Source organism: Gymnoscopelus braueri (genome assembly GCF_963280865.1).
Source record: "Gymnoscopelus braueri genome assembly, chromosome: 19".
Taxonomy (NCBI): Eukaryota; Metazoa; Chordata; class Actinopteri; order Myctophiformes; family Myctophidae; genus Gymnoscopelus; species Gymnoscopelus braueri.
This window is the reverse complement of record NC_137621.1, coordinates 14,308,658-14,380,746: the sequence shown is the minus strand read 5'-3', so window position 1 is coordinate 14,380,746 and position 72,089 is coordinate 14,308,658. Positions and strand designations below refer to the sequence as shown.

The following is a 72,089-nucleotide window of genomic DNA, read 5'->3' as shown; positions in this document are numbered from 1 at the left end:
TGTGCCATCCACTGTTTTGATATACTGATTTACTGAATGCTAAAGATAAGAACCTCAGAATTCTCCAGGCGCTCAACCGAACGCTTGTTTGCATGCAGACTTTGATATGGAGCGAATTGCCTTCGTGATATATCAGGTCGTATATTGTTTTATATCATTAAATCTGCTGTTCTTGTAATTCACATTTCATAGAGGGAACTTCCCATGTAATCAATAAATTGCCCTTTTAACTGGTTGATTATTTTCTCTGTGTGCGTGCCTGCCTGCGTGCGTGCGTGTGTGCGTGCGTGCGCGTGTGTGCAGTGCCTTTTACACAGAGATCGCCCAACATTGCCATCATTAATGCAGTCTTTGCCTTTCTACACAGAAACAAACCTTGTTTGGTTCACCAAAAATGTGTTTAGTTCACACTTTGTGTGTGTCTTTACTTATAATAGCACACTGGCGCTGCGGAATCAGAGGCGTGATGTGTTACACAGCACAAAATACCAACACAAAAAGGACTGACGATGTAGCAGACCGCAGTCACTGAAGCTCCACATTACTGAAGCCTTTTACGTACTTCACCGAGCAACATAAAGACATAAAGTGCTAAAGTTGTGTAACCCACTCAGTTGTGTTTTTTTTAATTAAATAGACAATCTACAAGCTTGTAGATCTGCTATTTTCCCTATTTAGAACAATAATTGTTCAAATTTGTAACTTTTTCTTTGTTTTTAAATTCTTTCTTCGTCTATTTAAAGAAATGTCAGCTATATTCACAAAATAGGAACGTCAGGTTGGAAGTGGTTACCTTCATTCACATAAAGACTTAAAACTTCTCTCTCTCTCTCTCTCTCTCTCTCTCTCTCTCTCTCTCTCTCTCTCTCTCTCTCTCTCTCTCTCTCTCCCTAGGCAGGTCACCCCTTCCAGCAGAGGTGTGCTCACTCTGCCCACTCCCATGCCCGTCTCCAGCAGGAGGCGCCAGTCTTTCTGCTGCTGCTGGACTGTGTGTGGCAGCTGCGGAACCAGTACCCTCTGGCACTGGATTCTCAGACTGGCCACAGAGGTCTACCATCTGACTACTTTCCTCTGTAAAAGCGACCAGGAGAGGTCAGTCATGTACAATTTGACCGCATTAACCCTGGCATCCCTATTTTAGTCATGTCATTATAGGCATTATAGGCAACATTTTAGAATTTGTATTTTTTTCCCCCCAACAAAATTAAAAAAATGTACAATTGTTTTAAATTTGGAACATTTAAAAATGATATCTATAAACATCTATAAGCTCACAACGCGTCACATTGCGACACGTTGACGTTGTGAGCTTGTAGATCAGCTATTTTCGCTATTCGTCATAGCGAATATAGTATTTAAGTGGATAAGCATTTAGTGGAAGCTCTCACTCAGAGTGCAGGCATGAACCCTAGTCAACCAGGTGGGCAAGTAGTTAGAGTGCTAAGAAAACAAACATATACTACTAAGTAGGAAAGCGAGTAGACAGTATAGTAAGCAACATACCTAGCATCTATCAAATTTAATTTTACAGTTTTTGGCATTTAGCAGACACTCTTGAACAAGGCGACTTACGAGAGCAAAATACGAAGTCAGAGTATATGACATGAACCCTAGTCAACAAATGACAGGTTAAATAGTCACATAAGTAGAGTGCAAAGAGAACAATACAATGTAGAGCTTCAGAGAAACTAGGATTCCAGGTAAACATCAAACCTAGCATTTGTCTAAACATTTACATCTGCCTACAAACATCTATCTAGACATCTCTATCTAAATAGACAACAAGTGAGGATGCAAAGATAATGAGATATGCTGTGGGATGACATGGAGTCTGAATAGGTGGTGAAAACTGAACGGAAGTGAGTCTGCAATTCTGACCGAGGTGGGTGAGGTTGTGTGTGTGGGGGGGGGGGGGGGGGGGTCGGAGGGCAGGGGTCATTCCACAGCTTGGGAGCCTGAAGGGAATCTAGTTTGCTTGGAGCGTTGGTCATGGTGTTATAGGGAAGGGAGGGACAGACGTCCTGTGTTTGCTGATCTAAGTGTGCGGGAAGGGGTGTAGGAGTAGATCATATCCGGAAGTTAGGGGGGGCCATCCATAGGGTTGCCTTGAAGTTGTAGGTCATCCCCGTTATTTTGAATTGGATGTGAGCAGCAACTAGGAGCCAGTGGAGGAAGCAGAAAAGTGCGGAGAGATGTATATTTTAGAAGGTTGAAAGCCACAATCTAAAACTGTTATAAATTGTCTCCCTCTCCTGATGGAGAGAGGTAATTACAATTATATTCAAACTACAATAAAATTGGTGACACATCTACCTTTAAACCTCAATGAAAATAAAACAGAAGTCATATTCTTTGGCCATAACACTGCTCCATCCACCAACAACATCCTGGGTTCCCTCAGCACAAACATCCGTTCCTCCGTCAAAAACCTCGGTGTCACCTTTGACAGTACCTTCACCTTTAATAAACATATTAGTTCCGTTAATAAAAGCAGTTTTTTCCAATTACGCCTGTTAGCGAAAGTCAAACCATATCTTCCACCCAAACAACTGGAGATGGCAATCCATGCTTTCATATCTTCTCGACTAGATTATTGCAACTCTCTACTCTCCGGTATCGATCAGTCCTCACTCAGGCGCCTGCAGCTGGTGCAAAATGCGGCTGCTCGCCTCCTCACTGGTACAAAAAAGCGAGAGCACATAACCCCAGTTTTAGCAGCCCTCCATTGGCTCCCTGTCAATTTTAGAATAGATTTTAAGCTTCTTTTATTCACCTACAAATCTCTGCACGGCCTAGCCCCCTTATACCTGTCTGAACTTTTGGAGCCCTATATGCCCGAGAGAGCGCTGAGGTCAGCCAACCAGTTGCTCTTAGAGGTTCCCATAACCGGGCTGAGGAGTAGGGGTGACCGCGCCTTTGCTGCTGCTGCTCCCAGGCTCTGGAACAGCTTGCCCTTCTATATTAGAAGTGCCAATTCTATTGAGGCTTTTAAATCCCTTCTTAAAACACACTTTTATTCTTTAGCTTTTAATCACATTTGAGTTCATGTCTTGATCTCTTGTTGTATGTGATGTGTGACTTTGTTGTTGTCTCACTCACATACTTTCCTCTGTTTGATGTTTTTCTGTCTCTCCATGTACAGCACTTTGGTTCAGTTTCGATTGTTGTAAATGTGCTTTATAAATAAAGTTTGATTTGATTTGATTTACCGCTCTATTCTGTGGCAAGCTATACCCGTACCCATTACCCGTGAAATACGGATAATGGAGCTGGCGCTGTCCCTAAACGCTATTCTGCACCTGCTATACCCGTTCTCCATTATGCCAAACCCGTTATTTGCGGGTGGAGGCGTGCCCATGGGTGTTGTTGCTATATCCCCAAAATTGCTATTCTGCCCACGTACCTTTGGGAAAGAGCACAGCGGATTCTAAAACCACCTGCAAGAGCGCACAGACTGCAATGGATTCGTGGAGACGGCCAGGCCGCACAGCGCGCACCTCTCTCTATAGGCTATTATTGTCAACAAATCTCTGCGAATCTAATTTTACTATAATCAGCAGAAGGGAGGGTGTCAATTCCTTGTGTCAATTGTGTTTCTATAAGATGATAGTCTATTTAAAGAAGACAATTTGTGCACACGTCAGTTTTATTCATCGATTACGCAGGAAATAATGAACTGAACAAAAATATAAAATTCTCTCTAATCAGTAACATGTAGGTGATACTTATGTCTATCAAATGTGGTTTTATTGAAAGGCAATCAAAGTCCAGAGCTTAAAAGCCAAACATCAGGTGTGTGTAATCCCCACAGTGCGACTGCAGAGTTGTTGCCAGAACTTGCGAGAAATAAGCAACCAGGTCTATGAAAACAAGCCCAAAAGAAGCGACTATAATAGGCCCCATGAGCACTTCAAACCTATATATGTCGTCCATTAAACAATGTGCATATTTATTAATGTTGGCTATTTGAAAATAGACGTACAAGCTCACAACCGTTCTACCATTATTATTTACTAGCAAGTTCAGAAAAACAAGCCCAATGTGGCTTATAATAAGCAGACCAGGCAACACTGCAGACAGGGAGATAGGAGAGCGTATATTGGATTGGCGATAATGGCTAGCGCAGTCTTCTCTTAAAGGTAATGGCATCTGGCACGGTGATTGGTTTTATTATTGTAACGCCCAAACCACACCTATGCATAATATAACGGGTAGCGCAGGTGTTTAGCGGGTAAGGGAGGTGTCCCAGAATAGCAACTTCTGCGGGGGAACGCCCCTTGCCTAGTCCTAAATTCGATATTAGTGGCTTTAGCAACTTCAACCTGGAATAGGACCCCTAGTGTCTAATCCGGTATGCAGTTTGCAAATAACCTTGTTGACATTGTCAACCATTCAGTATCCTACTTGAAATCAGGGTCTAAATCTCTCGATGGAAGAGTAGGAAGACCACCTCCAACCACTGCAGATGTACTCCTTATATTGTACTGACAAACTTTACCATACATATTGGTTAAAATAACATTTTATTGATTAAAATAAGTCCTGGATTTCAAAACAAGGAAGGCGCCGTGCCAGTAGGGAGCATGCAGGCACATTAATGAGCACGCCATCCGAGTTGGCATCCGTGGTGGACAGAATAGGTTATCACCTTTTCAGAAATTGCACATGAGTGAAGCTAAACGAGCACTCCCTCTTTTCCCGACATGACCAGAGTCCTCCCTCCAAATTTTTGGGACAAATTTATTTAACGAGAAGTTAGATACTTCTCTTCTTGGCAAAAGTGAGAACATAGTGATTATTAACAGTGAGACCTGAAGTGGCATAGCAGAATGTTGTCTGGAACATTCACCATAATGTCATAGTAAAGAGATGATGGCTACAAAAGCGTTCAACGCATTTCAACTCCGCCTGTTTCTAACCTATGGTCTTCCTCAGGCTATTGGTACCAGGAACCAGGCACTAATGGAAAAAAAACAATAGAAATAGAAAGGGGCCTTAAGGCAGGTACACACTGCAGGACATTTGGTCCGATAATGCTGTCTGCGACCTTTTTTGGCGCAGATCGGCCTTTGATCGGCGAGATAATGCTCGCTGTGTGTGAAAGGCACAGCGACACGATCTGGCCACGATCATCCGCTCTGGGATGGCTTTGCGACCGTTTTCAAATATCTGTCTTGTTAGTTATTCGGCCCTGTCGCAGACAGGAGATTGGACAGTATCATACATTATGAAAGGGTCTGCGAGGAGATCCACGCTACAGCCAATGAGAGCACAATACAGCCACCGTGGCCAGGGGAGCGTCGCTGGATCTGACCACAACAAACAGTCCCTACCGCAATATTACCGTCCAGTCCTGTATTAAGTTAACATTATAAAACAAAATGAGAGAGTGAGCGAGCCTGGTGGGCTGTTTATTTTAGAGGAATTGTACAGAGAGAGAGAGAGAGAGACATAGACAGAGAGTGAGAGCGAGAGCGAGAGCGAGAGCGAGAGCGAGCTCTGTGTGTGTGTGTGTGTGTGTGTGTGTGTGTGTGTGTGTGTGTGTGTGTGTGCAGCATGTGCACGCTGTGTCGGAACAGCGTTGCCAGATGTTGCGAGAGAAATAAGCAACCAGGTCTATGAAAACAAGCCCAAGAAAAGGCCACTTGAGCAAATTTTTTGCACGATTTTTTTTGCTTAATTAATTCATTAAATGACCATAAAACAACATTAACAACACTCTACCCATCCCTCAGTGTGTTCCATCCTCAAATTTTTTACTTAAGTAAAAGTATCAAGGGTTAGAAAACTTTTTTTTCACATTTGAAAACTTGTGAAATGGGACCTTCTGCATAATGAGTAGCCTACTTTTACTTTTGGTACTTTAAATACATTTTGATACCAATACTTTTCTACTTTTACTCAAGTACATTTTGAATACCTTACTTTTACTTGTAACAGAGTATTTTTACATCGCAGAATTGATACTTTTGTTTAAGTAAAACATTTGAGTACTTTTTCCACCACTGGTATTCAGTGCATGCAGTGACTGTTAGTGCACACAGGACGAGGGAGTCGAGGGACACAGCATAGCGACCCTTCATTTCAATAAGGGCAGACGGCAGAGCCAAAACCTGCAGAACATGTTTAGTACAGCCACAGAGATCACGACTTGTTTATTAGAGGCAATTAGCATGTCTGGCTGGGGCCGCTTGACAATGGGAACGGTGGGGTGGGCGGAGGCTGCGGAGCTACTGCGCCGGTAGAGGAAAAAAAAGACGATTTTTTTTTTATATATATAAAAAAATAGGGGAGCAGAGTTTTCCAGACCGGGCCATGGCCCCATTGGCCTCTATGACGGTACGCCCTTGTTTAAACCTATTTACAAATACATTGGATATTTGAAAATAGCCGATCTACAAGCTCACAACGCGTCGCAGCTATTTTCAAAGAAAAATCTTGAGGAAATTGTGGAATATTTTCCAAATCCACACAAATCTTGTATGGGGGTCTATGATGGCACAACATATTTACAGAAGGGGGGTCTGCGGACAAATACATATTATGTGTTGTTTAAACCACTGGTTTAAACATTAGGAAACAAGGCCAAATAAGCAACTACACAAATAAGCCCAAAAAACGCACCCCGCAACAACCAATATTTACAAGCAACTCTACAGAAAAACAAGCCCAAAGTCGCTTATAATAAGCGGACATGGCAACGCTGTTACTGAGTTTCATTGCGCACTTTTAAGCTTTCTTGACTTGTTTCAGAGAGAGAGAGAGAGAGAGAGAGAGAGAGATACATACAGAGAAATAGAGAATTAATTATTTAATTTCAACAATCAATAGCGTCCTGTCTCCCTTACTGTAAGTGAGTGAGTGGGAAGGGGTGTAGGGTTGGATGTCCTGAAGGTAACGGAGTGACATGCCCTTGATTACCTTGTTGGCCATCAAGTGTTTTGTACTGGCTGTACAACCAGAAGCCAGTGAAGGGAACGCAAAAGGGGGGAGACGTGAACCTTTTCGAAAGGTTGAAGTCCAGGCAGTAGCCTGGAAACCAGACGAATCTGCCAGTGCAAAAAATTGATTGCCCTCAGCAAATTTAGTCTGGGCCCGCTCGGTTGTGATTTGATTTTGCTGCCCCTGAAGTTGTGGGGCACCAATCAGGAACCAGCATGTAAATAAGGGGTGGATTTATCACCAGAGGCATTTTTTTTAATCCGCTCCTTGGAAATGCAGGTTCCACACAGAGATCCCAGACTAATATCTACGCAGTGATATTAGTCTGGCCATGCCAGGCTATTCTGAAAGGTAGAGCGAGCATGCAGGGAGACCAGTAAGGAGCTAGTTGCAATATGCCACTTAATTTATTTATTTACACATAAGAAATCAGTCATTTCTGTACAAACTCCATCTTTCTCTGTTATTTTCTCATACTGTAGATCTTTCTTCTTGATTTTATTCTCCCTTCCTCGTTGGATTTCTCTGTCTCTCTCTCCCTCATACTTAGGTGTGCTGCAGGGGTAAAGGGGAAAACTCATGGTCTGTTCCAGGCCCTGCTGAGGCCTGGGGAGAGAGAGCATTACTCCAACCCCTGTATGAGCGCATGGAGCTGGCCATCTGGCCTTCTGTCCACCCCCAGTCTCTGAAGCTCTGGGAAGGTGAGTCATGCCAAACACCTAATTCTCTGTTAGCAACTGAAAAATCAGTTCTCAACTGAAATAAACAGGATCCTTATACTGGAACAGTGTAAGGTCCATAACAAAACACATTTTCTAGGATGCTTTACTGAACTATAAACAAGAAATATAGCAGCGATGATGCCTGCAATAGCCTGAGGAAGATCAGCGTTGAAATGCACTGCACGCTATTTTAGCGATTGTCTATGTACTATGTATGTACTATGTATATGTTATGGTAAATGTAGAAAATTGGGAAATGTGGGAAATTCCAAAGATTTGTCACATCCTTTTGTCGGTTTCACGATTAATGGTCACTGTGTTTTCACATTGGCCAACAAGAGAAGCATCTAACTTCTCGTTAATCAGGTCTCTATTGTTCCAAATCATGTTTAAATCGTTTTGAGGGAGGAATCTGGTCATGTTGGGAATCTGGTCATGTTAGGATTAGGGAGTGTTTGTTTAGTGTCGCACAATGTACTGCATGATGTGCAATTTCGGAACAGGTGCTAACCTATTCCATCCATCATGGCTTTCCAACTGTCAGATGCTAGTTGACGTGCCTGCACGCTCTCTACTGTCGGTGCGCATCTCTTGTGTTCAAGTGATGTAAAAAGGCATTATCATAAAAAGATTCTTTACTCAGTTGAGAGTGATACCAAACGAGCGCTCATCTGCCTCCAGCCCACCCAATCTAGCACTTAACCACCTCAGAGAATTCTGGTGGACCACACTCTTCTTGAGGTCCACCAGCGTGATTATTTCATATAAAATATGTACATTGAAACTATACAAACTAATAAAACTATAGGATGCCAGGTCAACAAATGAACCTGGCATCTGTCTGATCACTCTGTTTGATCACTTTTTACTCTAAAATAAGGTTAAATGATTGGGGGGGGGTAACCACTTTCAACATGGTGTGTCCCTATTTTGAATAGGTCATCGGCAGACATTTAAAAAAAAATGTTTTGTCATATGGTGAAGTATGTAGGCCTTATGTGGTTAACGAGGAATATTATTTGTTATTATGCTGTCAGGTTTTTTCCTGCAGTGGACACAACAGGCTCATCAACTGGAAGAGACCCAGCAGGAGATTAGGAACATGGTCATTGAGTGGAGCAAGTTAACAGCAAGCTGATGTGATGTGGACCATATGAACAATACAACGGACCCATAAGGACAAACATCACATTGTGATACAACACAGACTGTTGAGGACGCAACACCAGCCGCCTGCATGGGGACTGACAATGGAGGCTTCCATAAAGGCCATGGCTTTTTTTTTTTTTTTTGGTGGAGCGCTACCAATGTGCAATGGTTCTAATTTGTTTCATGATAACTACCTACTTACTTACTTACTTACTTACTTACTTACTTAACAGGGCTGAAAATCCACCTTTCAGTAGACCATAAGGGGAGGTTAACTAATTTTTCCCATAGAAAGGAGGTGGCATTCACTGTTGATATACCCCCCCCCCCTTTTTGCCTTTGTACATATAGTGTTTGATATTTGTTGATATGTATTTTTGTGTTATTTTTATGCCATGTTGATGAATTGAATACATAGGACCACAATAGAAACAAGTCCCCAGGGACTTTTTTGTGTTAGCCTTTTAGCTTAAATGTCTGACTGTACCTCGCGCTGTTTACATTTCTGTCTAAAGTATTCAATCAATCAAACTGTGTATTGTTCTGCTGTCTTTTTTATGACTTAATAACATTTATGTTTAAAGACATATGTGTTGGTGTCGTTTCGTTTAACAGTAATTTAGAGAAAACATGTCAGTTTTGCTATATCCTAATGCGAAGATATTATTTTGAGAGCTTTGGTTGTCTATCACGCTTGCAACAAAACAAAACATCTTGCATTTTATTGATTCATAGTAACAAACGTGTGTAAAAAGCTACTTTGTATTGCCTCATAATTATTATCAGTAGTAGCCTATACAAGGCCAGAACTATAGCACAGCTCTCAGTCCTGTTATGGTCCTGTTAAGCTCAGCTAAATTCAATTCACACAATACAAATCCCCTTGGGCAGCCAGTCAGCATGTTTGCACATTATATCCAGTGTTGCCAGATTTTGCGAGAGAAATAAGCAACCAGGTCTATGAAAAGAAGCCCAAAAGAAGCGACTATTAGGCCACATGAGCACTTTAAACCTATGCATTGGCTATTTCAAAATAGGTGATCTAGAACCTGCTATTTTCAAAATATTTTCCAATAAAATATGGAATATTTTGAAACATTCTAACACAAATAGGCTACATATTAATGTGGGGGTCCATGACCATGACATGAACATATTTGAGAACCACTGATTTAAATAATAATTGAAAAATGTGGAAGCAAGCCCAAATAAGCAACTATACTTTAGAAACAAGCCCACAAAAAACGCAACCCGCAACTACCAATATTTACAAGCAACTTTACAGAAAAGGAAACCCAAAGTAGCTTATAATAAACAGACATGGCAACCCCGATTATATCACATTAAATGGAGCTTTGGAGTCTGGGAAATGTAGTCCTGTTTCAGTACAGAGACACAAGTGATGGCCCCACAGGCTTAACTCTATGCCCACAGGGGACAAAGAACCACAACCCCCAGCATGCCTCTCTACAGCTGCGTATCTGCCCAATGGCCTGTCGGTGCGCTCAAACGGTGACCAATCACAAGGCAATCTCCTAATTCTAACCGTGAAATGCCACGAAATACCGTTTTATCAGCTCGATTTCATTAACTTTAGCCTGGCTGGCATTGCATGTGTCAAGTGACATGCATTCGCCTCGGTCCAATAAGTGGTGATGATCGTTTCAACTGTTGTTACAACTTCTAGTAGATCTTTTTCAATACACAGGTAATACTTTTTGCTCTATTTACAACTTTAGAAACTTTGCGAAGTAGCCTAATAATATCTCGAGGCTACTGTGGCTTGTGATGTTATTTTAATGGAAACATGAGGAGTACCATGTTGATAATAGAACAATTACAGTTGATGTTTATTCATATTGGCAGAGAAAACATTGATGTCTAAGGCAGGGATTATGCAGTGGTGTAAAGTAACTAATTACATGTACTGAAGTACTGTACTTAAGTACAATTTTGAGGTATTTTACTTTATTCAGTATTTACAATACTACTTACTTTTACTTCTACTCCACTACATCTCAAAGGCAAATATTGTACTTTTACTCCACTACAATTATTTGAAAGGTTTAGTTACTAGTTATTTTGTAGATTTAGATTATTATTAACAAAACATGCATTAACCACTTACTTACCCTAAATACATTGCGGCCATTTGAAAATAGACGATCTACAAGCTTACAATTGTGAGCTTGTAGATCTACTATTTTCAGAAGATTTTAATACATTTAATACATTTGAAAACTTGTGAAATGGGACATTCTGCATAATGAGTACTTTCTACTTTTGGTACTTTAAGTACACTTTGATACCAATACTTTTGTACTTTTACTCAAGTAGGCCTACATTTTGAATTCCAGGCGTTTGTAACAGAGTATTTCTACATTGCAGTATTGATACTTTTACTTAAGTAAATTTGAGTACTTTTTCCACCACTGGGATTATGTCAATTATGTTCAGATTCCCTTTTCAGGGGCGGCTGCTCAACAGAATGCGTGTGTGTGTGACCTCTGCTGCGGCTCTGCTGGCTCCGTTCTGCCGTGGCTGTGGCAGCAGCAGGGTGCGGGCTTTCAGCTGCTCCTCCAGGCACAGCAGCAGGTGGAACACTCCCCCCGGTCCCACCTGGGACCATTCCCAACCCCGTGTCCTCATAACAGGTAGGTAGCCTAATGCACTGGTTCTAACCTGTGGGTCGGGACCTTGGGGGTGGGGGTGGGGGGGGGGGATGACCAGCAGCGGTTCCGGTAGGAGACACAAAGAGTCTCCTTTGTGGCTCCTATACCGGAAGCGCTGCCTACCAGTCCGCTGGTCATGACATTATTGGCAAAATATCCATGAATTCAATTCTCCATGGGGTGACTTATTAATAGAAAAAAATGTATTTTTTTAGCCGAACTATCCCTTTAATGTGTCCTCATAATAGGTAGCCTAATGCAGTGGTTCTCAACCTGTGGGTCATAATTTTGGGGGGGTCCACAGATGACAGTGAAGTGACAATCTAAAGACTTTTAAGACCTTTTTAATACTTAAAAGAAAGACCATTACTGCATCAAAAATAATCAACAATTAAAAACTGGTAAAACATTGACTAATTTGTTAATAATATAAGAAAGAGAAAGAGGCAACATTTTAGAAAATAGCCAATCTACAGGCACACAACGCCTCGCAACATCTTGTAGATTGGCTATTTAATGCCTCAACTCCTACAATTCCAAGTGCTTGTCAGGGTGGGGAGTCCCCAGTTCAAATATAATTGTTTTGGACGGTCACGGCCTGAAAAGGTTGAGAATTACTGGGCTAATGTAGTATTATAACCTCTTAGCAGAAACCTGTTTGCCATGAATTTGTAAGTGGGAGCCACAACACTGGATAGTTACGCATGTGGCGTATTTTTTATTTTATTTTTCTCTTTGGGTTGTTTTCATTGGCGGCAGGAATCCCATTCTCACCCCTAACAATAGGCTGCGCTCAGACAGAGCTGATGCCATAAAGGCAACACTCATGGGAGAATAATAGCATGCAGTCACTTTTTGTTTCTGACTAAAGCTGTGGTTAAAAAAAAAGTTGCTGTCCAGTTGAAATATAGTTTATCTGGGTGTTTAACATGTCTTCTAGCTTACAAACACCACATTCTTCTTCTTTTTTTTTACCAAGACAACATAAATACTGTATGTGCTATTATTCACTAAATAATTTAACATATACACAATTATTTATCTGAATAAAGGTGGCCTTGGACAGTTAGGTGTGGGGTTAGCACAGATGCTGAGGTGAGATATTTTCAATTTCCTAAAACATTGTACCATACTTTTGATTACCCAAATTATTTTTAATTCTCAATGTGTGCATTAATTCTTAGGGCACAGTTTGGAAAAGAAAATGTAATCCTGTCCGATATTAAGAAGCCTCCACCCCATGTGTACAGCAGTGGTATGAGAAATCAATTTGACATTGATCTGATTCCGTTGTTTGTTTCTTTATTTGTTTGTTTGTTTGTTTTTTATAAAAGTGTTCTGTGGTTTTCAATAGCCTACTCAGTTTGCAATCTGTACCCTCCTTTTTCCCTCTACACCAAATCTCTTTGCCGAAAATAGCACATCTACAAGCTCACAGACGCATTGCTATTTTTTGACAAATGTAAAAAACTAAATGTCCAAAGATCGTTTGCCTATTATGACATGCCCAGAATAAAGATGCTAGGGTTTGAGTGGTAAAACACATACGTACGTACATACACATACAGTATACGCTAACGTCTCTTTTCCCACAGGTCCATTTGTGTATGCTGACGTTTTAGATTACAAGCATCTCAGTGAACTGGTAGTGAATAACCAAGTCACCTGGCTGGTCCACTACAGTGCCCTTCTCAGCGCCGTAGGGGAGGCCAACGTGGCACTGGCTCGCAAGATCAACATCACAGGTCCTCTCGAATATTGCACCCATACAGCATGTACTGGACTTTTTATGGAACGTTCTATTCAAAATCCTGCTATAAATGTCTTACTCTCCCGTTAGGGCTTCACAATGTGCTGGACTTGGCGTTGGAGAACTGCCTGCGTCTCTTTGTCCCAAGCACCATTGGAGCCTTCGGACCCTCGTCTCCCCGTGACCCCGCTCCTGACCTCTGTGTCCAGAGGCCTCGCACCATCTATGGGGTCTCCAAAGTGCACGGTGAACTAATGGGGGAGGTGAGGCTATCTTCTTCATGTGCATACATGCAAATACAGAGTCACTTAAATGCTCGCAATTGTGAGCTCTTCTGAATCTCAAATTCCTGTGCGTCCTGTGCACTCACGTCTGATTCTTTACCTGTTAGTATCTCCATCATAAATATGGCCTGGATTTCCGCTGCCTTCGCTACCCAGGAGTTATCTCAGCCAACACACAACCTGGGGGCGGAACAACAGGTATTTTGGTCTTTGGTAAACATAAAATACATTTTCAGGTTGGGATATCAAGTTCATCCAATCAGGATAGAGAACTCATTCAGGATACAAGATAAACAAGTGAAATTGGAAGTGAAACAGAATCGGAACTGGAACACTATACAATTGAAGTTGATAAATGGGTTCTCTTTCTTGATTGGATGAAATTGGTGACTCACCTGAAACTGTATTTTCTCATTCTTAAAGAGCTGGAGTCGGGGAGACCCTGTTACTGTACAAAACAAACACTCGATGGCAATGATTTGTACTACCACAATATATAGCTTTAAAACCTTACCATTCCCCCCCCCCCCCAAAGAATATCACTTACAGCACCTTTAAAATAATCATGCAAAGCTTACATGTCTCCCTTTTCACAGACTACGCGGTTCAGATCTTCCACGATGCCCTCAGCACAGGTCACCACGAGTGCTACCTGCGTCCAGACACCCGCCTTCCTATGATGCATATCTCCGACTGCCATCGTGCCACAGTGGAGTTCATGCAGGCTCCAGAGTGCCAGCTGTCCCTGCGTACGTACAACATCGATGCCATGAGCTTCACACCAGAAGAGGTGGCAGAAGAAATCCGGAAGCATTTGCCTCACCTCAAAGTCACCTACAATCCTGACTCGGTTCGCCAGACCATTGGTATGTCTTGAATGCACGTGTGCTGTGACGCTGTTTCAAGCGTTTCAATTTTATTTGTTAAATACTCAATGATATACAGTTAAATTAACACTAAGGATTTTACTGTTTACAGGCTGTAACAATCATTGCTGGTGATTACCACTTAAACCCTATAATTAGTTGACCGTCCCCCAGGTCCTTATACTGTACTTGGCCCCCCTCCAGTTTCACTCTACACTAAATATCTGATCTACAAGCTCACAAACCCTCTCAACGTGAGCTTATAGATCTGCTATAGTAGTCGGATGTTTGCCCCAGAATAGGGATGCTCGGGTTTAAGTGGTTAAATGCTTGGACTTTTTTTTTTTTGGCATGAACAATGTAAATGATAAATATAACATTTTAAAATCATGCAATCTAAAAGATAAAATAAGGAAGATGAAACAGGTCAAAGATCTAAACACACATAATTGTTATACATACTGCACAGCTTCGGTCATACAGTATATCATACATAAATTATTATTATTATAAAACATTTTGCCATCAATTACTTAATCTTTTAGAGGTCATGTTTGTCCTACATTTAGCTTAACAAAACGGTGTGGCTAATAAGTCATGGGCATTTAAATTTTCTTTTCTCCAGGGACTATTTTAGGCTAGACTTTTCAAATCAATCCACGCATTAAAATGTTTTAAAATGCAACAACTTATTTAAAAATTAACAGCACAATACAATTTAGTGTGTTGGTTTATTACTGGAAACTCATGAAGGTGTCTTGTGTATTTCTAGTTCAAATATGCTTCAGAGGCAATCAAACAAAGCTATGGGAAACTGAATCGTAAATGGGTACACAACCTTCTGGAAACCCGGGACTACAGTTATGCACAGAGCCTTTTATATACTGTAGTAAAGGGGAATAGAGTGTGTCTTTATTATGAGTTGAAAATAGGCAAAAGAAAACGCTCCATGATGTTTCTATTCATCTGATGCAAATAATAGAAATGAAGTTTAAAGGGTAAGACCACTTTGGTAGAGGTTTGGGTTGTGTATTTACCTTGCCATGATGTAACTCCAAAGGTGGACAAGAAATCAAAAATAATTGCTCCATTGATTAGAAATTGATAATTCTAAATTTGCTCCTCATTGACTTACATTGTACGGTAAAACAGCTCTCAAAGTCACTCTTTTAGCACGTAAACGAACACGAACAAAGCTGATTCAGATAATATAGAACATCACCAAACCCAGTACTGTTTTTTTTTTTTAATAAAAATGTTAACTTCCTGCTGATTTTACTATTTGAAGATCCGGATCCGCGAATCCAGTCCGGGTTTTCTTCTTAATAAAAATAGCAAAATCAACAGGAAGTTAAAATTTTTATATAAAAAAAAACAGTACTGGGTTTGGTGATGTTCTATATTGTCTGAATCAACTTTGTTTGCGTTTGTTTAGGTGCTAAAAGAGTGACTTTGAGAGCTGTTTTACCCTACAATGTAAGTCAATGAGGAGCATATTTTGAATTATCAATTTTTAATCAATGGAGCAATTATTTTTAATTTCTTGTCCACCTTTGGAGTTACATCATGGCAAGGTAAATACACAACCCAAACCTCTACCAAAGTGGTCTTGCCCTTTAATCTTTTATTTTCATTTCTCTATCTTACCTCTGAGTCATTGCTTTATATGTTCGACAATGTGGAAGTTTCCTAAAATCTTGCCTTGTATTTTGCAGCGGACAGTTGGCCAGTGAGATTTGATGACTCCAATGCCAGGAGAGACTGGTGCTGGGCACCAAGGTACAGCCTTGAAGAACTGGTCTCCGACATGCTGAAATCCATCCGAGAGAAGCCGCCCAATGAGAGACTGCCAGTCAGCTAACAAAGACCACTTCACAGAGACCAACCAATCATCTAGCACAGTGATTCTCAACCTTTTTAATTTCAAGAACCCAAAGTTTGATATGCATTAGGCCACGGACCCCAATTTGATGTTTTATCTCTGGGATCTACACTGTAAAATCTCTGTATTCATTTAACTCGGAGAGGGTACAAATGGGACCAAATGGACCCGTAAGAGTCCTTTTTGTTCCATTAGTACACTTTTGGGGTTACAGACCCGTAAGGATCCATTTGGTTACTAACTATCAATAATTTAGCTGGGGACCCACTGGAACCACCTCAAGGACCCGTTGAGAACTACTGATCTAGCATACACATCTACTTCAGCTTGCGTTTACACATAATACAAGATGGATCTTCCTTTGGCCAATCAGTGAACCAAAGACTGTTTCTCAACTACGCAATGTGTCAGCCAGAGCATAGTGTCACGTAGCCAGACGATCAGAGTTCTCTGCCTGGTGACATCTAAATTCAGTGAATGGGCCAAAACTGGAAATCATTCCAAAATTTTCAAAATGACAGCTTCACAGAACCAATGGAAAGACTTTAGCGCAGTCCTTCATATGGGATGTTATCAGGATTGGTTTCAAAGCAGTGGGCGTAGGCTTGTCACTGCAGGTTTTCTCCGGTGTTTAAGCCCATTCAATGGATTTAGGTCCACAAACGTATCAGCAGGTGGGGAACACTTGATTGTCTGGCTACACAAGACTAGCCAGAGCCTCCCAACTTACAGTGGGACACTGAATGACTGCTCGCCAAGTAAGATTCATGAACACACACACTGCAGCCTTGTTATTTTTCAGGGAACCACACTGTCAAACATTCTCTTTTATTGTTTCTATCACTATTTTCTGTTGTTTTAATTGTTATTACATTTCTCTTTAAAGTAATTCTACAACTGGGGCTGTTACCTCAAAGGATATAGAACAATGACTTCACTTTTATACCTTTCTCTATGAAATATAGTTTTCAAGGTGTTACGTAATGTTAAGTAATACATCTGTCAGAAAAGTCAGGAGTATGCCTTAATCATACATTAGTCCTACATGCTTCAATTCAAAGTTGAAGTTACTTCTGGTGGCGTACAGGTGAAACAATCGGCCGCATGTTCCCAGCAGTGGTGTCTTCGGTTTGGCCGGCAATAGCGTGAAACTCTGCATACATTTCATTTTCTCAGTGAAAGTCCTCTGTGGAGGCACATGGAAGTCAGCACCCTCTCCGGGTCAGTATTGGGGGTTGGCAGCAACAGGGATAGCAGTACACATGGGGGGAACTGGCCATGACTCTCAAGCCTGACTGTCTTCCACGATCCTTGAACACTACAGAGAGTCTGTAATTCCGCCCAGTAAAAATTGGGAACAGAAAGCTGTCATCTGCTCTTCAGTGTATTCGACCAATCACAACAAAGATTATTTTAACTTAAAATTGTGTGAGCCAACACGTCTGTCTCGAGAGACTACTTCTGGACTGACCTTAGACAATACCTCGACAAAACCAATAACCCATCTACTAAACTTATTCTAAGAAATGAATGTCTTACCCTGATTTTAAAGAAAGACTTTCATTTACATTCTTTACCCTCAGTTAGTGTGAAGTGTTCATTACCATCATACAGTATGGCTATTATGCACAATATTCGAGCTCTAATGCTTCTGATCATAATTTTTTGTGATGTTAAATGTGTCTCCTAGGAGGTTTAATTTAAAACTGTAATTTAGTGCTCAGTGCCTTAACTTATTCTCTGGATATTAAATGCTGGCAGGGAATATATTTTATAATATTTTGAGATGTCTATGAATGTCCGTTTCAGTTCAAGGGCAACTTTGCTGATTTTTAACATGAACAAAGGATGAGTTCAACTTTTGTTTCTTTCAGTTGTGTGATTTGGGGTACAAATGAGTAGCTACCAATAAAAGTGAAGCCTTATTTTTAATTACAGATTAATTTGAAACATGTTTGTATAAAAAGACATTGCAGTGTACTTTGAAAAAGACTTTGAAATAAATATCACCCTTGCCCAATAATGTGTCATTTTTACTTGCTGCTTGCTATATTTATGTAAAAGATGTATTGGAGGATAAGCCTCTTAAGATGCATCATCTTGTTTTCAAAGGGGTCCTCGAGCACAACACATAAACAATGATATTGAATAAAACAATCCAACAACACAGAACAATCAACATAGTAACACAGGGCATGGCTCTCCCACCATCCCAGACCACACTACATCAGTTACCAGTATCTAAAACAAATTACATTGAAATAAGAAAACAATAAGAATAAACATGATATCACAATAACTCAATATCAAATCAATCAATACATATAAAATTGCATCATATTAGCTATGTCAATGTAAGTTGGCACATAACTACTTTCAACCTAGTGCCCCTATTTTGGGCATGTCATTATAGGCAAACATTCTATAACTGACCACTATGACCTGAAATTTACTGCTTGCTTTAAAATTGACCCAAATATGATTAAAAAAAAAGAAATCCTTGTCCTTAACTCTCCATTCCTTTGCCCAAAGCATCGCTTTGTTTTCTACATTCATTCCTGATGGAGATCAATTGGGAATAGAAGTTTCTATTATATATCTTATCCTTTGCAGAAATGTCTGCCCTGGCACAGTTCAGTTGGTAGTTGAGTTCTCTCTATGATGCTGCTTAATTCCTGTTGGGTATCATTGAGCACATTCCTGTGCTCTGCTTTCTTTCTTTCTGAATGAAGGGACACCTTGTAAGTGTGGCGACCTCCTGGTCTTTCCATCTCTTCTGTTCCATTGCCTGGAACTTGTTCTCTGATGTTGTTATCTATTTTAAATCTGTATGTGGGCTTGCTGTTTTGTAGTTTTTTTGTGGGTTCGCTGGTAGCGAGCATTCTCAATATTCTTTTCTGTTTCTGTCGGTAGTCATGGCTGCCAATTCCCACCTGATGGTGTGTGGGAGTCCAGACTGCTCCAGACTGCACTGAATAACTGCTAGCTTGCATAACTTCTTCAGGCTAGGACTTAAGTCTAAGATGTACAGGTCATCAGGTGTGTATACTCCAAAGATGATAATATGATCTCCCACGGTGCAACAGCACATCCTAGACATCCAACATGGGCCTTTCCCCTTGGGCTCAATCTTCTTCCAGGAGAAGGTCTCTGAATTGAATTTCCACAGATCGTTGAAGTCATGGTTTTTGCCACCAAATACGTACAGCTCTCCATCGTAGGCAAAGGCAGGATTATCCCCTCGTACTTCTGGAAAAGGATGTGCAGAAGTCATGCTCAGCCAGCAGTCGGTCTCTGTGTCAAACACTCTGATGCTGTTGTAGTTTTCATAGTCGTTACTGTAGCCCCCAAATACAAACATCTTTGTACCGATGACGGTGGAAAAGTGACGTTCTGAAGCAGGTGCGGGAGTGCCTCTGGTGTCAATTAGAGACCACATCATTGCGCTGGCGTCAAACTTGTGAACGGCATTAGTGCGTCCAGTCAGCTGGGTAAATCCACCATAGATATACATGACCTTCCGCAGGACACAGGCCGAGTGGTTATACCTCGCCCCTGGAGGAGTCCCATAGACCCTGGGGTTGAACCATACGTGGGCGTTGACAACAAATGCATAAAGCCCGTTGCAGTACTTCCCTGTGTTAGTAAACCCCCCCCCAGATGTAGATGATATCTTCTATGGGCACTGCAGTGTGGCTGTAGAGCATGGAGGGAACCTCGAGGGGTTGTTTTCCTCTTCCAGGTGTCACCTGGGGCAACATAATCCACCGCAACGACACCGCATTGAAGACGTGCACGCCAATCTGATCCATGTTGTACACACAGTACCCGCCAAAGGAGTACACCTTATGTCCCACTGCCACAGCAGCATGGAAGTTCTTCTTTGGCACTCCTTTCAAATTCAATGTCCAGCGCAACATGTCACACAACTACTGTTATAGTAGATGTACAAGCTTGCAATGTGGCACGAAGCAACACGCTGTGAGCTTGTACATCTGCTATTTTTGAATAGCCAACGCAAAAATCTAAAATGGCGCATTACTTCCCCAGTTCTAAGGGGTGGTAATGGTAAAACACTATCGTGTTTTTACCATTTTATATTGGTACAGGCACAAACATCATGTGAAGCTTGGCCAATCCGTGAAGGCAGCCGATTGGTTAGGTAAGGTTGGCCAATCAGGGTAGCTAATGCCTGTTGATCTCAAATGGCAAAGTGGCAATAGAAGACATATAGAATCCATGAACTAATTGATTCACACCAAACCAAATGCATACAATCACGTATGAATAATTCATGCTGGAATAGCTACCATTGCTTATTATTCAACAACACCACTAACTTTGTTGTAAGATGGTGTCACTGTCACTGTATGTCGAAAATACATAAGTTCACAATGCTTGTAGATGTATTTTCTCACAAGAAACGAGGAAATTACCTACCTGGGTTCCATCTTGGAGGCAAACCTCTCCGGTGACAAAATGGCCGAAAGAGTAATCAAAAAGGTCAACCAAAGAACACGCTTTTTGTATAGGATTCGCCGCCTAGTCAGTAAGGACACTCTGAAGATTCTTGCAGGGGCCCTCATACAAGGTTATTACGATTATGCATGCTCCTCGTGGTATCACAACACCACCAAGGCCTTAAAAACAAGGCTCCAAAACAAACTAGTAAGGCTACTTCTTGGCATCTAACCCCTTCTCATTTTGCGAGGATTGGATGGCTCAGGGTTGAGGACAGACTGAGTACAGCAACTTGCAATGGGCCTGGTCTTTAAGATACACCACAACATTGGGATCCCCCTGTATTTGTCAAAATACTTCCAAAACGTTAACGAAGTCCACGATCATAACACCAGAGGCAGCTCCACGAATCAAGTTCAACCCAGATTTGGCTCAACAAAGGGAATGAACTCGTTCTCAAGCTATTCAACAAAAATGTGGAATGCCCTACCAAAAGGAGTAAAGGAGTGTAAAACCCTACTCACTTTCAAAACTGCCCTAAAGATACACCTTCAGGAGGCTGCAATTCGAAAATGGCCCCTGTCTAAGTCTTAACCTACCCCCCCCCCTTTTTTTTCTTCTCTTGTACATATTTTTCACTCTTCATACCAGTAACCTGTAAGCTGATTGTATGACGTTCTGTATAGTAGTGTGTATATCTGTCTGTCTCTTATATGTCATCATGATTTGTGTGCATGGGGATCTCATCTTAAACAAGCTCAGTGCTTAATGAGTCTTCCAGTTTAGTAGACCTTGTATTGTGAATCTGTACTTCCATGTAGGCTACTATTGTTCTCATGTCTTACTAAATAAAGTACATCAATCAATCAAATCAATCAAGCTATTTTTGACCATTATGCCCAATACTCCCAGAATGGATAACTCACATCAGTCGGGGGTCCGCCACTTCAACCCTACATTTGAAAATAGCAGATCTTGTACTTATCTGCTATTTTCACAAAATCTTGAAAACAGATTTCAAATCAGATGTTTTCTTTGTTTTTCTTTATTATTATTATTATTTTTTTTACATTTTAACAACACAAATCTTGTATGGTCCCCCACAAAATATCTTCAAATGGGGGTCCGCGGCCAAATACGTGTCATTATCATGAACAGTTCTAACGGTTAACGGTCTGCAGAGAGTTGGACCCTTCTCGGGTATTATCGTAATCTCGCGTAGCGGTAGCCGTACCCACGCGAGAGATCACTGCCCTATGGTCAGCGTTGCCATGTCTTCTTATTATAAGCGACTTTGGGCTTGTTTCTAAAGTGTAGTTGCTTATTTGGAGCTTTGTTTCACTGCATCAGACAGTGGTTTTCAAACATTTTGATGTCAAGGAAGCCCCCAATGGAAACCCCGCCAATGTTTTTGGCCGCGGACACCTATCTGAAAATATTTTGTGACAGGAACACAACACAAGATTTAGGCTATGTTGTTAAAATGTTACAAAAACATTTCACCATTTTTTACATTTGTCAAGATTGTTTTGAAAATAGCCGATCTACAAGCTCACTGCGACGCGTTGTGAGCTTGTAGATCGGCTATCAAATAGCAGATGTATATATAATTTAGGTTTAAAGTGGTTAAACTGATACGGTCACTTCTGGGCAGTGGTGGAAAGTAACTAAGTACATTTACTTAAGTACTGTACTTAAGTACAATTTTGAGGTATTTGTACTTTACTTGAGTATTTCCAATTTCCAATACTTTTACTTCTACTCCACTACATCTCAGAGGCAAATATTGTACTTTTACTCCACTACATTTACTTGAAAACTTTAGTTACTAGTTACTTTTCAGATATAAATTATGATATAATGAAACATACATTAACCACTTTAAACCTATTTTATACACAGGCTATTTGAAAATAGCAGATCTACAAGCTCACAACGCGTCGCATCGCGACGCGTTGTGAGCTTGTAGATCGGCTATTTTCAAATATTTAGTACTTTTACTTTTGGTACTTTAAGTATATTTTGATGCCAATACTTTTGTACTTTTACTCAAGTAAATTTTTAATTCTGGACTTTTACTTGTAACAGAGTATTTTTATATTGCAGTATTGGTACTTTTACTTAAGTAAAGAATTTGACTACTTTTTCCACCACTGCTTCTGGGCTTGTTTTCATAGACCCGGTTGCGTGTTTCTTTCGCAAAACCTGGCAACACCACCCTATGGTGTGTCACTGTTCCATCCATGTTAGCCGGAGCCTCGAGACTGAACCACCACACACACACGTCTGTCTTCAACATCATCTGTATAATATTCTTCTTCTACCACAATGGACGCGGGATTCTTCCGCGTAAGCATTTTATAAAACATTTACATGATGTGTTAACCCGTTGCATTTGAAGTGTGTCTGTTGTAGAACTTATAGCAGTAGCACGTCTAGCTTGTGTGGTTTTTAATACGCGACGCCATTGATTCAAAGTGTAATCTGTGCATAAACACGTCTAGACAACGTGCTGTTCCACTTCATTAGTTAGTTAATCAGTAAAAGACGGGTGTGTTCACATGGAGAATATCCGCTAACGCTGGGATAATCTCAGTATGTTTTTTTTTTTATCGTAATTTGAAAATGAATTCGAATGGAAGTGGAAGAGCCGTTATAGAGACACCAGGAAATAGACCGGGTCCGTTTGGCTAACTTATAGCATTAAGCTAATAAACATGGCGGCCGTGTGTTGAGTTACTGTTACCCACTTAAGCCCTATTCAACATGTCTCCAAAACACCTCGATGCGACGCGTTGTCAGCTGGTAGATCACCCTTTCGAAACGTTTATGACAATGTTCGCCTTTGAAGCCTATGGGACAAGTAAAAGTTGGTTAAAGGCTCATGTACGTACACCTCGTCCTGGCTAGCACCGTGGGGCGTACGACGAAGTATATGTTTATTGTACAGGCCAGTGGGCCACCACCACGCGAGAGGGTGTCGCTCGCCGACAAGAAAACCAAGCGACACCTTCCAACGAAGGCCCGGGTTCACGCGCAAATGCACGCACTCTCCACCATGTTAAAAATAAAAAAAAATCAAACTGAAACCACCGAAAATGTATCATGCCCCCATGATTATTGTATTTTGTTTTAATTAGCTGAAAAGGAACAGGTTGAAGTGACTATTAATTACATTCTGGTAAGCCAGTTGTTTCTTCATTTTCATATCAAGGATCCCCAACTTGATATGCATTAGGCTGCGGACCCCCATGAGATTTCGGGAGATTTAGTACACAAGTTTTTTTTACAACTGTATATCAGTGGTTCTTGTCTTGCCCCCCAAGTACCCCTGGGGGTCCCCAGACCCCACCTGGAGAAACCCTGGTCTATATGGTGGAGAGAGTGAAGCCCTGTGATCAAATTGGGAGTGATTGGTTACCGTCTTGGTCTCGGGTTTGCTGGTCTAACATATTCCAGAACTTGTAAGTGTAAGATATCGATAGTTAACAAGAGCCGATGAGCTAATGAATCATCATCACCCAAACGGCTCAGCTAAGCGTTGGACTTAATCTTGGTTTGGGCCCCAATATTGTTTTGGGGAAATCTTCCAGTAGCTGACTATCCTGTGATTACACTCATTGGCCATAATATGAAGTGTTCTTGTACTGTACTAATTGTATGTCAAAGTAATAATGCAAAGGTCTGTTACATTTGTCGTTTTAATTTAAAGGGTACCAGCGCGGAACAAGACAACCGCTTCAGCAACAAACACAAGAAGTTACTGAAGCAGCTGAAATTTGCAGAATGTCTGGACAAGAAGGTACAGTTCTGCTACTAGGTTAACCACCAGGCAAATGCAGGTCAATCTGGTTCTGACTGAGTGATTATCCTGTCCATCAAATGCTTGAACTAATAGTCAGCAATTGTGTAGATGTCGTGTTACATAAAGAAAAATCTAGTTGGTAGGTTATTGAGATGTCTCTCATCTGTAGATACGGTCCACCGTATCTATTAGAATGTGATGTTCAACTTTGACAACCTACGTTGGAAGTTGTGTAATTTGTGAGTGAACTTTTGCTGTTGTTTTGTGGACCTTTTTTTTATAGGTGGACATGACCAAAGTGAACCTGGAGGTCATCAAACCTTGGATCACTCAGCGAGTGACGGAGATCCTGGGGTTCGAGGATGATGTCGTCATAGAGTTCATATTTAACCAGCTGGAGGAGAAGGTAATGTCATTGACAAAATAACTTGTTTTGTTTTCACAAAACAAAGTATTATTGCGGGGTATTGCCTAAAGAGTAAGAGGGACATGAAAGGCTGTAAGAAAATAAATGACACTTTAGTTAAGTTAGATTACTAAATTAAATGGGGGGTTGGAGTGAAAACAGCGTAAACGGATTTATAATGACATAACCTTGTTGTTGCTGTGATGTGACAAAGTGCCTTTGTTCAGCAGTCTTCTAATGATGATGTGATTTATGATTTAAAAGGCCTGAACCAATATGGATGTTATACCTTGCATCAGAAGTATAGCACCAACACCTAATTAGCTCTCTCCTGAGCCCAAAGTCACTGAGCCCAACTCTCCCTTCATGATGCAGTGTGTGGTTTGAGGTGAGTTATGTGGAGGGATTAATAACATCATGACAGTGATAGACATTTGAAACAATGCCATATCATTTTCTTAACAGAAATTTGCAATGCAACTTTACTTCTTAATCCCCTCAGCCCTAACTGGAATTGCAGGGGAAACAGAACGTAGCACCGTCTAGCATTATGGTATAGCCAAATGTTAAGGTTAATGCATATACTTCTTGGCATGTCAGTGGCAGTTGTACTTCGACAAAAGCCAGCCTTTTAATACAGTTAAGCCCCCATATACTGTACATTTATGTTCTGTATGCTATCTGTGAGGACTGCAGGATGCATGCGTCATGTTGTACAGTCTTTGTTAGAGATCTAGTCAGATAAACCTGTGCATTTAGAGTCTTATTGTCCTATTGCAATGTTTGATTCCCCACTTTAACCACTTAAACCCTATATTTAGTGCTATACTAAGTAGGCTAATATTTCCATCTACAAAAAGTTCCTTTGCAGAAGATAACCGATCTTCAAGCTCACATTGCGCTGCGGCGTGTTGTGAACTTGTAGGTCTGCTATTTTCGCCGGATGTTCACCCAAGAATACAGGGGTTTATGTGGTTAAAGTTTCACATAACTTAGGGTTTCACACAGTGAGGAATAATTGCCATTATCCATGCTATATTAGGATATTTGAAAACTATAAACAGGAGAATCGCTCAGAACTTGATGAGAAGCCTTTTTGTTTTCTGATCCATGGTATATTTGTTAGGAAATCTTGGTGTATACTGTATAACTTGTGATTTTCATTCAGCTAGAGGTGATGAAGGCCAAGTATATTTTAGTATATAAGAAACGTTTGATTCAGTTCTGCTTGCTATATTGTTTTGGGTAATGGGGGAGGGAGTTAAAGGCTAATATTAAAGGGCACTGTAGCATATTGGTAAAAGTATATAATTGGTATCTCAGAATCATTCTTGTGACAGTTGTTGAAATAAAACCCCTTTTCTTTGTACTGTGCACTCATTATTGCTTGTTCGTCTCTTGCAATTTAGATAAATGATATAACATTAAGCTCAAGGTGGTTGAGTCTCAAGCAGTAGGGAGGCGGAAGCAAGCCAAGGGAGCTCCCTGCCCGCTGGTCCCACGCTGATCTCACTGAAGACCCCCGGGGACTGTACTTGCAGTGTTGGGTTTTAACGCACTCTGTACTGTGGCTTCATGTTTTATGTCCTGAGGAGTAGACTCACTGTGGTGGAGACTTGAGAGCAAGTTGACAGAAAGTGACAGAGTTATAAAGCCTGATTTCTTTGTTTATTTTTATATACAGTAGGTATATACATCGTCATACAACTGTCACTTGCCGAAAATACGCTTGCAAATGGCATTTTTTTCCCGGCAAGTGACTCTGTCGTACAACGAAGTATACATTAAGTATAAGTTAGTGGGGGGTGGTGTGTTGGGTACAATTTGTATAGAAGAACGACGGGGTATCACTTTAATTGTATGGCAGCTATTACATGGGAGGCACAACGGCAGTATTGCATGCAGTGGGATAATTTTAATGTGTTAAAAACATGTCTACCCTCCAGCACACTCGCATTCTCAGTTTCAGGAGAGTGCGTAGGATTTTACAGAACACCCTCGATTCGGTCCTTAATTTGGACCCAGGGCATTTTGAATATCATAGTCTTTTTTTCATTCTCAATTTATGAGTATGGTTAATATTATATAGCTAAGAAGGGAAGTTTAGTGGGGTCTATGGGGTAGGCAGTCCACTTAATGGGATGCTGCCCTCTCGCCTACACTTCCATTCCACCACGTTTCAATGGCCATATGGTCTTTTCTTTTCCCCCTTCGTGTGTGTGTGTTGCAGCATCCGGATAGCAAGATGATGCAGATCAACCTCACTGGATTCCTGAATGGGAAGAACGCTCGGGAGTTCATGAGGGACCTGTGGCCCCTACTGCTCAGTGCCCAAGACAACATCGCCGGCATCCCCTCTGCTTTCCTGGAGCAGAAGAAAGAAGAGATCAAGCAGAGACAGGTGAGGAACGCACCATTAGTGTCTTCCAGACAACATACAACAATTTGCACAGCATCAAATACAATTGTGATCATACAGAATAAGTTAGTTAATTCATTAACTACTGCTTAACCCTTTGATACCTGGAACGCATCTGTGTCACTTTAGATGTCATTGGCTATTCAAAAATAGCAGATATACAATGAGCTTGTAGATCTGCTATTTTTGAAAAAAATCTTGAAAGAAAATGTTTTAGATTTTTTTTTTCAAAATTTCAAAACTTTCAAAAAACCTCAGGTCTTAACACATACAGTGCCAAGATCGCGTCAACACGTTCTTTCAAATCCATCGCTTGAGTGCCAGGATTCCTAAGAACGAGTTGACACGTTCTTTTGAATTTTCATTGTTTAATCTGTGATCGCACGGCTGTGTTTATTTCTCATCAACACTTTCGTTTTCCACTTACGTCACACTCACCCGGAGCCGGATGTAAAAAAAAAAATCATTTCCGGGTCACGTTGTTTTTCTCCGGTGATTTTCGGCCAGAATAAGGAAAAACATGGTTTTTCACACGGTATAAAAGACAAACGGACAGCTCAACTTCTATTTTCTTTGGTCCGGGTGACTAACAGTCATCGTCGTAGTGTATCACGTCGTTTTCAGGCCGATCAGCGGGCCGGGAATTGTCGAAAACGTCACATCCTTTGAATGACCGGATATGACGTGGGCCTGTTTGGGAGGGGGTGAGCGAGGTGATCAATGTTTGGATGTGCTGCTCTCTACTGGTGGAACAATCGTAGGTGCTTGACAACACAATCAGAGAATGTATTTGAATGAAAAATTACAAAACAAAAAAATTAAAAAACACGCAAATTGCTGGCACAGGGGTGAGTACATTATGAATAAACTCTGGCAGTCAATGTGTTAATGGGTTAAAGCAGTTATATATATATATATATATATATATATATATATCCTCTAATGGATATATTCCATTGGTCCTTACGTTAACCCGCTATGTCTTATCTTTGGCAGATTGAACAGGAGAAGCTTGCTTCCCTGAAGAAGATTGATGTAAAGAAGGACGAAAGCAGAGAGAGGGCTCAGTCCAAGAGCCCCAGGAGGTGAGGGTTGGTTTTTCCACACAGGATGTTTTAATATTTATCATACAAAACACGATCATTCTATATCTGGGGTTTGCGTCTTTTCTGCCTAGGCGTAAGTCACGGACACCGTCACCACGTCGACGGTCGCCAGTGAAGCGAGACCGGAAGCACAGTCCCTCGCGCTCCCCGCGACCCAAACCCAGTCCAAGTCCCAGATCCAGTTCACCCCCACCTGCGTTAATGCAGCTCCCCCCAAAGCCAGAGGAGCCACAGCCTCAGCCTCAGCCTGACACATCAGAAAGCATCGTGCCTGAGCCGGTCATCCAAGAAGCCTCCTCCACCAGGTTGGCACAATGCCTCCTCTGGCATTCTTAACTACTTGAACCCCAGTGTCCATATTCTGCGGGAAAACATTTGGCCAAAATAGCAGATCTATAAGCTCACAACACATTATGTTGTGAGCTTGTAGATCAGCTATTTTTGTCCGCTGGTTTTTAGCCTGAATCCATCATGATGATTCAAGTTAAATATCAGAAAAGGTGTCTGTTTAGTTTAAGTGTTACATCAATATGTTTTTTAAATGTTTAACCGAGTGTTCCCGGTGGTCTCCAGTGATGTGGTTGTGGAGGTGGTGAAGGCAGACTCTGTGACGGAGGTCAAAGAGCCCTCTGTAGAAAAGCCTATTAAGAAGGAAGAGCGACCCAAGTCCCGCGAGAAGGACGGCAAACGGGATCGGCCTCGCCATCGCTCCCGTTCACGATCCCACTCCCGCACCCGCAGAAGACGCTCTCGTTCCAGGTACGGCTGTCCTTTCCTGCGCTAAACCTCTCACGGATTACTGTGTCTATTTTGTGTAGAGCCATTTTTCAACTTTGCGTCTCTATTTTGTCCTTATAGGTGGACATTGTCAAAAGTGAATTTAGTTATTTGTGTAGATTTTTTCTCTATCAAATATTATTTGTCTTTATTTTTATTTGTTTGCTTACCACAAGTTAAATGTTAAGTAGAAACTTGAACCAAAAAGTTGACAAAATATCGGTCCAAACATCGGTGACCCGTGGTCGGCCTCTAATGTTGTGGTCCATCATTTCCTCTCTCCCACATCCAGATCTTACTCCCCACGCAGAAGACCAAGCCCCAGGAGGAGAATGTCCCCTCGCCGTAGGAGCCCTCCAAGGCGTGGCCCTCCAGGCTCTAGACACAGACACAGACGCTCCCCTGTCCCCCGCAGGTGAGTGTGTTCTACAGCCCTGCTCTGAGGCCAGAAATCCTATTAGTGAGGACCATTTATATGAAGATAGGTCGAAAATGGGCCGAAGAGGTCCTTTAAGCTCATGCAAGAGTATGTTTGTCATGTTATATCCAGTGTTCCATGTCATATTTTTCAGTAGCACCCCTGAGTAATGTCTTTGGACATGCAAATTACGTAACAATTGACGAAAATGTATGAGCATGCGAGATACATGCGCCTGTAGAACTTTACTAACTGCACTTTGTGACCTCCAGGAGGCGCTCTCGCTCTGCCTCGTCCACGGGCAGCAGCTCCTCCACCTCTCATTCACCCAAGAAGACCGTGAAGAGAACATCAGTGACGCCACCCAGAAAACCGGCGCGTCAGCCCGACAGGTCCGTCAGCCCGGCGGCGGGGAAGGTCAGACGCTCAGTCAGCCCACGGGCCAGGAAGGCTCGTGGCTCTGCCTCCCCGTCCAGGTCATCAGGTACGTGGGGTGGGCCCCCCTTTATTTTCTTTAAGTCCACTTTAAACCCTACCACTAAAAAAACAAATCTACAAGCTCACGACACATCTAAATCTTACAGATCTGCTATTTTTTGCATCACACCCCGTCCCTGGAGGTAGCCGATTGGCCTTAACCCGTTAAGACCTGGAACGCATCTGTGTCACTTTAGATTTCTTTGGCTATTCAAAAATAGCAGATCTACAAGCTCGTAGCGCGGCACCGAGTGCCGCGCTACGAGCTTGTAGATCTGCTATTTTTGAAAAATCCAGATTTTTTTTTTTTTTTTTTATATTTCTTTCAAAAAACTGTTAGGATTTAGAAAACATTTTTAAGAATCGTCTCAGGTCTTAATGGGTTAACATACAGAGGGCCAACCAGTGACTCAAAGGTTGCTGGTTCAGTTCCTGGCATAGACAGGAGGGAGTGTTCCAGATGTGAACTGGTCTCAAAGTGCCCTTGAGCAAGGCACTGAATCCCATAAATGCTCCAGACAACTGCACTGTGCCTGACTAACCTCTAGGATGTAATGCATGGGGGGGGTAGGAGTCAGCGTATGTGAATCTAGATTGGTTTCAATGACTTTGTGTCCATTGACAATACAGTGATTGTCCCTACATGATGGAGGCATCAGATCACAGTGACTGTCCTCTTGCGTTACATGATCAACTGCTTCCAGTGAAAACACAATAGACTCAGTGGTAGGCAACAGGCAGCCTGTGAGCCACAACTGGCCCCCGCCAGCTGTAATATATGGCCCTGCTAATTATTTTGTAAAGAATGTACAATATCTAACAGTCCTACATACAGGCTATGATGTCCAAAACAAACCTACCCTCACCTGAAGAACGCTTATTATTATCCTTTTATCCATTTTGAGAGTGAATGACAGGCAGGTGTTTCACATGCCTTAAACCACACACTGTTTCTCTCTGTAGAATGACTATTTGTCTCAGGAAAAAATGAAGTAAATGACCTCCTTAAGTGTAACATTCCAGGATATGGCCTACACAAAATGATTACACACGCAGTACTGTCCGTATGCAATTATACCACACACATTTTTATTAAGGTCTATCGCAAGTCCAGTTTCTTAAATTAGCTATAGATTATGTTCTGGCCTGTAATGCCAACCTTACATGCTGATCCCTGATGTACATCGATCGTATATCATGCTGAGAAGAATCTAGCTCGGTTCAATAGGTTCAAAAATCAAGAGCTTTAGTACAAGCAAGAGCCTGTGTGTCATGTCCTCAACTCTGTGACCTGACAATTAGGACATTCATTATCTCAGTTCCCCTGATATTTTAATTGCCGGACGGAAAATGTGTAGGATATTCAAGGTTCAAGAACAGCAGCAGGAAAGACTACAAGCTAATAGGTCCGTTCCAACCCAAACAATTATAAGGGGTGGCACTAACATCTAAAAAATGTATCGTCGATCAAAATGAGCAAGAATCTGTGACCTTGAAATCGAGTCAAATTGCCACCAAGAGCTTGAATGTCGCCTGCTGTTTTATGTGAAACGTGATGTTGCAATTCTGTAAATGAAGAGTCACTACATCGCAGAATGGTACTTCACAACAGCTTGAGTTTCCCCGTCCTGCAAAAGCCACTAGGGTTAGAATTGTCGACAATCAAAAATCGAATCTTGACATAAAAATGTGAAGGATTTGGAGAATCATGACATCTTCTGTGAATGAAGAAATGTTATTGTGAAATCCCAGAAAATGTAGGCATGGAATGCCCCTCCCAGATCCTTACCCTAATCTTGACCAAACCAAAATCTAAACCTCTTTAAGACTCTAAAATGTCTAAACCTGAATAAAATGGATAGATTAAACCACACCAAACAATTTGATTGGTATTCTTCTGTATCATTTAATATCATTCTGTAGCATTTAATGGGATCTAGCACTAACCTATGTAGAAACACATTGTTCCTTGGCTCAAAGATGTGTATGGACGTCAGGTTAAACGTGTATATATGATGAGACATCGAGAAAAAAAAGCGTTATTTCTGTTGTCATTTTAAAGGTTGCGTTGACTTGTTTTTCAGGCCCAATGCAAAAACCAAGAGGGAGGAATGAGTCTCCACCTGTTCCAGCAAAACCCAGGCAATCTGATGGGTCTGAGTCAGGTGAGCATCAGGCTTTGTGTGCGTCAAGAACTGTTAACATGGATTAAAGTTCTCAGTCGCCACGGCTGATTTCATCATTTGGATTCCATAGAAGTCAGCATGTCTTCAATGGAAGCATACTATGCACCTATCTACAAGCTTACAACACGTCACTCTGGCTTAACACATTCACTGCCTGGTAGTAATTAATTAATTCATCCGCCACTGCCAGCGGTTTTACCTTTTATTGTGTCTTTTTGACGATCCAGTAATCTTTTTTTTTCAACCCGGATGTAAACAAACGAGGTCTCCGTGGAAAGACGGGTCTCTCTGCTTTCCACCGGAACAAAAACATTGTAACCGCGATCGCTTGTTTTCATCAAAATTCTCAATCTTGGAGAAGATTTCCAAGCTAGATGTTTCTTTTTTTAACGTCATTTCCGGTTCTAGCCTTCTTTGGCAGTCAAGGGTTCATAGGTTGACGAAGAGTGCCCTCTAGCGTAATCACTGAAAACACCAAATGACGTAGATCTGCTTCAATGGCAGTCAATGTGTTAACAAGGTTTTTTCAGTCGTGAGATTTTATTTTGCTTTAAATCCATGAGTTAACAATGAAACTCTTCAGGTTGTTTGACCCCCCCACCGCACGCACGCACTGATGACTAACCACAGAGGATCTGCCCCTGTGTCTTACTTGTCGAAAGCTTTTATACTTACTGAAACTTGGCCAGTCCTCCATGATAGGATAGAGGAATCAAAACGAAGCAATAAGTTGTACACAAAAATAAACATCACTTAATGTTTCAAAAAAAAAATGTCAGAGACAGACGGCATAAGTGAGCTGATTTATTTTCTTTTTGGTTCAGTTTGTGTAGTAGTTATCGTTAATTTCAGTGCCAGCTGAGTAAGAAGAAACAAGGTACAATAGGCACAAACACAATAGTCAAATGTTCAAGATCACAACTAGCCTGTTTTCTTTGTAACCTTTGTGTATGTAAATTTGATGGTGTACTGTATTTCCATGTGGTTTCCTGAGCACTGTACTTTCCTGACTTGTACTTAACATTTCAGAGGAGGATAAAAATGAGAAAGAGGGCGAGGCAACAACGGATTCGGTGCAGCAGCGCAGACAGTATCGCAGACAGAACCGTCAATCATCGTCAGGTTAGAAACATTTTGATCTGTGTGCTCTATTCGAACGTCTCCATTTTCTCTCTTTTCTTCTCTCCTCTCTCTAAACCCATATCTCTTCTTTCTCTGCCTCCCATATTGTTGATAATGAATTTTATTTATATAACGCTTTTCAAAACGAAGTTACTAAGTGCTCTACAGAGCCAGGTTAAAAACGGACAACAGAGCAAAATCAGAAAACTATTTGTCAAACAAAATACAGCTTTACAACAAGAACACTCACATGCAGAACGGTTAAGAAAAACACTTGACATGGAGGTAGGTTGTCAAAAGCGACTTCAACACGTGTCACTCACATCTCTCATTTCCTCCCATCTCTCTCTGCCTCTCCTCCCTCTTGAGTCCTAGTTGTCTATATCATCTTAAACCCATCGTCTCCCTGACATTTGACACCTTGATGTTAAGTGTTTTTCTTTGCCATAAGCATCCACTTAGCAGTAGGCATGACTCTGATTGGTTTCAGATACGGGCTCTTCTTCCTCATCAGAAGACGAGGCGCCGAAGAGGCCTGCGGGAGGGCCTGGAGCCAGGAACGGCGACGTTCGAAGGAGGCGGAGCCACTCTCCCTCACCGCGGAGGCGACACCGGGAGGCCTCTCCACGGTCAGAAACACACGCACACACAGCATGCCACTCTTAATCTCTTAAAACCGCTTAGTAAAGACGAACACATCTAATAATCTGGTGTGTGTTTGCTCCCCCTCTATCTCTTTCTGCAGGAAGAGACGCTCTCCCTCTCCTGGAGGACGCCGCCGCCGTTCCCCCTCCCCCCCACGCCGCCGTAGATCACCCTCTCCAGCTAGACGCAGGTACAGGCCCGTTCGTGTTAACCTCCAGACGAGCGCTGTCATGTAAACATTGTCCATCCATATTACAGTTCTCTGAGTGTCCCTCGTGTCCTCCCCAGGTCTCCGTCCCCACCTGCCCGACGACGATCTCCGTCCCCCAGGAGGTATTCTCCCCCCATCCAGCGTCGCTACAGCCCCTCCCCTCTGCCTCCTCAGAAGAGGAAGCTGTCCAGCTCGCCCACTAAGCAGCGTGGCTCTCCGCCGGCCAAGCGACGCCCTTCCAGGTCCCCCAAGCGCAGAAGTTCTCCCCCTCCAAAGAGACGCACGCCTCCCTCTTCGGTCTCTCCTCCCAGACACAGGAGGAGCCCCATGTTGCCTTCTAACCGGCCAAGCAGGGACACGCGATCCCCCCTGGCGGCCACCAACCGCCTCTCCCCGTCCCCTGCCAACCGTGGTCGCAATGCCCGGGGCTCCATCAGTCCTAAAGGTCGTTTTGAGAACAGCGGTTCCTCTCCATCCAACCAGAGGAGACAGCAGTCTCCTTCCCATGGGAGCAGACCCATCCGCAGGGTTTCCCGGACTCCTGAGCCACGCAAGCAGAGGTAGGTGGTAGGGCTGAATATTTACGCTGGGGTTCTAAAAGGAATTACTTATTATTATTCCTTAACACATTAAGACCAGGAAAGTATCTGTCATTTTAGGTCTTGTAGAACTGCTATTTTTTTTTAATCATGAAAATGTGTGCAAATATTAGAATATTTATTTTTGAAAGCGAACATTTGTAACTCAAATCTTTGCTTCTGGGAGTACCTGGAACGAAATATTTTGAGATCGGGGTCCACGGCCTAATACATAAACATTTTCATGTCAAGGACCCCCAAAATGGTGAGAACCACTGATATTATAGCAACATAAGCGTTTCAGAAAACTGTTAGGATTTAGAAGACATTTGTAGATGCGTTCCCGGATTGAATGGGTTAAATCAACTACTAATTCTTGTTTCGTCGAACCTGTGTTGAATATTATTTTCTTATTTAAAAAATGTTAAGATTTTTGATCAACTCTTCCTTCTCTTCCCCAGAGTATCTCCGAGCCCCCAGCCTTTGAGGAGAGCATTGTCCAGGTCCAGGTCCGTTTCCCCTCCACCTCCAGCAGTACAGAAACGGTCTGCCTCCGGCTCACCTGCTCGCTCAGCCAGTGGTTCTCCACCCCCGGCCAAGAAGGCCAGCAGTGGCTCCAGAAGCCCAAGCAAGGTGGGTCGACTATCAGATTCCACATGTTGGTTTATTGAGCATAGTGATGATGCAAGAAGTTCTACGTACTGTATGTCATGTTTGGAATTTACCCAAAGCCTCGCCTTCCACCCAGTTTTACTTTGTGCCCACGATTCTCCCTCCAAACCATATGCATTGCTGTGGTTTGAAATCCTATCACCTTTGTGATGAAGTTAATGTGAAGAGCATAGTGTTGAGGTTTTAGATTACTCTCTGCCTTCAACTATAAAATCAATCAAACCCAAAACGATGGTCAGCTAGCCAGTCACAACATGACCGTCTCTCCGGATGATGGGACGGGCAGGGGTAACTTTTCACACTCCAAATGCACTTAAAAAATGATCTAGTCTGATCAAGTCTCTGGAATGGATTTTTAGCGCTACAGGTTGGCTCTGGAAAACATGAAACAACTGAGAAAGGCTATACATACTGGAGGGGGAGCATTATGGCAGATTGGGCATTGTGTGATGGGGGACAACCAGTTAGCCCAGTCTTGGTTGGCCCAGTTTGTGTTGTCGTCGCTTGCAGCACTGCTAATAATGCATGTGTGAAATATCTGCCATTACAGAATTCAGATGCTGAGGCCGGAGGAAAGAAGAAGAAAAAGAAGAAGGAAAAGAAACACAAGAAAGAGAAGAAACACAAGAAACACAAGAAGCATAAGAAGGAGAAAGCTGGTAGTGTGGGAGCCGGAGATGCTCCAGAGAACCAGGGGATGAACGAGGATGCAGAGTCGAAAAAGGTGCATTCATTACATTTCCAACACATTCCATAGTCTTAAAGATTCATTTTTTTTCCTTTTTTCCTTACTTCAGTATATGAAAATCAATTTAAACAGAGTTAAAGTTTGATTGAGATTAGTCTTGCATTGCCAGATGATCGGAGATATCTGCTTACCGAGACGTCTGGTGATATCTATTCAATATCGTTGCTAAAACATTTTTTTAGGGTGTTCCTTCATATTTGGACTGTGATATGATGGGTTTCCAAAGCAGTAGGCCTTTGATTGAATACTTTATTAGACAGAAATGTACACAGCATGAGGTATAGTCAGACATTTGGGTTAAAAGGATGACACAAAAAGGTCCTGGGGACTTGTTTCCATTTTGGTCCTATGTCTTTGTTTGTTTGTGGCCGTTTGCGCCTCTGTTCTAACAGCTACATTGAATTTAGATGTTACCAGACGTATCAATCGTCTGGCTATGCGAGACTAGCTTGAAAAGGGTAATCCAACATAGCGAACTTTATATCACCCTAATTTCCTTTCAAGGTTCCGTTATCACATTCACATGCTATTTTGTTGGAAAATGTATAGGCAAAAACGGTAGGCAAACATTAGAAGTTGACAAGTATGATGTGAATTTGGTAGCATTACAAAGACTACCTTCTGATTTAGGGAAGTCATTTTTCTGGTCAGTAAGATGGTACTACAATGCACCATGGCCTAATGGCTCTGTCATGGGATAGAGTAGACCATCCAACGGCATGGCAACAATAAACAATTTTGCTGTGTATAATATAAATTTGACAAATGAACCAATGGAAATAAAGTTCACCTTGTTGATTTGCATATATCAAGCAAGTTTCAAGTCTGTAAGTTGATATTAATATTGTACTGAAAAGGTATTGTCTTTTTTGTGTTAATGGTACAAGATACCAGGGTTGTTTTTTTCGGAGCAGAAACTTTGAGGGGTGGGAGAGGTAACATACACTGTTTTTGTATGCTTTTGTCTCATTGACCTGTATGTGAAAATAGAAAATACCAATAAAGAAACTTTGAACAAAAAAAAAATATTGTACTGAAAATAATGGAAATCGATTGCTTCCTGGAAGGTGACTTGTAGATCGCGATTCATCATAGAACAAAGTATATAGGGCTTAAGTATTAACCACATAAACCCAATATACTGTGGTGACCAGGGTCCCCCAGGGGTCTGTCATTGGCCCCTAATTTTTTTCCCTCTACACAGAATCTTTTAGCTGAAAATAGCCGCTCTACAAGCCCAACAATGTACACCTGTAATTTTCTACTAATGATGGCATGCCCAGAATAGGGATGCCACTAGGGTTCATGTGGTTAAAGTAGCAAGTGTTTCTCTTGTGCTAATTGCCCGTGCCATGCAGCTTTCTATTTGTGTACCCCGCTGGCAATGCCGAATCATGTCTAATTGAAAGCCCCCTTTCTTTAAGGAATCAGACAGTGAAGTAGATGACAGCCTCGATGACTTGGAGAAACACCTACGAGAGAAAGCACTGCGCTCCATGAGGAAGGCACAGCTGTCCCCGTCACAGATGTCATGAAACCCAGGGGGGGAGGGAGGGGGTGACGTCACGTGACACCCTTCCTTCACTCCCGTTCCACAATCTTCCTTTCTCTCTTTTTAAGTTTGTTGTCAACATGGTTCAGCTTTAGAATGTACAAAGTGTTGGTTCCTTGTTCTTTTTATTTCTTTGTAAGGGTTTGGTACTATGTTCTGATGGGTGGGTTTTATCAAGAGCTTGATTTGTGTTTTTTTTTTTTGCCCAATGTGTAATATTACACTGTATTATGTAAACTGTAAAGAAGCTTGTGTTGTCCCTGCATATGAGATAATTTGAGGAAGGGAAACAGTTTAAACGTCAAGATTTGTGTTGGGGCTAAATTTCACATCTTTAACACAAGTTGCAGTAGATTTCATGGGAGATTGATAGCATGTACAGTGATTGTCTGATGTGCATGAACCACTGTCCTAACTGGAGCGTAGACAGGAGCTTAACATACAGTAGCATCCTGTTACCATTGTATTTTATCAGTGGATACAGTATGGTTCTTCCTTTCTGTGTGTGCTGTTAAAGAAAAAAGGTAACAGAATGTCTTGACCCATATTGTATCGTAATAGAGGTGTTTGGCGCTGTTTAACCTTGCTGTTATTTCTGGCTGTGAAGCAGTCTTTTTGTTTTGGACTAAAATTATTTGACCTAATCCTGAGAACACTTTTCTTTTCTTTCTCCAAATGGGTTGATATGCAATTTTACGTCGAGAAAACGCTGTTGTATTAAGCCAATCGTTTCTGTCGGAGTGCTATTTGAATTGTATTTAATACTCCTGGCTCTTGTCATCCTTTCAAGATTAAAAGATTTTTTATAGGATCTATGATTTTTCTTTCATAAATGGCGTTTATATATTTTTTGTGTTGGCACATATAAAGCTCCACATGGTTTCAAGTTAAGATGTAACCGGAAACACGGAATTGTATTGAAATACGTTATTTAAATGTATCAAGTTGAGCTGTAGTTGTGGTAGCAATAAGATCTGTGTCCCTGTCATGACTGTTATCACATGACTTAAGTGGGCAGTGGCTCAAACATTTAAATGCCAAGGACAGCCAAATGTATACATAACTGTTATAAGCCAGGGACCCCCACCAGTGGCTCTCAAACATTTAAATGCCAAGGACCCCCAAATTGAAACAGTTAGCCACATGCACCCCCATTTGAAAAGATTTTTGCCAGATTTGGTACAACTTGGAAGTGGGGTTGGGGGGATAACAGTGGATAGTGAAACCTTTTTAACCAGTGAAATATTAGTGAAATTAAACTGTTCGTCGTTTTGCTGGGGACCCTATATGGAACCCCCTCAAGAAGAACCTGGACCTAGCCTTGGATCAAGATGGTCATCGGTCATAAGTGTGGTCATTGTATCAAGGATATCCTGGACCCAACTTTGAGAACCACTGAATTAAGCCATGTTCTCTTCCAGTTCCTGCATAGCCTCAGGTTTCATCTATACTCCCATCATGTGTTTAGTCGGCATGCGACACCGTCATACTACAGAATCTAGCTCCAGGCATCCTCCCTCCCTACAACTCTCCTCCTCAAACCCTGCCCACATTCTAGTGTGTTTGCTCTGCAGATGACATCACAGCCTTAAATATTCCCGTTGCTTCTTCCCTCCCCTAGCTGACCCTCTCATCTCCTACCCCACAGCTTTAGTTGAACAATGATTCTGTAGCTTATTGTGGAACAACCTCCAAGCCGTTAGTATTTCTGATCTGAGGTACATAAGGTCTACTTGCTGCCCGCTCTCGATCGTTTTTTTTTTTTTCTCCCTTTCATCTCGTGTGGGAATCGGGGCGAGTTCTGCAGTTGGTTCGTTGCTGGAAAAAGAAAACGGTTGAAGGAGAGACAAGGACCAAACTGAGACGGGCGTGGTAGCAAAAAAAAAGAAAAAGTGTTTTTGCTGGCGAAACTTTAAAGAAAGTAGCCTAACATTTAAAATGTCTCTGTCGGTGCCACAGAACGGAATAAAGGCGGATAACGAGCCCGTTATCGAGCTTTTTGTGAAGGTAAGAAGTCGCATCATGGACAACTTTGATTTTTCAGTTTACAGGATTTAAAAATATGTATATTTCTGTTTATTTGATCAAATTGAGCCGAATGTGTCGTTTGCATCACAGACGGGAGGAGAGAAACGACAATATAAGGCTACGAACACACGAGGTCGTTAAGGCTTCTATTTAATAGTTGACTTTACTTTGAATTACAGTCCTTGTAGCCTATTCACCTTACATGAACCCAATTACTTTTCATAATTATATTTCCTTGAGACGTATAACCTTCAGATCTGATGACCATGTGGACCTTCTGCAGTCAGTGTCACTATCAGGGCGGATGCAATGCTTCTCCCTCGTCGTAAATGGCCATAATAATGTTAACAACTGGACGCTGGTTTCTTTGTTAGAATTGTTTGTGGTTACAGTGTTGCCCTGGTAACATTTGATTTCTTTGATCTGACTGGATGACTGGATTGTATCTAATGCCGCCGGTGGTGATACAATGTAGCGGCTCATCCAGTCCACGCACAGCCTACGGTAACGTGGACCGACCCACTGGAGTTGATCCGCCCTGATAGGAAGGTCCAATGATTCAACAGAGGGCAAATCATTGTGGATCGTTTTAGTGTTCAGCCTATATTTAGATCACCTTGTTGACTTGTGTTTATTATTTGATCACCTTGTTGACGTATGTTGTATGTGTTGATCACCTTGTTGACATAGCCTACCACAGTGTCAGATGCATAGGGTTGATTTCTAACATCACAGGGATGTGTGATGATGAGACACGTGTTACTTTGTTCTCTATTACTTTGTTAATTGTGTATAAAGGGAACTTGTAGATATTTTGCTCTCTTGCATTGCAGATAATTGTGAAATATCTGGTTGTCGTCACCCACCTCCCCAAAGCTGATAATTGTATGTTTTTTTATTATTATGATAAAGCAGGGATGATGACACAATGACAGATGTAGATGTTATTGTTGTGGACCAGCATCTTAACATAACCCAGGTGATGCTATCATGCCACAGAACAGAACTCTTGGGAGAGAGGATTCTTGATGAGGAATGAGGATGTTTTTCTTTCTGCAGCCTGTTGCTTTGCAGGGCGGGAAAATGGTAGAAGAAAGAACAGAGGGAGAGGAGGGTGGGACCCCGCTAGGGGGGAATGGGAGGGGGTTTATGGTGGCCTGAATTCAATTAAACATTGGGAGAGGGGGGCCATTGGTTCTGCATCCAACCTTTGAGCTTTAGTGGAGTTGTAGATCAGCTTACAATGGAGACCGAGCTCCATAATTATTACTTGCTGTACCCCAAAACTTTGCTTGTATTTATGATGATTAATAATCTGTGGCATTTTGTCCCATTTTCTTATTTGCATGTTCTCACACTAGTAAGTTGGGACCATAAAAGACCAGTGCAAACCTTGAGTTTTATCATGGTGTGATTGAAAATAAGCGTGAAGCCTGGCCTTTTATCTATTGTTATTGCTTGTGACACTTTTGAGAAATTCCAGTCATTCCATTCGTTGGCCATTGAGAAGGTTTTATTTGTATTGCTCCTATTGACTCTTGAGTGGTCAGACCCTGCTGTGTCTCTTGAGTGTGAAACTTTGATAAGGCTGGTCACTGGTCAGTTTGGCCTCCGAGTGACCAGCTGACTTGTTCTGAGGCACAACAGATGGGCCGGGGTGAGCTAGCCACCTCATCAACGGCCACCACCCCTGGTGCCTGTAAGGATCACACATGTGGTCAACGTCATTGTCCCGGCTGCCCCTCCCCTCACAGTGAGCGTGCAGCATCATGTGTGCTCAGCCTGAGCGGTGCTTGTACAGAGGTTCTATTGTGCACTAATGTACTGTATGTATGTCTAAGGCTGCTATCTCCCCTGTGCCGCTTGGTGCTGTGCAGAAGCGGCTGACACGACTGCATCCATTATTGATGTCCCAGGTTGTCTGTCATTGTTCCCACTGTGCCGCGTTAAACGCAGTTACAGGAGACAATGGTAGGCATGCGGGTTGCCATAGGCACCCTGCTGTGTAACCGTGGCCCCTGGGAACAGCTGATAACACGCTCTGTGTACTCACTACGTACTGTACGATCTGTCAGGGCCATTGCTACGTACTGAAGCTGCCTCATTTATGTCTTAACACACCTGAGTTTTAGCTCTATTCATTGAAAGGTGAAGGTTGACGAGTAAAGTAGCTGATGCTCGCAGACTATGGAGGAATTGGGCTGTCTGCCAGCTTTAAAACCACCCACCTTGTTTACACTGACCTGCTAAGTTGTCACATCACTATGGAAACATGGTTTGATTGTCCTCATCCTTGAGATTGTGGAAGTGAAGCTGCTTGTTGTCAGGTTTTATTACTCCAAGTTCCAAATGTGGAGAAAAACCAACCCTTGACCCCCCCCTGCAATTCAGCAGATTATATATTGTCCCTTTAAAAAAAACATATGTAATGTGGTACTTTTACATATGTAATAAATGATAATGGTACATGTCTGACAGATGAGATACACAGCCATGTATGGGTATGGCTGAACAATATTGACAAAGAATAATAATTGTTATTGCATTTTAAAATGATTAGTATCAAGTTTTTCTTGTCATACATTTTTGTATGTTGTTTAGAGAAAAGTGGTTTTGTTAAAAGCAAGCATGCATGTCATTCGTGATACACTGCGACCAGTTTGCACTTGAAAATGTTTGACAGACAGACCGACCAAGTAGCTGAGTGGTTTCAGCTAGAAATTAGTGTGGAGGACTTACTGGGCTTGAATATGATGAAAGGGTTTGCCAATTTTTAACTTGATTCATTGACCAAATATTACCCAAAGCACTAGCATAACTTGTTTGGAAGTCCATTTTGGACCCCCCTCTCTCTTAAGCAATTTGTTCCATTTGGAAATTGCAGTAGTTCATTTTGCAATCTTTATGTTTTGTAATGCATTTTGATTAGTCACCCCTAGCATTGTGAGGCAAATGTCGTTCTTCCTCCTCATAAGTTAGCCATGGGAGAGGGGAAAAATGTAAGAGCATGTGATCTTGTAGAATGATTGACATTATGTCACCTGATCACTTCTCATTGTGATCTCTCTCCCCTTAGCACCCCAGCCCCCTGTGTCCTGTAGACACAGGACGTCCAGTTTACTTATAATTGGATTTATTATCACACCCATTCTCCTTCCTCTAGTCTACATGAGCTAAACGAGGTCCACCCACATTCTCAATCTCTACCTTTATTGATTCCGGCGTTAACTAACTTAAACCCTGTTTTCACTTACTTATTGAATCAAAAACCACTGAGTGTCTTTCCTAACGGATGGAGATTACTCAGATTTGCAGCTGTAGGCTGTGTGTTGGATGACTAAGCAAGAGATGACATCCTTCAGAAGTTGTACTTAACCACACAAATCCCAGCGTCCCTATTCTGGGGGAAAGATTTGGTGCAGTGGCAAATAAGGGGGGCGCCTACTCCGCCTAGTATGGACCCCTGGTATGGTGGGGGACGCCGGTCAGTGAGTAGGGGTTAAGGTTTAAGTAACCATTCCATCCTTCATTTTTTTTCTCTCTAAATGATCAAATCAGGACTCCTGCCGTCTTATTTCCAGTCTAGTTTTTCACAGCTTGACCCCGATTAATTCAGAGCTGACGGAATAAAAGTCCCCAGCGGTGACCATGGCACTGTACAGGGTGTAGATGAGGTTGTTTTATCCCTGGTTCAGTCCACATCTCCAGCCTGACAGCAAGCCAAGGTCATCTCACTGGCTTTAAAGGCCTCCACCTCCAAGGCCAGTACAGTAGACATGTTGGGTAACTGTTGTCCTTAACAGCCAGAGACCCTGGAGGGATTCAAGGGGTGGTTGTCTGTGTTTGTGCATGTCTCCTGACTCAATCTAATGGTTGCTATGGAGATGGAGCCCAGTAACATACCAGTAAGCAGGCTCGCTCGACAAAGCAGAGCTGTAGTCATTTGGTGGATTGACCTAGGACATCAACCTGAGTCACTGACGTCTCTCTCCCTCTGAAAGGAAGGAAGAAAGTGTCCAGTTAGAAGTTGGGGCGTGTCACAGTGAGATTTTGAAAGGATCTGGTTGATCGTTTTTGTTCTAGGAGCTTAGAAAGTGAGGCTTATGGTCACGGCATATGATGATGTGATGTACTCCATGTGGGGTCATTGTGTTACTACTTTTTCACAATGATCCATTGTCTGTAATTACATTTCATGGACTATAGTATTTAACTGAAATTGCATGTAATTTGGTATTTAATAACTTTCATTTTATAAAGATATAAAGAAGTTACTCCCCTCTTAAATGTTTTATTTGTAGGAGTTTATGGTTTATCTGAGGATAATGTTTTTGCTTCATTAATAGATAATATAAGTGTAGACGGAAAGGAAACCGAGGTCAGGGAGAATGTAGACATGACAGCAGTGGGATTCGAACTCAGGTCCTCCTGGCATCTCATGTGGTCTGTGGCAGAGCCACCAGGCAACCCAGAGGTAAACTTTTTGTGGTGATTGAAGCCAAGCTACTGTTTGGTGCAGACATGGTATCTAGCCGAAGTATTAACTTATTTCCTGAAAACAAGCAGGCCCTTGCTACGACTGCATGTCAGTCAGACAGAATTTGCCTCTTGTTTGCATGTTGCATTTTGAATAAGGTTTTACTTTTTCCCTTGGGTGGCATTTTAAGCAACTGAGAGCTGCCTGTCCTTTTTTTAATAGGGAAATCAATACAGCAGTTTTTTTTTCACAAGCACTAAGCACTGCTGCAGTCAGCATCGTGCGTTAGGCCGGGGACAAAGATTAATGACATGTTAAGATAGTACAATTATGTTGCTGTACTCTGTGGACTCTTTGCAGCACCTAGCCTCTTGCTACCTACATCCATTATAACAGACTGTTTGGCCTGGGCCTCTAGGCAAAACCCCAACTAATCTGACAATGTAGCCTAGCAACCCGATTCAGGGATTTAAAGCTGCAATCCATGACTTGAATAAAACATAATGTTTCAAGAAAAGCGATCACACGTCGCTGGTGGCGCTATAACAGGCCGATGGGGCAGAGGTTCTTCCTTTCCCTCCATGGAGTGTGCGTGTAAAGTTTCAGGCCGATCGGCCCAATGGTGCCGGAGATTAGCTGCTCACAGAAATCTGCCTGTTATAGCACTACCATGAGGCTGATTAAAAAAAATGTGGGGTGGCATTTCTTCCTTGGCCTCGTGGGAATGTGCGTGCAAAGTTTCACGGCAATTGGACACTGCATTCACCATTTGTTCAAAACGGACGACTCCTGCAAACTTTGGAAGCCAATCTTTTAGCCAATTAGGATGGAATATGAAAAATCAGACAGATCCGTCTTGATCCCACGACTATAGAGATAATGTGTACCGATTTGCGTGATGTTTGGACTGAATCTGTAGGAGTGTGCATGCACAGTTTCACGCCGATCGGTCCAACGGTGCCGGTGATTAGCTGCTCACAGACAGACGGAAAGACGGACGGATAGACAGGGGCGAAAACATAGTCTCGTTTCAGCACTTACTTCCCCGGTAGGACATGAAAGTTATTGATCGCATATTTAGCCACTTTAAAACTGGCCTCCCTATTTTGGGCTTGTAGGTGAAAATGTTCAAAAATAGTAGATCTATAAGCCCACGACGCGTCATGCCTATTGCAAGTACAATACAATGCAAGCACATATAGTAGGGCTTAATGGGATGGTAGTTTAGAAGGCTCATTTCATATTCATTTCAGATAACTCGATCCCTAATGGCACCCACTTCCACAGACGTGATTGCTTTAACTTGTCTTGTATAAAAGCACCATGTTATGCATACGTGGCAACGCCATGCTGTCCTGAGGAAAAGGCCTGATGGATGGGTCTCTTTAGGGGGAGTTGTCCTGTTAAAAGCTGGCCCACGGGGAAGCCCAGGGTTAATGAGCTATTTCTCCTATGCGTGCAGGAACAGGAAATGAGTCTTAAGCGCCAGCATCCCTATTCTGGGACCATATCAACGAAAATAGCAGATCTACAAGCTCACAGCGCCTCGCAACGCGGCGCGCTGTGAACTTGTAGATCGGCTGTTTTTGGGGCAAAGAGATTTGGTGTACAGAGCCAACTCGGGTCCAGTTTACTAATCTAGAGCTAGAGGGTTTTAGTCGTTAACGTAGGAAAACATGGATTGAGCTTGGATTGACGGACGTGTGTGTTGTGTTCTGAGGCTTTGGAGAGATGGGGCTGACATGGAGAAGATTGCATGTTCAGGGTGTTTTGCATAATGGAGACCCCCCCCCCCCCCCGCAGAGAAAACAAGCCTTTGAGCTTCTACTGTACCTCTCTGTTACATCATCTCCACCATGACAAGGCCTGCAGCCACAGAAATGTGTGTAACTCAATCAGTCACAACACGATCCTCTCTGCTTATGTTTCACGTGGTGCTGCGTTCTTTGAACAGGTACTGTAGTAAAATGAGCTACGTGAGCTGTGGGGAGACGGCTAGCGTAAGGGTAGATAACCCATACTGGACTGTCTGCATGTAGGGGATAGGGTGGCAGGAACGGCCTGGCTGACTCATCGCTCCGTCAGTGATTGCACACATTCAACCTGAAGTGACCCATATATCTGTCATAGGCTTTTAACCATTCAATCCGGTAACGCATCTGTGTTATTTTAGATGCCTTTGGCTATTCAGAAATTGCAGATTTACAAAAATAGCAGATATACAAGATCTACAAGCTACAAGCTTGTTGTAGATCTGCAATTGTTTTGAAAAATTGTGAACATTTCTGCAAATCTTTATATATATATATATATATATATATATATATATATATATATATATATATAGATGTATGTTTGAACAGACGTTTTTTTCATGTCAAGGACCCCCAAAATGATATGTATTTGTCTGCGGCCCCCCATCTCAAAATATTTTGTTCAGGGACCCCCAGAAGCAAAGATTTGAGTTAAAAATGTATACACTGTATATATATTCAAAGATTTGCATACATTTTCACGATCAAAAAAGAATAGCAGATCTACAAGCTCATACGGTCTGCTATTTTTGAATAGCCAGAGAAATCGAAAGTGACACAGATGCGTTCCCGGATTGAATGGGTTAAACTACAATGATTCATTGAATTATCAACTAGAAACTGTGGAGTGCAGATGTCCGCCAGGTCTGGTGCATATAAGTATCAGCAGTACCCTCCTCTTGTTTGCTTTTCCATTAGGACAAAGTACCTGGTAAGAGGCAGAATGTGACATTGGCTGGGATGATGTGTGGCATTGCATCAATATAGCATTTATATAGTGCCTTTTATCCAAGGCACTTTACAATGTGCTTTACATTCACACACACACATCCACACACAGACGGCACAGGAAACCATGCAAGGCACCAACCTGCTCATCGGGGTTCAGTGTCTTGCTCGAGGACACTTCGACACTAACTCTGGGGGAGCCCGGGGGTCAAGCGGCCGCTCTAGGTCCAGGTAATTTGAGATGAGCCTTTACCATCCTTTTGTACTTTCATTACCTTAGGGTACTGTCAATTGATCCAAATTAATCACACAATCAAAATAAATAATGGATAGATTAAACAATGACAAATAATCGTTAGCTGCAGCAGCCCTGGTTTCAACCAGTGAACTCAGCCAACCCACCACTGACTTGAGGCGACGACGCGGCGGGGAGGTCCTTGTAATGTCACTCTCAGCCTTTTAAAGCTGAGGGAACAGTCAAAACAAATGTGTTTGTGCACGAGCTGTTGCTCAAGTGTTTGGCACCATTTCCTTCCAGTTAGCAGCAGAAGGCTCATTTGTATGTAGCAGGGCAGTAAAGCCCACCACCGCCCCCCCCCCCCCCCCCCAGTCCAGAGTAGCTTTGGAAGGGAAGCCTGCTGCAGGTCAAGGGGGCACGGGTCTGGCATGTGTCCAGTCCAACCAAATTGTCAGCTCAGAATGAGCGATGGGGCACGTGTTTGTTTGTGTGACCATGGGGCAAGTTTTGCTGCCATGTGGACCTGGCAAAGGACTCATCATGTGACAACGGTTGGTCACTGTTGCTCACAGCTGTTGACACGTTGAGTTCTCCTTTTGGGGGGGGGCGGGGGGGAGGCAGGGGTGACAAAGTTCAATTCAGTTTGATTCAACTTCTTCATTGTTCTGTTAAGAGACTTTGATTTGTGCAGAGAGGCTTTAAAGAGCCTTTCTTTTGTCAGACGACCGCTTTCAACAGGGTAATGGGGCTTTGAAAAGGATGTTCTTTACTTCTATTCTTAAGAATGGTCGTGGCAAGGGTGTGAACAAAAGAAGGAGACAGAAATGTGCGCATGCACGCGTGTGCGCACATGATAAAGGCTGAATGCACCTGTCTGCCTTTAGTCCCCGGCCTGGGGTCGGTCTGTGTGTTGGTGGTGCTGTACTTACCAGTAGCTGGTTGGTTCAGCAACGTTCTGTTTCTTTTTCCACAACACTGGATCTCTGTCGCTCTTCATCACCCTACCTTCACCCACTCAAACTAAAGTCTCTCTGTGTTTTATCTCGGTCACTGTATTATTCTCCATGGCAGCCATTCTAACTTGGCAGGATTATGTCATGGCAGCATTCTGTTTATCCAGTAGCGTTCCATGCTGAACCAGAGGTCTCCACCACAGTGGGCCTGTGTCTGCCTGGAAGCCTTGAGGTTTCCACTGCATGACGTCAGCCTGAGTCACGGCCACACCAGGGATGTGATGCGTTTCTGCGTTCCGGCTGGGTCTGACTCCTCAACACATTCTTGTCTCCGACGGTGGTCAGACCCCACCCATCCCACTCACCATCCCAACCCCCTACCACCTCTGACCTAAATGATGTAATTAATTGGGGGTATAAGTAAAATAAATATTTTTTTTAAATAAGTGACATGTTAAGATGACGTAGTCAATAGTCGTTGCAGAACGTAAAACATACAGCATGGTTAAGAAATCGTGTGCCTTTTTGTATTTTGTTTGTAAATCAATATTTTTTTCCACAGACTCTTTTCAGATAGACTTTTCAAATTGATGCTTTAAAATGCATTAAAACAATCAAAATATAACATGAACATGCAATTATATTTAGTGTGTTGGATTACCCATCTCTTTTATACAGTACTAAAATGAATGGAATCCAATGGCTTCATCAGAACAACCCACAGTAAGCTTTGGAAAATGTCAGTAATGTCATGTGGAGTCACTGTCAGTGGATTACATGCCAGACCACCGATGTGGTCCTTTTAATGTTAACTACCCAGCAGTCAAAAGTGTTCCTTTTATATGGAGCAAAACAAGAATTCACGTTTGTTGAAGCTGTAGTGTGAATGGCACATATTAGAAATATTTGCATGATCACTAAATCGTTTATCTGAATTTGGTAAAAAGTTCTGTTAACTCTCTCAGTGCCACGCCCCGACATATCCCGAGTTTTTCCCGAGTACCCTCAGTGCCAGCACGAGAAATCCCGAGTTTTTACTTTTGACTGTGGTCGCGTTATTCTGTTTATTTTTCATGATCACTTTCGCTTCCTGACTACATCAGACTCACCCGGAGCCGGATGTAAAAAAAAAAAATCATTTCCGGGTCACGTTGTTTTTCTCCGGTGATTTTCGGCCAGAATAGGGAAAGTCACGGTTTTTCACACGGTATAAAAAGCGAACGGAGAGGTCCACGTCTACTCTCTTTGGTCTGGGTGACGATCAGTCATCGTAGTCGTGTATCGCATCGTAATTTAGCCTGATCAACGATTGTCAAAATGTCAACATCCGGTTAGGACCGGATATGACGTGAGCCTGTTTGGGAGGGGGTGAGTGAGCCAGCGAGATCATCAATGTGTCGATTTGTTGCTCTCTACTGGTAGAACTGTATTATGGGTTTAAAACCCCAATCAGATCATTTATTTGAATGAAAAATTACAAAATTTAAAAATAAAAAAAAACGCAAATTCCTGGCAGTTTGGGAGTACTTTATGAAAATACTCTTGGCACTGAAAGAGTTAATTGATCATTCCATTAATGGTTTCACCCCTCAGCCCAACACAGCCCATTAAATCCAGTCTAGCACTAGCTGACTTATCCCAGTGGAAGCAGCCAGCGTTGGGTCTCTAGCCACAGTCTTGGCCCCACACCCAAGCTGGCCCTGTCTGCACGCTTGTCCAGCAAACGGAGAGAGGCGTGTTAACATGACGTTTCCATGGCCACCTCCTCCCAGACGACATTCCTGTTGTGTCCCTGAGCGGGAGGAAGAAACCGTTCGCTCGCTTCTAGAGCCTTATTCGGTCAAAGTGTGGCCTGAACTTTCAGAGCAGCCCACCCAATTTAGAATGTGTAGTTTGTGTGTGTGTGTGTGTGTGTGTGAGGGGGGGGCTCAAGCCTTGTCATGGAACTAAAATTAGGTCATGAGCAGAGGCCCAGAGAACTGTTGCCAGCCTAAACAATATCTATTATATCTTAGCTAGCTAATCTAGCTAGACACTGTAACTTTGATCTCCTGACACTGCGTGGGAGTCAAGGGCGGTGCTTTCAGTTATTATGGGCTCTTTAAAAGTGTGTTCCATCCGTAGCTGAAACATCAGTACATAGTTCTGAAATAAGAGGTACAACACAGGGAGCGGCAGACGTTTTATTTGCCTGGTCATAAAATATTACAGGCCTTCCAACGATTGCACCTTTGTGCCTATTAAAATCCACACATGGATAGACTCTGCTGTGAGAACACTGTGGTGTCATCGCCAGACTCATTAGCTAAGACCGAGTGCAATCAGCGCTAGCACGCGCACAGGGCAGTCGATACACCAACACACACACTGAATGTAAGCCAAGTTAGAGTGGAAGTGATATGAGGCATGACCTCACCAGTGGAGTGTGTGTGTGTTCATCCCCAGGAGATGAGCGGACCACTAGCTGTCTGAGGTTCCATTGTTCAGTGGTGGGGCCGTCCTGTCCTGGACAGTGAGCCCGTGATAACATGCCTTGACTTTAGGGTGACTCACATTCTCCACCATGCAGCTGTGTGTGTGTGTATTTATTGATTCATGTTCCGGAGACAGTGTATCAGCAGTCAGCTGTTGGTGAATGTTTTCCCATAAGGGTGAGATGTCGCAGCCGTTTTGTGGAAGATGATGCAACACTCTGCAAGCTCTTGGTAGCTTTCACAGCACAGCCAATGGAACATCAGAACTCAGGCCCCACGGCTGGCGCTAACCGTTCCTACGGGCGCTAACCGTTCCTACGGGCTCAGTGTAACTGCTACAACATGACCACTAAATCACTGTTCATGTATTTATTGGATAACATTCGTAAACGTCCACTTCAACTGATTTCCCAACCTTATAAGGTGCTGCTGTCCCAAAATAAATGTCTTACCTCACTTTGGGTGTTTTATTGAGGTGGGTTTTTTCAAGTAGTGACGCGATCCAAACTCTCCACAAACAAAAAGAGCTCTGTGTTGTGAATGTACAGTGTGTTCTACTGAAGGAGGCAGCTCCCTCTCAATGCTGCATAGCAGTGGAATAATGACACTTCACTTATGAGGCCTTAGGTTGTAAGAGCACACAGTGTTGGAGGTCAGGTCTGCCAGCCGCCATTTAAAATACAGAATCGTCCCAATGAAAACATTTAATTTTGTTCTCTGGCAAATTCATTTAGCGAGAGCCTGATGGGAGACCTAAAAACCTTCAAAAACATAGAATTATGAAATGAATAGAACTCCTCATATATATATATATCACAATCATTTCTTATTTTTATTTGGTTTAAAGATTATTCTTTTCTTAAGAGCATTGTAAAGGATTGTTTTCAAGAATTTAATATTTATTTAGCTGGTTCCTTTTTTGTGTGTAAACAAAAGCATTTACTCTCTTCTTGTTTGAGTTTGATATGGTTTCATAATGCTTGTTCATGCTAGCTGAATGTCATTCTACACACACAGACACAGACACACACACAGACACACACACAGACACAGAGAAACACAAAATGAGCTGTAGAGGTTGTTCAGATGATGGCGGCAAACCACTAATGTGGTGAAAGACACCTTTAAGGAAATCGAGTCCAATTATAGACAGCAGTGCATATTGACTACCGTTAAAGGGCAACTTGGCCCTAACAAGCTTGTCCTTTAACCTCTCAAGCCTTATTTTATACTTTGTTGTATGATAGTGTGGTGTCGCTTCTTTGTGAGCTTGTAGATCGGCTATTTTCAAAAAATATATATCTTTTGTAAGTTTTTGACTAGATGTATCTATAACATTCCAAACATAGGTTGAAAGTGGTTAAATCTAGTCCAGTAGTATGTAGTCCAGGTGTGTTTATAATGTATTAGCCTAAGAGATAGTGTACCAAGCAGAAGAAATGTCCCTCCACCAGCGTCATCATCACTTAAACTAAACAAAGCGCTCCTCTGCAGGAGGAACAGGACATTTCTGGAATAGTTTCTCCCTCCTCCCAGCCCTCCCCTCTGCCTCTAGCGAGGGGCCCAGGATGGAGGCGGGGGGGGGTTTCAGATTGCTTCTGCAGCTTGTTAATAACACTGTATGCTGGCCAGGTTTTATCATCTGCTTTCTTCCTCTCTTCCATCTGTCTCACTCGACTTTTCTCTTCCTCCTCACACCTTGGGGATCTATTTTTAGAATTCTATATGTCGACTCATCATGCCTCTCTCTCTCATTCCTGTCTCCCTCTGCCCCCCCCCCCCCCCCCACGGTGTCTCTGGGAGTATTAAGCAGTAGCAGTAGATTTCTGTTTTTGGCTTCCTCTGTATCTCTCTCTCTCTCTCTGCAGTACAGTATATTCTCTACTATCAGACAAGCTGCGGTCTGCTCAGCTGGAGAGTAGCGTAGGAGCACTGCCCTGGCTCTGAGGACACAAGAAACAAAGAGAGAAAAAGAGAATCTTTATCAGCTGTGCAGCAGTGTTTTGTTTTCTTTCTTTTTTTTCAATTATGGCATGCCTATTTGGGCATGTCTTTGTAGGCAGCAGTTTTCCAACAATTCCGAAACATTTAAAGTAGCAGATGTACATGCTCACGTCACAGATAGACTACTTTTACTATTCATCGCACAGAAAAGTATATATTATAGGGCTTAAGTGGTTAATCGTTTACATTTTTGTCCCAATTTATTCGTTATGCCAATTCCCCCTGGCTGTTCCCTGTCACTGACAACCTCTACTTGTTAGTCTAGGGAGGAGGTAGACACCCACCTCTCCTCTGAGAGGTGGGTGTGTCTTTGATTTAGACATAAACACATTGCTTGCTCACTGAGAGCCGCAAACCTGCTGTGGCCCCAAAGATTTGCCGGACAAACATTTCTTTTTAGCAGAGGAATCGAATAAGGCGAGGTGAAAAAAGGGGTATATTCATCTGTTGCACAAAGGCAGTGGTGATCTAATCCCAAAGCCTCTCAGTTATTGAATTCTGAGAAAAGAGGGAGAGAAAGGCAGCAGGACAATGACGGCAAGCAGACGCATCCAACAGAGCCATCCCACAGAGGACGGCGTCAACTGGTGTGTCTTCAGTGGCAGGGGGCTGAAGCAAGGCCACCATTCAGCCCACTGAGGCGCAATAGTTGCTTTTCCAATGCATAAAACCGACTTAACTTCTTCCACAGAAAGGCGAGTCCAACCACAGCGAGTCGCTATGGTTGGACGTTATTGAACTTCACCGTTGGCAACGTCCAACCGTCTGTGTAGGAGAGTGGTAAACAATGCTAAATTGCTGTCTGGAAACAATCTCCATTTCACCTGTACAGTCCAACAAAAAACGGTTAACATTTTAGGTGAGAAATAGGCCATGCAGTTGCTCTGTCACATTTACAACATACAACATTTACAATAAAGGTTTGTTAACCGTATTCAGCAGCGTCCATGCTGTATAGGGGACTCTGGTCAGAGAGAATAATGCACTAGTGTCATTACATCACGTCAATCGGTAGTCTGCAGTGTTTCCGCATCACCATTTGGTATCGCCTCAGCTCGCTAGTTACCTCGATGGAGGTGATGCAGTACCAAAAAAGTACCGTACTTTTTGCCGAATGGAAAACCAAAATTGTCAAGTTTCCATGCAAAAGGAAAAGCACCAAATGTTTCCAACACATTTTTTTTATTATACGTGTACGTTTTCTAAATATTTCAAGAATTCTCAAAAATATAGAAAATAGCAGATCTATGTAAGCTCATAATGTGTTTATGTTTTAAATGGAGCTTTAGTGGATAGAGATGGGGTAGGGGGCATTCCATGCCACGCCAAGAAGATAAATGCAATGAAAAGAGCCTGAAGGATGTGTGACATTGAAAGAGGCAGACAAAGGGAAAGCAATTCAATCTTTCATACAGAGGTTTGGCTGCAGTAATGCACTGAATTAAGATGCATTCCATTCCTCCACGCCTGTCCTGTGAATACCTGAATACCCAACATTCTTTATTCCATATAACCACAGCTGCAGCCTGCAATAAATTCTCTGTTGAGAAATTCTACTTGAAAAAATATATATATTATAATTAATTTGTCATCTTAATATTTCTGCTTATAAACTTTACTTATTTTTTTTTAAGGCGAGATTACATTTTAATTTTTTTAAACATTGAGCAAAAACGTTGGATGAATCGGTTCATACTTTGTGAATTCTTGTGGTTTCAAGTCTGAAAAGAGAAGGATGCAAAATGAACATAGTCAGACCACAAGGGTTATATTTTAGTAACCACACACCATGAATGACCTGGAGAGATCTGGACTGTGTTTTGTGTGATTGCAATCACATGACTCTCACCGAACTGGCCCTGATGCAGTTTAATAGAAATTAAATTGGTTTCTTGGAGGCGATACGGTCCTATGTCAGTCATCGCCACAGATTTAATTAAGATACTGCACTGGGGTCCGTTAATCAAATCAAATGGTTATTCTTCCTTCTGATGACAAATCCAAACCATATTTGCCCTCTTATGTCGTATTCATGTAGAGAGAGACACACACACACACACACACACACACACGCTTCATAACTTCAAAGCTGTGAAGTGTCCATTAACCACTTAAGACCTACATAGTTCATACGTTGTTGTACGACAAATAGAGAAAATGACAGATCTTCAAGCTCACTTCAATACTTTTGTAGTTTAGTTACGATTTGTTTTCCTTTTGTTTGATGAAAGTGTTGAAAATGTTTGCCTATAATGACATGCCCAAAATAGGTACACACGGCTTGAAAGTGGTTATAGCAGTTGGCTGCAGCCGGTAGCAGGGCGTTTGCAGGACAGAGAGATACAGTACATGGTTCTGGTGCCAGACGGAGAGATCTCTGAGAATTGGTGTGTTTGCCAAGGAAAGTTTTTGCAATACCCTTCTCTAGCCCCCCCTCTTTACGTGTGTGTGTGTGTGTGTGTGTGTGTGTGTGTGTGTGTGTGTGTGTGTGTGTGTGGAGACAGAGAGCAGGCCACTTCTTGGGACATTTTTGCTGTCATTTGTCACGCTGGTTCTTTATACTGTGTTTACTGTGAGAATTTTGTTCCAAAAGTTGATAACCACAAAAAAAGAGTGTGTATACTTGTGAGGTATACTGTTGTCCTCACAAATATGGTTTTGGAGTTTTATAGATCAACCTTGTGAACCATTTAGCTAGAAATGTTGTTTTCATGGTTAACAAAGATTTTTTAGAGCTAAAGATAACAAGTAGGAAAAGATTTAGGCGTGGGATCACGGTTAGTTTAGGAGTTTGGCTTGTAGGGTTAGATTTAAGCTTCGGTTTAGGCAGGGCTTCAAAATGGCTATATCTAAAACGTTGCTATACTCACTGTGTGTGTGTGTGTGTGTGTGTGTGTGTGTGTGTGTGTGTGTGTGTGTGTGTGTGTGTGTGTGTGTGTGTGTGTGTGTGTGTGTGTGTGTGTGAAATAAGCCTTGCAAATAGGGGAACAAGAAGCTGTCCTGTCCTTAACCCATTCAATCCGGGGACGCACCTGTGTCATTTTAGCTATAACCATTATTTTATACTTTGGCTATTATGCCGCGCCGAGGTGCCACGATACAAGCTTGTAGATCTGCTATTTTGGAAATTTTGTGAAAACTTTTGAATATATATTATTTAAAGTGAACATTTCTAAAATATTTTGTACCAGGGACTTCCAGAAGCAAAGATTTGAGTTGCAAATGTTCGCTTTAAAAAATATATATCTATTAAAAATGTTCATGATTTTTCAAAAATAGCAGATCTACAATTTTTGAACATTTTTGAAAAATCTTGAAAGTTCATAGCGCGGCACTCGGTGCCGTGCTATGAGCTTGCATATCTGCTATTTTTTAATAGCCAAATTAAATATGGATAAAGTGCTTAGCACGGATGCGTTCCCGGTCTGAACGGGTTAATCACAGTGGACGGTTCCTCTTACACTGAGACATTAGCGGAGTGGGATTAATGGAGGCAGCAGGGGAAGTGTGCTGAAGCATTTGAGACAAGGGGGTCAGTTCTCTCTCTCTCTCTTCGCTTCTTATGCCTTCAGAGGGAGTGTGTGTGTGTGTGTGTGTGTGTGTGTACTTGTATCACGATACTTGTGAGGGCCAAATGTCCCCACAAAAAGTAGAGTAGAATTTGAAAAATTTGAAAAAAAAACCCAGTACCTTTTAACAAGGTACTGGTTTTATTATCAGGCACTTGATGAAGGACTGAACTAATTAATGATTGTTTTGCCCGGATGTTTTTAGTTGGAGAAAAAGAGTGGTAAAGAATATGAACTTGAACATGGGTTAGTCTCTATGTGCCTCCATACCTTGTCTTCTGTTTTTTTCTGTTTTTAGTTTTTTTCTCATGTTAATTTTTTGTCGTGTTTGTTTTTTCCCTGTTAATGATGTCTATTTTGTGTTCATTTGGTGCTTTAGTTGTTTAGTTCTTTTTGTTTCGTTGTGTCCTGATTTGTCCCAACGTTGTATTTTGTGCTGTCTTTGTAGTCATATGACTACTCACTGTGGTGCCCATATGAAAAAAAAAAAAGAAATTGAGAAATGGTTGTTTTTATGGTTAGGAAAAGATTCAGGTTAGGATTAGGCTCTTTCAGAGGATAGGTTTAGGGGTTGGTTTAGAGATTTCCTCATTTTATGCTTAGTTGTGCGGCAAAGTCGCGCACCATGAAATTGCCCATCTACGAGCTCACAACGTATCGCACTGCGACGCGTTGCGAGTTTGTAGATCTGGTACTTATCAGCTTTTTCCAGTCCTAAAATGCTGTCCTAAAATGTTGACGTCCTCACAAGTATAGTAATACTAAGCGTGTGTGTGTGCGTGCGTGCGTGCGTGTGAAAGCATCATTGTCTTTCATGGGCTCTCTCTGGGTGAGTGCAGTGGACCAGCCCTCAGGCCGTAAGGTGGTGCAGAGGAGATGTGATCGGTATCAGTGCATCGGGACCTCTTCCATTTAAGGCTAAACCGTGACCCGATTGGGATCAGTGCACCAGGCTCGTTGAGAGGCCTTTTTTTTTACCTCCAACTCTTTGTGTGCTAGCTTGGACGTTCTGCCTCCAAAACGTCTAATCTGTTTAGTCTTCATTGTGGACTGTTGTGTCCGTAGTCGTTCTACGAGACAGAAGGAGATGGTATCTGTCTACTATCTTCTGTGTAGTCGTTTGCACTCCTGCATTCTAGATATCTTATCTTCTCTCTCTCTCTCTCTTTGTCTCTCTCTCAGGCGGGGAGCGATGGTGAGAGTATTGGAAACTGTCCGTTCTCCCAGAGACTCTTCATGATCCTGTGGTTGAAGGGGGTCGTGTTCAACGTCACCACAGTGGATCTTAAGAGGTGAGTCAGCAGGAATCCTTCACAGGCCATCGCAGGGGGGGGGGGGGGGGAGACCCTCCCTTAGCCCCTCCCTCCTCCTCTTCCTCCTCCTCCTCCTGGTTGAGGAGGTCTCCGTCCTCCATCTCCTGTCTCTCTCCGCTGTCTCCCTCCTCTCCTATTCTCGTTGCTTCCCGGGAACCTTCCCGGGCGTTTTCCACGAAGACCTTCACGGCGACGCGGCGGCGAGCACTTTGATCCGGCTCCGCCTCCGGCACGTTCGGCCGCCTCCCGACTGCTTATTTGCTTTTCCCATGACCCTTTCCCAAGCCGTAGAAAAACCAGAGGAAAAATAAACACGTGCAGGGACTCCGGGGAGGCTATTTAAGGTTGTTCTCCCAGCTCAACTTCCTGCGTCAGATTTTGGGGGGTAACATGTTATTTTTCACCACCGAGGTCACCACGAATCAAAGGCAGGATTAAAAAAAGGGGATCGTCTGCAATTTTCAACTTCCAGTATTTTCTCCTCCCAGATGAGGAGAACGTTCTTAAGTTGTACCAGGCTACCAGCAGCTCTCTATAACCCATCACTCGTTATGTTTCTGTCTGAGTGAATGAGTCATGTAAATGCTTCCTGATTGTTTTTCCACGTCATGGGCCAGGCCCGGCGAACGGCTGATTATTTTCAGACATGTACAGATTAGACTCCTGGTTTCCATGGGTCTTTTTTTTCTCTAGCTTCTTTTTATTTTTGACTCAGAGTCTGCGACCCGTTTCTGGATTTTAGACGTGCAGATCTATTGCCGCTTAGAAAGAAGAAGATCTGTTGCCGCGTGGCTCGTGACGTGTTCCACTGGATTCACCACCAACTGCTGGCTGGAGAAACACATCATAGACATGTTCAGAACACACTGTTTTCCTTACACAGAAACATAATACGATTTGTGTCTATTTGGTGGTTAACCACTTAAGCCAGTGGTTCTCAAACGTTTTCATGTCAAGGACCCCAAAAATTGTAAAAATGTATTTGGCCGTGGACCACCATCTGAAAAGGTTTTGTGCCAGGGACCCTCAGAAGAGAAGACTTGTGTTGAAACAAATTCTAAATTATTAAAACATTTTCAAACACTTTCAAGATTTTTCAAAAATGTTCAAAAATAGCAGATGTACAAGCTCGCAGTGCGACACGATGTGACTCGCTGTGAGCTTGTATATCTGCTATTTTTGAATAGCCAACGTATAAAATATGGATAAAGGGGTTAGAATGATTGTGATGCTGTATTAACAAATTTTTCTGGGGACCCCCCCCATTTTTCTGGGGCCCCCACTTTAAGAACCACTGAGCCCTAGATACGTTGTCGTGTAGAAGTCGCTGAGCGAACCATCGGTACCCAGCTACCCACTATCAAGTACATCTGCCAGAAACACTGAGAGCAGACCCCACCCAGCCTTGTAATGGACTGTTCAACCTCCTGCTGAGTGGGAAACAATACCGGTGTCTCCGGGTCACAAAAACAAGGCTCAGATATCACTTTTTTTCCCAGGACTGTATCAACGATGAATTAGCTGGGCAATTCAACGAAAATATATTCACCCGTTTCCTAGGCTGTGTGTTTTCCACTTCCTGTCGATTTCATTGGATATCATTGGTCATCTGACCAGTTTCATTGGATTTCATGGATCAAATCGACAGGAAGTGGAAAACACACAGCCTAGGACACAGGTGAATAGAAACCGATATTTCGAACCAATAACTTACTTAATCTTGCTCATGTACTGTACGTTAATTGAATAATCGAGGGGCTTATATATCAAGGAATGGACACAAACAAATTCTAATAGATTTCTTATAATTGACTAAATGGATTGGTCTGATTAACCATTTAACTCTGTATTATACTTCGTTGTACAATGGTGGCGTACGAAAATTGCGATGCGTTGTGAGCTTGTAGATCGGCTATTTTCACCATTCGTTTTTATTATTGATTCATTAATCATAATCGAGGCAAAAGTTTAAAATAATCATGATATTGATTTGAAGTCATATTGCCCAGCCCGATGATAAACATGTTATTCTAGTCTCACTCATTGGCACCTTTATTGTTGCAATACTTAGCACTGGCACTTTACTAGTAGTATGTCATATACTGTATAATCAATCGTCATGCATTGTCAGTTTACCAATAGAATGGACTGACATAAAACTGAACTGGAACGGAACTGTGCTTTACTATATAATATCAATCGTCGACTGTTAATGAATAGATTGTCTTTCTGCACTGTACCTTTCTGTGTGGGGATGCACTAACACCCCACGTTTTTCTATATTCTGTGTGTCCATACTCTCGCTGAGGGTATCTAATCTAAAACACAGGCTGCCATGGTCCTGCTGTAAAAGGCATTGGAGGATATCCGCCCACTTAGCAGTGTCTGTTTTCCTCTCACTCCACTCCTCAAACAAGCCTTTGTTCCGCCGGTGCGACCGCTCGTTGCTCTGGCTGGCATTTTTTGTTCTAAGGAGACCATTGATAACGTTGCTTCACATTTTCCACGCTGCATATAGCAGCATACGTGTGACCTTGACTGTGCACAAGCGTTCTGCACAAGAAGCATTTTGTTTGTCCTGTTTATGGCTCTATATATTTCTTTTACTGCAGCATGTGAATATGAATGTGAGAACGTTGTCTCATCTTTATTAGCCATGCAAAGAGTTACTGCCTGGAGTGGAAATGGTTCCTGTGACTTTCCCTACACACAAAAAAAGTTCCATTCTCTCTCGGCCTCCAAGGCAGTCTAATGTTGCTGTGATAAAAGCCTGATGTTCTCCGGGGAATTCTCTTACACCACTGTTAATCAACGTCTGGTCCAGGGCCCACCGGGGTCCAAATGGACCCTTAAGGGTCTGGAACTCTGAGATGGAACTGTTTTTAATCTTTCACCCCAATCTACACTATAAAAGTCTCAGTGTTGAGGGTCCGTTTAGACCACCTGGTGGTCCCCAGACCCAACGTTAAGAACCAGTGTCTTGGTGGAGAACACCCCCCTCCCCCTCCTCTTTGAGTGAGGGTGCCACTTCCTTTTTGCATGCCCAAGAATTGAAATAGTTTCCTGTTTTGTTGCCGCCCTTGGGCGGCTTGTCCAAAAACCCTGATAAGTACCGTGTGCGTGCACGGTCACGGCACACAGTGACACGGGCTCCATGTTGGATCAGTGATGGTGTTTTGTACTGCAGGCAGGGGTTCCCAAACCTTTCCGTGACATGGACCCCCATATAATAGCCTCTGGCTGCAGCACCCCTGTTGTGAAATGGCTTAAATATAAGAAATAAATGAAAATACCGATCTAGATGCAGCAACGTGTTATTTTCACTATTTTTGAAACTTTAACATTTTTTGTTAGTGTTAAAAAAAGAACGATGGATGAATGAATATTCCCTTTTTTCCTTTTCCTCCTCTCTATATGGCGCCCCCTGGCTGCCCCCACTTTGAAGACTTGTGGTGTACTGTAGTGTAAATGAAAGGGGATTCTGTCAGTCTCTGAAGGTCACAGTTACATTTGCTTTATGTTGATTTATGACAGAGCTGTTTAGTTTGAGGTTTTTGTTGGTATTATTGGGCCTGTGTTGTGTTCATACCCGTCATTCAACACATGCTTATTACTGGGTGTGTGTGTGTGTGTGTGTGTGTGTGTGTGTGTTTGTGTGTGTCTACAATATGTACATCATATCTGACCTCTCGAGACATCTAGAACACAACGTGCTAGCTCTGAGAACTGCACAGAGATAGGAATGTGCACAAACATACATGCAGTGTGTGTGTGTGTGTGTGTGTGTGTGTGTGTGTTGGGGTGAGTGAAATGGTCTAGAACAGTTGAGCACGGTGCAGCTGCAGCAGGCTATTGTAATCCTCTGTACTGACCCAGGAAAGTCTAGTTTGTAAATGTGCTTTTTTATAAAGATGTCAATCCCCAGAATGACATGACTTGATATATGGTTATCTATCATATCTATATGATATCTATGGTTGTATGCAACTTATTAAAGCCTTGACGCAAATCGAAAGCTCCAGTCCAGTGTGTTGAGTATTTCAGAAGTGGTCTTTTTTGTTTTTAATATTGTGTCCATTCTAGAGCCAGACCAAAACATATCGGCCAGTCTGATGTGGTTGTTTGTTTCAGGCCATTGTTTGACTTGTCATGACATGTCATTATAGACGAATGATTTCAAAGTTTTTCCAAAATGGCTGATCTACAAGCTCATAACGCGTTGCAACGCAGTGGTTAAATGAAATAAGGTTTGGTTTATGTGTTTATTTTTTACCTATCAAAAACATATTTGTGCTTATTTTTTTATTTGTTTGTTTTTTTAATCAAATCAAACGTTTTTCAAACTGATTAGAAAGTTTTACACACTGACAAAATATTGGTCAAAATATTGGTGGTCTAGAACTCTCCAAAATCAGGATTGGCATCGGGCTCCAACATCTGGCATCGGTCGGCACTCTAATCCTTTCAGAAATGCCAACCTCCGTTTGGGTAGTGACATCTGAAATATCTGAAATAAATTGCATTGCAGGTGTTGCCCATTCAGTCAACATGATGTGCAATGTTCTCTCCATGTGGTCTCATCCTAGGAAACCTGCAGACCTTCAGAACCTGGCCCCCGGCACACACCCGCCCTTCATCACCTTCAACGGCGAGGTCAAGACCGATGTCAACAAGATCGAGGAGTTCCTCGAGGACATCCTCAGCCCACCCAAGTGAGTGAGGAAGACTGTGAAAACGCCACCCTCATGAGCACCCTGTGGGTGTGCCGTGTTAGAACCTGACCACTGTCAAGTTCAGAGCTGTTGTGTAACCTACTCTCTCTCTGTGTGTGTGTGTGTGTGTGTGTGTGTGTGTGTGTGTGTGTGTGTGTGTGTGTGTGTGTGTGTGTGTGTGTGTGTGTGTGTGTGTGTGTGTGTGTGTGTGTGTGGGTAGGTTTGCTAAGCTCAGCGCCAGGCATCCTGAGTCAAACACAGCTGGGATGGACATCTTCGCTAAGTTTTCAGCCTTGATCAAGAACTCAAAACCAGATGCCAATGAAGGTGAGTTGATACTCCTAACACCTTTCTTATCTCTCTCTCTCTCTCTCGCACTCACAGCGTGGTATGTAACTGTAAAGAGAGGCGCAAAGCCCAGAAGTCCTCCAGTTGTGACAGACTGGTGGTTGCTGGGCGACACCAGTTGCCTTGCTGTGATTGGAGGTTTGCTTTGGGAGTTTGGCCTCACACAGGAACACAGAGCTTTTGTTCTTCTGTCCCCGTGACTGAATCTTGTCCCCCAGGTCTCCTCAGACCATCTCACCTGGACTGAATCTTGTCACCCAGGTCTCCTCAGACCATCTCACCTGGACTGAATCTTGTCACCCAGGTCTCCTCAAACCATCTCATTTGGATGGATTGTTAATAAAATACGATGAAGTCACCCTAACACTGGGCAAGAGTCCAAAAGGGAACTGGTCTCCATAATCTCCCTAATTGGTTTAATCAACCCCAAAGAAAGGCTGCAGTAGATTAAACAAACATAAACATGTTTTATATGATAGGAGAAATATTTCATAGAATACTGCAATGAATGTAATACATTCCCAGAGATTATATGTATCAGTCCAACTATTTAAGATTTGAGGAACTGTACTGCATCTATCATATTTTAAATATTAAGCATGGTTTTCATGAAAAACATGAGGTATAATATGACACTTGCCTTGTGCTATCTTGTGGTATCTTAGTTTAGATGGCTGCTCTCCACCCTGGGGAAATATTGACCTACTGTGTTTGGTGCTGAATGCCAGCAGGGCTATGTCAATAGAGTTTTATGCCTGAATCTCGTGTCTAGATGATAAAGACACTACTTGGTTAATGATAGACCTAGGTATTCTGCTGTAGCCTACTGTTAAATGTGGCACATAAGATCTTTATGTACCAGAGTGGTTGCCTTTCTCAATGAAATGCTGCCCTCTGGTGGGTGATCGTAATATGTTCACTGCAGCTGTGCAGTGGTTGGAGGCCTCAAGAAAAGCCTCAACGGGGCGTGCCGGCAGCTGCGTCAACCTCTCTGCTTCCTCTCTATATCTATAAATTAATGGAATCTCTGTATCTATATCTTTCCTTCGCATATCTTGAGAACCACTTATCCAATCCACTTCACACATGGCATGTGTATTGCTGAGGTGTGAGGACACAAGGAAGAACAGTGTAATTTTTTATTTTAATTTTATTTATTTATTATACTTTATTGATAGGAACGTAGGCTGACAGGAAATGGGGACTGACTTGCAGCAAAGGCCGTCTGGATCGGGAGTCGAACCCGCGACACGCTGTCAGGCTGAATTACCAGCCTATAGGTGTGACACCCAGACGGTTACGCCAACCGTCCGGGCCAGTGTAAAGTTTATTAAAGCGGTTCTCTACAATGCTGCAAGCAGAAGTTCCGGGAACCAAGCAAGCGACCCATTCCGAACGGGCAGACATTCTGAACGGCTATGCCCCAAACGGGCACTGTACTTGTCTAAATAAAGCACACAAAAAATAAACCTTTTCACAGAACAAGTACTGACAGTACACTTGCTTATGAGCATGTAAACATTTTAGACTGGGCATCAAAACCTAATGTCTTCACAGGCTCACAGAAGAGCTGATCACCATTTGAGCTTTGCCCTTGTTCTCAAGCGTCTGTCTGTCTGTCTGTCTGTCTGTGTAGCCCTGGAACGTGGGGTCCTGAAGACACTTCAGAAGCTGGACGAGTACCTGCGCTCGCCGCTCCCCGACGAGATCGACCATAACAGCATGGACGATGTGAAGGTGTCCAGCCGCAAGTTCCTGGACGGAGACGACATGACCCTGGCCGACTGCAACCTGCTGCCCAAGCTGCATATAGTCAAGGTGAGAGGGTTGAATTTGTACTTTTGTTTTTATCTAAACAAAAGTTAAAGCTCTATACTCCGACAATAATCATTGCTATGGAGTTGCAATTTCATCCAATCAGGCGAGACAACCCATTTCATCTATCAGCTCTAATTTTAGAATGAACCAGATCCAATTTCATCAGCTTATTTTTTGGTTTAATCACTTTAAATGTCACTTCTTTCTTTATCCTCCTGACTGGATGAAAGTGGTACCCCGACCTGAACATTTTATTTATTTTTATTAAAGATATGGAACGATGAGGAGACCCCTTTTACTGAACACTCTATAGCAGGGGTCTTCAACAGGGGGTCCGGGACCCCTAGACGGTCCTCAGGGTTACTACAGGGGGGCCGCAAAATCTTTGTGTGATAGGAACTTTTATTTTACATTAACCACTTGAACCCTACCCTTTTCTGAGGAGAACTCAGCCTCGTGCTTGTAGATCGGCTATTTTCGGCAAAGAGGTTTGGTGTAGAGGCCAGGGGAAAAAAGAGCAGACCAAGTACAGAGTGAAAGGTCAAGTTTACTAAGTACTGGGGGCTGAAGTGGTTAAATGTCTGAAAATGTACATTAACATGAATCCAACACAACACCGATAGTGCTGGCAAACAAGTCTATGAAATATATGAAAAGGTTGTATCTGCAAAGTTGTATTTATAAAATATGTAGTGGGGGTCCCTGCTTTAAGGGGTCCTTGGCCTGAAAGACGTTGAAGACCCCTGCTCTATTGCAATGATTACGGATGGAAATATAGAGCTGTTATTTATTTTAACAAAACAAAACAAAACTTACAACCTGTCACCTCCTGGTGAAACTCCTCATTGTCAGGTGTAACGAAGCAGCTGGTGATTTTGTGTATCAGGGGAGACGTGGTTGTCGATAACCTCCAAAGACCAACAGTAAGGGTTGGCAGTGATGGGGTCTAAATACTCCACTTGGGGGGGGGGGGGGTTGACAACTCATTTGGGGAGGGGGAAAAAAATCTTGGACTTCATGTGGCCATCCTGTGACGTCAGTAGTCTATGACATCGTCTATATGACATAGTATGACTTCAGATTTGGGCAAAGGTTCAGCCCCATCTGAGCCACATTGACTTCCATTATGAAAATTAAAGTATTTCAAAACACATAAAACGTACAGTATGTGGACAAAAAAACTAAGCTGGCCTACTGGCAGTGTACACAAGACATTTTGGTGAAAATCACATACCCTCTTTTAGACGGCTAGCCTCCTGCAGAGCCACTGCGTAACAACAAAGAATGTGAATGTCTTGTAGTACTGTATTACTGTACATATGGCTGTCACAATTACAAATTTAAATTGACGATTAATTGTCACTCAAATAATTGCGATTAACGATTTAATTATGCGTTTGGCATTGAACATTATTGGAACATATGAAGCCTTTTAGGCTTCGTAATCAAAAGTTGCGCAGGGCAGATATGACAAATAACTGAAATATAGTAAGATTATTGAGATATTTGAATGGCAGATCTACAAACTTCGTGACGCGTTGTAATTTCTGCTTTTTAAAAATATTTGAAAATGTGTGAAAATCTTTCAATATGGAAACTATTATGAAGATTATGCAAAAATAATTGCGATTATCTCAAATAATCACATTAGACGATTATGAAATAATTGTGACAGGCCTAACTGTACAAAGTGTTTTTTTATCAGAGCATACAACCTGGCCGATGGCTCAGTCTCACCATCACTAACCCGTTTCTCCAGGTCGTGACCAAGAAGTACAGAGGCTTCGACATCCCCAAGGAGATGACAGCGGTGTGGAAGTACTTGAACAACGCCTACACTCGCGAGGAGTTCACCAACACCTGCCCCAGCGACAAGGAGATCGAGTTCGCCTACGCAGACGTAGCCAAGAGGCTGATCAAATAAGCTCCTACTCGTACCACGCTACTCCTCCGTCTCACCCTCCACCCTCCCACCTCCCACCCTCGATGCCCTGCCCGCTGCTCAAGGATCCGTTCGTTCACGAGAAAGAAAAATAAACAAAAACTATGGATTCCTCTCCTTCGCTTCCTCATCTAGGAGCGAACCCCAGTGCATGAACCCGTTTTCTGTTCGTTCGTTATTTCTCAACGTTTTTCTTCTTCTTTTTTATTTTATAGATCTCTGTAGCTGAGACGGCAAACGTCTCCGATGTTCTATGTTCAGTGGTTAACCACTTAATCCCTATTTTATACTTCGTCATACGACGGTGTCGCACAGAAATAGCCAATCTACATTCTCACAACGTGGTGTGGTGTGAGATTGTACAGATCTGCTATTTTCTCTCCTTTTTTTAATGTTTGCCTGACATGCCCAAAATAGGGACGCCAGATTGAATGTGGTTAGTTGCTTTCTTTTTTGTTTAGTTTTTTGTCTTGCACGTCTGATAAATGTGAGCTGGCGAGACCATAAAGGGCCAGTGAGACACTACAGAGGCCTGCATGTGTATCTGGGCTTATCAGTGTTGGGAGCACCAGTTGACATGCTCCCCGAGAAGTGACCTTCAAGTTGACCTTCAGTCTACCGGTGTATGGTCATACGCTGTTGTCTATTTTTCTGTTGTCTAAAGAATATTGATTTTGCTCTTTCTAGGCTTGCTATGGAAATGAACACTGAGGGAGGACAGTTATTTTTTCTCTCTCTCTTGTCTGTCTGTCTGCCTTTGGCTAACGAAGCAGCGTAAAACAGTGTTGAAAGCTTCAGTGTTGTTGTTATTTCTTTTGGTTAGTGTATTTGAAAGGTTTGTCAGTTAGAGGCTATAGGCCGAACCAGAACCGGTTGACAGATCAAGCGAAAGATGCATTTATTCTACTGTAGAGTTGCTCCAATAAATCAGAATAACAGTAACTACAGGTAACGGCTACCTGGCATCCATGCTCTGATTTCTCATTATATTATATGGGCAAGAGTGTTCAGCACCGTAGGGCTGTGTAGAAATTAAACTGTACCGGCTGCATACATGTATGTATAACATTTTTAACTCAGGAAAAAGGGAACCTGAGATTTATGAAATCTTCAACCGCATGTAGCTTATATAGAACCATTTGTGGTTGTACAAATGTAAAAAAAAAATGCCTTTTTTAATCACTACATTGCCTCAAAATATGTCTGCATAGACACCAACACACTGAGTAGCAAGCCTCTATTTACCAGAAATGCAAGCTGACTCTTTCCTTCTCTGGTGAAGGGAAGTGTTCACTTGCGTGGCGCTGGAAGTAGCAGCAGTTTGGATTACACATCACTGACCAAAAAAGGGCACATTATTCTGGTCTCACTGTGGATAGGATGACTCCTGCTATGTAAACTAGTGTAGTCATTAAAAAAAACACGCTCTCGTCCGCAGCAGACGGAAGGAAGGACTCTAATGTGCGGTCAGACACCAGGAAAGGTGACACTAAAGATATTTATGAGAAAATGAATAGAGGAGAGTATCAATGGATTCTGGTCTTCAGTATGTAGCTTGATCTGAGTTAGTGAATGTATGATATTATACAGTAGCTCTAAAGGTGCAGATAAAAAGAAACCCACCCCACCCGCCATGTTTTTCAGATGTTTGTTTTGAAACAAATTTGATTAAAAAGGAATTGTAAATATTTGTTGTGATTGCTCAATGTGTAAATTTTATACATTCAACTCGAGGAACTAGGCCTATTTCTTGCCTGCTTGGATTTTAATTCAAGAAAATATCTCTTCTGGCCTTAAAACATTTTCTCTTTCCTGATGTTTTTTTTCCCCAAGACTTTCTTTTTTCATCTCCCAGAAATCACTGCATTGAAATGAGTTTCATTGTTAAAAAAAAAATTAAAAAAATTATGTCATGGCTTCTTTTTTTCTTTTTCTTTTTTTTTTTACAAGTCTTGACAGAATAAAAATAAACTCTTCTCTTATTGGCCATCTGGCTTGTGTATTTGTGCTTTTGTTGCACATCTATCTTGTCTTATGATGCTCGAGGAAGCAATGGAACAGAAATAAGAGGAAGCAATGGAACAGAAATAAGACCTGTTTGTTTGCAGTGTGCAATCCCCCCCTTCGCTCTCTCTGTCTCTCACAGTTTTCACCACCAAGGAATGTATCGAGTGGGTGCCCACCCACTCTGCCAACTCCTCCTCCCCCTGAAGACACCCACAGCAGTCGGTTTGACCATGTTTTGCAGCCTGCTCCCAATCCTCCAATGTTCTTCGCAGCACAAACAAGTCTACTCTGCAGATCTGATCGTAGCCAACGTTTCGCAACAGGCAAAGAGGAACATGGAGGGAAAAAAAGGTGTCGGGGGCGTAGAGCTTTTGGATACTGTCCAGATCATTAAAATATCATGTTTCAGTCACAAACATTCTCCTCTCCTTCCCCTGAAGAACATTGTCACATGGTCTCTACACTCGTAGCTCCACGGCAAAGGAAATCCACCCAGACTTAAACAGATGTGTGTGTGTGTGTGTGGGGTGGGGGCGGGGGGGTGAAACAACAAAGTTGGCTATCGGACACCACACTCATTACCTGCAGGGTAATGGTAATTATGTAATGAGGTAAAAAGTAGGGAGGTTGTTATGTATGGCTGACATGTTGACTACAGTATGTAGTCCACTTAGGATGGCAGAAGTCAAGGCCAACAGAGGGAGCCAACATGTCGCCATGAATTATATTCCTTCCATAGTACTTGGCATCCCTATTTTGGGCATGTCACTCAAATAGGATATACAATTATTTTCCCGTTTGGATTATTAGGACAACCAACAATAAGTAATATTTGAGAGGACACTTAATTCTAAATACGTATTTCAATTGATAGGCTTTCTGTGTTCTATATTCATACACAAATGTTAATGGTGTGATTGACATTTACCCGTAGCGACTTTCATGATCATTAAAAAAAGAAAAAAGCATAGTACAATCTTTTCTGTGCAATGGTCTTTAGTATGAGCAGCCAGCACCAGTTGCATTTAGGCTACTTTTTTTTTTACAACACCCATTTATACAGCTGGATAAATATTTACACTAGTGAAGCACTCACTCTAAAGTAGGCTACACAGTGATACGCCAAGTGGGGTTTGAACCCACAACATGCACAGGACATTCTTTACGTATGGACTACTGTATGTGCACCTGATATTCGGTACAGACACGGCTTGCCTTGTATTTCACTCAATCTATTGACAGACATATATTCTACAGAGCGCACATACCCAGAAATTATAGACCTATACGAATATGAATGAATAGATGAGAGACGAGATGAGTTGTTAAACTTATAGGCTACAATATAATGTTGTTTGTTAAGTGTCTACTTTAGTTTTTCTCATAAAATACTCTAAAATATGGCACTCATACACATTGTCAGCTTCATACCATGACATGGATGACAGTTTTAAATTAAAGGGAAGGATACATGTTGTATATTATAAGAGTGTGTTAGGATGTTTAAAAAACAATGTTTTGAGGAATGAAATCCTATCAAAGTTAGAGAAAATAAAAGGACCCACATGTAAAAAAGGCTGGTAGGCCCCTTAAAATACAACCTGGACCCCAAACAAGCAGCAACCCACCCTGGATGTACAGTATAGACTACAAGCAACTTCTGGCCTGGCAAGGCGGGCATACTCTGGGTGTGATGTTGTTCTTGGAAGGCGGTGGACTTGAGACATTCCTCTGTGACTGCAGTACTGTAAATCTCACAGCCTCCCTAATGCTTTCCATGCACTTTATCTGCGCTTTACATCTTCAGCGGCGTTGGCCTTTATTCAGGAAATATGTTGGCATCCAACGCGTCCTTTAAAAAAATACGGAGCAGGAGGGTATGGCTATACGTTGATGAAGGTGTGCTTTTCTTGCCAGCCTTATGAAAGTCATACAGTCTGTCGTTCTTCTATCATGTCTATTTTGGCTGCAACAGAGGACTCTTGTCTCCTCTCATACAGCATGCAGGTCTTCAAAAATAGGCGGCACCCCAGGGGCCGCTTGTTAGGGGGCCCCAGTAAATGTCTGGAGAAAATGTATTAATATTACCGGAGTTTTTATCCCCTCTATAACAGTGGGACTGTGTCGGTTGCTCAGTCAGTCTGTCCATCCTCATCTGTCAAACACTTCGGTGCCAAGCAACATCTGGCCAGATTGCCATGAAACTTGCAGAGTGTATTAACTATTAACCACTTTCAACCTGGCATGATGAAATCTTTTGAAAATGGCAGATCTACAATCTCACAACTTGTGGCGATGCGATGACTTGTGAGGTTGTAGATTGGCTATTTTAAGGGTTTGTTTTTAATGGCTTGAGTGGGTAAAGGTGCAGTAAGCATAAGTGATATCTATAAAATAAGCTCAATATTCTGTCAGTAATAATCATATGAGTGTTTGTTTGATTCAGAAGCGGAGGTCTCCCCCTCTCCAGCTCTTTACAAAAACTGAAAATCCATTTTCGGGTCGGGATACCACTTTTATCCAATCAGGAGAGAGAACTCATACAGGCTAGACCCACACAATATTGGAACACTATAAAATGTAAATGTAAAGCTAGAGAGTCCATATACTGAACACTATTTAGGCTACATCAGAACATTGAGCTTTAACCTTTTAACAAAAAAAAACAAAAACGTTTTGCTTTAATCAGAAAATATTTGATGTGGATATAGGCCTACTCCTCATTTTTAAGGTGTGACGTGGACACGTCTTGTGGTGGTGTAGCCTACATCCAGTGGTGGAAAAAGTACTACATTTTTTACTTAAGTAAAAGTATCAAATACTGTAATGTAGAAACACTCTGTTACAAGTCTGGAATTCAAAATGTACTTGAGTAAAAGTACAAAAGATTGGTATCGAAATATACTTATATATACTTACAAAAGTAAAAGTATACTCAAGTCATTATGCAGAATGTCCCATTTCACAAGTTTTCAAAATAGCAGATCTGCAAGCACACAATGCCTTTGTGAGCTTGTAGATCGGCTAATTTCAAATGGCCGAAATGTATGCTGAAGTGGTCTGGTTAATGTATGTTTTGTAATAATAATCAAAATCTACAAAGTAACTACTAAAGTTTTCAAATAATTGTAGTGGAGTTAAAGTAGGCCTAATAATATTTGCCTCTGAGATGTAGTGGAGTAGAAGTAAAAGTACTGAAAATTTGAAATACTACAGTAAAGTAAAAAAAATATATAGGCTACCTAAAAATTGTAAGTACAGCATTTGAGTAAATCATGTACTTAGCTATTTTACATCAGTGACGATATGACAGTTTTGTGTCAAGGCTGGGCTGGCTAATACTGCTGGTTGTTGTGGGATGAGGAGGAAGATGCTGTGAGAGCACACAGTTTTCGGGCGGGAAACGTAAACTGCATTATGACACTCACAGTCACACCAGATTCTGTGCTGTTGATTTAGTAAAATGTTTGAGTCGGACCTCGGACGCATGTATGTGAAAGGTTTTCGCCCTTTATTTGGAATTGTGAGGCCATTTGAAGCGAACATCGTGTCCCCAACACAGTGTCTGTGTCACTGTCACAGTTAATAAGACGA

At 42.2% G+C, this 72,089-nt stretch overlaps 3 protein-coding genes across 9 annotated transcripts; all 3 read left to right on the top strand.

Moving 5' to 3' along the window:
* Positions 1-7,588: 7,588 nt before the first annotated feature.
* Positions 7,589-16,246, top strand: tdh2 (L-threonine dehydrogenase 2; the record flags this gene model as incomplete). Its single annotated transcript, XM_080414174.1, has 10 exons — positions 7,589-7,643; positions 8,702-8,769; positions 11,284-11,467; positions 12,538-12,580; positions 12,670-12,740; positions 13,081-13,230; positions 13,326-13,498; positions 13,627-13,717; positions 14,116-14,385; positions 16,101-16,246. 10 exons carry the CDS (start codon positions 7,589-7,591, stop codon positions 16,244-16,246), a joined length of 1,251 nt encoding a protein of 416 aa, XP_080270300.1.
* Positions 16,247-22,940: 6,694 nt separating this feature from the next.
* srrm1 (serine/arginine repetitive matrix 1) lies at positions 22,941-38,661 on the top strand. Of its 7 annotated transcripts, none has more exons than XM_080414862.1 (17): positions 22,941-23,077; positions 24,441-24,530; positions 24,817-24,939; positions 27,170-27,340; positions 28,355-28,443; positions 28,536-28,769; positions 29,038-29,223; positions 29,534-29,656; positions 29,935-30,143; positions 32,221-32,301; positions 33,352-33,444; positions 33,935-34,073; positions 34,190-34,279; positions 34,378-34,860; positions 35,340-35,511; positions 36,101-36,274; positions 37,723-38,661. In XM_080414862.1, the coding sequence occupies exons 1-17, from the start codon at positions 23,057-23,059 to the stop codon at positions 37,831-37,833; spliced, it is 2,589 nt and encodes an 862-aa protein (XP_080270988.1). In that variant the 5' UTR covers positions 22,941-23,056; the 3' UTR covers positions 37,834-38,661. The 7 variants fall into 7 exon arrangements, with proteins under 7 accessions (XP_080270988.1, XP_080270990.1, XP_080270989.1 ...); XM_080414864.1 differs by having other exon boundaries at positions 29,932-30,143; positions 33,962-34,073; XM_080414863.1 differs by having other exon boundaries at positions 29,932-30,143; positions 33,959-34,073.
* Positions 38,662-39,462: 801 nt separating this feature from the next.
* On the top strand, positions 39,463-68,475 carry clic4 (chloride intracellular channel 4). The gene is made up of 6 exons (XM_080414781.1): positions 39,463-39,857; positions 57,538-57,647; positions 62,255-62,380; positions 62,601-62,707; positions 64,365-64,546; positions 66,306-68,475. Exons 1-6 carry the CDS (start codon positions 39,789-39,791, stop codon positions 66,468-66,470), a joined length of 759 nt encoding a protein of 252 aa, XP_080270907.1. The 5' UTR covers positions 39,463-39,788; the 3' UTR covers positions 66,471-68,475.
* Positions 68,476-72,089: the final 3,614 nt, after the last annotated feature.

Excerpts from the sequence above, each read along its gene's own strand:
- clic4 (XM_080414781.1), top strand. The coding sequence starts at position 39,789 with ATGTCTCTGTCGGTGCCACAGAACGGAATAAAGGCGGATAACGAGCCC. Across the intron at positions 39,858-57,537 it reads TTATCGAGCTTTTTGTGAAG|GCGGGGAGCGATGGTGAGAG; the intron begins GTAAGAAGTCGC and ends TCTCTCTCTCAG. Across the intron at positions 57,648-62,254 it reads ACCACAGTGGATCTTAAGAG|GAAACCTGCAGACCTTCAGA; the intron begins GTGAGTCAGCAG and ends GTCTCATCCTAG.
- srrm1 (XM_080414861.1), top strand. The coding sequence starts at position 23,057 with ATGGACGCGGGATTCTTCCGC. Across the intron at positions 29,657-29,931 it reads CGCTCCCCTGTCCCCCGCAG|GAGGCGCTCTCGCTCTGCCT; the intron begins GTGAGTGTGTTC and ends TGTGACCTCCAG. Across the intron at positions 33,445-33,934 it reads GAACCGTCAATCATCGTCAG|ATACGGGCTCTTCTTCCTCA; the intron begins GTTAGAAACATT and ends GATTGGTTTCAG.